Source organism: Tasmannia lanceolata, unplaced genomic scaffold (genome assembly GCF_043159265.1).
Source record: "Tasmannia lanceolata isolate RefF3 unplaced genomic scaffold, GAP_Taslan_0.1 ptg000018l, whole genome shotgun sequence".
Taxonomy (NCBI): Eukaryota; Viridiplantae; Streptophyta; class Magnoliopsida; order Canellales; family Winteraceae; genus Tasmannia; species Tasmannia lanceolata.
In genome coordinates, this window is record NW_027518695.1 from 63,620,161 (window position 1) to 63,692,249 (window position 72,089).

The 72,089-nt window shown below is 40.2% G+C and overlaps 2 protein-coding genes and 1 long non-coding RNA gene across 3 annotated transcripts; all 3 read right to left on the reverse strand.

Moving 5' to 3' along the window:
- Positions 1-19,459: 19,459 nt before the first annotated feature.
- Positions 19,460-21,006, reverse strand: LOC143851744 (uncharacterized). Its single transcript, XR_013236489.1, has 2 exons — positions 20,591-21,006; positions 19,460-19,853 (listed from the first exon to the last, which is right to left on the reverse strand). It is a non-coding gene; the product is annotated as an uncharacterized LOC143851744 (long non-coding RNA).
- An 8,489-nt stretch (positions 21,007-29,495) lies between these two features.
- LOC143850598 (zinc finger BED domain-containing protein RICESLEEPER 2-like) lies at positions 29,496-33,996 on the reverse strand. Its single transcript, XM_077359829.1, has 6 exons — positions 31,950-33,996; positions 31,121-31,191; positions 30,632-30,740; positions 30,427-30,512; positions 29,697-29,729; positions 29,496-29,597 (listed from the first exon to the last, which is right to left on the reverse strand). The coding sequence occupies exons 1-6, from the start codon at positions 33,994-33,996 to the stop codon at positions 29,496-29,498; spliced, it is 2,448 nt and encodes an 815-aa protein (XP_077215944.1).
- An 8,106-nt stretch (positions 33,997-42,102) lies between these two features.
- On the reverse strand, positions 42,103-42,540 carry LOC143850599 (uncharacterized). The gene is made up of 2 exons (XM_077359830.1): positions 42,403-42,540; positions 42,103-42,336 (listed from the first exon to the last, which is right to left on the reverse strand). The coding sequence occupies exons 1-2, from the start codon at positions 42,538-42,540 to the stop codon at positions 42,103-42,105; spliced, it is 372 nt and encodes a 123-aa protein (XP_077215945.1).
- Between the last annotated feature and the right edge of the window lie 29,549 nt (positions 42,541-72,089).

Here is a 72,089-nt window from a genome sequence, read left to right on the forward strand (position 1 = left end):
TAATAGAATCTCTTTCAATTATCACTGCTTCTTTCTCTTGAAGGAGCCTTGAAATTTCTGATTTCAGAATCTGTATTTCTTCATCTTTGCTCTCGATCGCCATTTTTCCTTGAAAACAAGGAGAGCGAGAAGGGAAATGTGTATATATTAAGATTTAAGAGTTGGGTATTGCAAGTGGAGAATTCTAATTGGTGGGTTTACGTAAAAGTCTGAGTCGTGGGTGAGAAGACTGAGGACTTGTTCTACGTGGATAAGGGGGAAATTTTTCTTTTATCGGGGATTTCCACGAAGCTACCTTTTTTTTACTCCGTGTGAAAAGACAAACTTAGAAGAACATTTTTTCCTTGTGTCGTTGTTGAAAATGACAAAGGCCAATTGTCATAGATGATGATGACATGATCAGCTGTGACCGTTGATCTTGTAGACATTAGCATCCCATGGCCTTGGTTCCATTATGAAAAATATTCACTTGAAATTTTTTTATGGAAAATGCTTTTTCTTCCTTGTTGGAAATGACAAGGCCGATAGTCATCGATGACAACGACATGATCAACTGTGACCGTTGATCTTGTAGATCATTAGCATCCCATGGCCTTAGTCCCATCATGGAAAATATTCACTCCAAATTTTTTTATTAAAAATGCTCTCTCTCTCTCTCTCTCTCTCTCTCTCTCTCTCTCTCTCTCTCTCTCTCTCTCTTTTCGTAATGCTTGATAATCAAGATGGGTGTCAAATGGGCCCCTAATGGACAAGATGTGGGTACAACAATTCGATCAGACAGTGTACATTGGATCAATATCCCATGATCCGAAATTATTCTGGACTGCGGCCTAAACTAGCATCAAAATTCTGTGGAGCTTCCTAGATCCGAAGAGGGTAGCAATGTACAAAATCCCCCTCATATTTTAGTTTATTTGTGTCTTCATCCTCGCCATTTTTGTAACTTTGAAAGCCCTACTCGGAGTGACGAGGAATGATAGAATGAAGGGCGCCCTTGCAAAAATCTGCTCCAAGGGCGTTGGGTTTTTGCAAAGTGAAGCCCCCCGCAAAAAAGTGGAATGTGCCTAAGAAAGTAGAAAACGTGTTGACTTTCCAAAAATCAACCAATTGGGGTGTCTTGGAGCTAATTTTTGCAAGGGCGCCCTTCATTCTATCATTCCTCTGGAGTGGCATACAACATTTTTTTTTTTTTTTCTTTTGTATTTCGATGACGTTGCTCTGCTTATTCTTGAGATTCTTCCCTCTTCCCTACGCTAAATCTAAGCCCTAATTGTATACGGCATAAGTAGGACCTAGGATACTCTTATGGATGGACTTAGAAAGTAAGATCGGACTCGGAAAAGGATACAACCAATGAAGGATTCAAACGGATCCTAACCAAGACATACATAGGTCCCATCCGAATAAACCCATAATAATCAATCCTTTATAGGGCTATATATTTTGAAAAATCTATATCTATATAACAATATAACATGAGGGATAGATGCCCCTAAAGTTTATATCTACACTCCCTCTAATCTCTTAAAAAAGCTACTATATTTTATTAATTACACTCCTTCTACTTTAGTCGTCCTAACTTTTCCTACACTCCCTCTAATCTCTTAAAAAAGCTACTATATTTTATTAATTACACTCCTTCTACTTTAGTCGTCCTAACTTTTCCTTCTTATCCCGTCCTTTTCCTTTTTTTTTCCTTTTCGTAAGCCCCAAGTTAAGGTAGCATTTATCACTACTTTATCTTTTCTTACAATTACCTTTTTTTTCTGATGAAAAAAGTTTAGATTCTTGTAAGGTCAGCAATGACTTTTAAACCTTCTTTTAAAAGACATCATTCTGCAATGTAACTCATTTTTGTCTGAAGCAATAAACTATAAACAGCAGGTAACTCCCATTATGTTATTGAATAAACCTTTCAGTACTAGCATAGTACTAGCATCTCTCTGCAATTACCAGCTTGCCTATTCATGGTTTTGAGGTGCTAAGCAACTAGCTAAGTTAAAGAAGGTGAGAGATAAGAATATAAAGTCGGCTTGACGGGAACCTCGTTTCCATTTATAAGAGGAGCTCTTGTTAGAATATATTTGATTTGGGTTTGTGGGGCTGATGCGGGGTCGGGTTCGGGTTACGGGTTTGGGTTTGTTTGGATCTAATCCGTTGAATTGATCTGGGTGAGGTGAATGTGCCCAACACACAAAATTATTTTTGTAGATGCACACAGCACAAGTGGGTTAAGCCATCCATTTATATGCATAGCACATTTAAACACTATTTGTATGAACGACACATGTAGTTTAGTCAAAGGGCTTGGGCACTCATGGTTTAGTGGTCATTTAAAGTAGATATGAGGATAATGGGGTTAGGCTCAATAGGGTTTGGGTTGCATTGCTCGGATGGAATTGGGGTTTGGTTCATCTAGGTAGGATTGAACGCTACCTGGAGGCAAGTGGGTCCCTGTTGGGAGGACGAAGAAGGATCGGATGTGATGTTAAGGGTTTGGGTCATAGATATTAGAGGAAATGGATGATGGTTGTCTGATAGGTATGAGTTTAAGTGGATAGAGCCGAGTGGGGGCGCAGCCAGGGGTTGGGTGAGGCACAGCTTGGGTTGGGCTGTTTGGGTTGGGCTCGGGGTTGAACCCGGGTTGGGTGTCATGGCTCGGTTGGACCGAATGGGTCCGGATGGGCTGGTACAGCGCAACTTGGGTTCGGTTCACTTGATGTGCACAGTGTTTATGCCTCATTTTTCATGGATGTGCATGGCACATAAAGTGAAGAACTGCATATGGTGCATGTGCTTACAACATGTAATACATGGCGCATAAAGCAAGGAAATGCGTACAGTGCATGACTTTGATTATGAATTTAAGTGTATATACATGATGTATATATTGAGGCATTCATGGTCTAGACATGGCTGTTTTGGTGGGGTCGGCTGTGGTTGGGTTGAAGAACCCAACTGGATTTTGGTGTTGGTTAGGTGTAGTTAACTGAACGGGGTTCAATTAATTGGGTGGGGGTTTTATGGTGAAGAGGCTTCGGTGGAAAGAGAGAGACAGAGTGGGAATGGGAGTAAAGATTTAAGAGGATAGCATGTACGCAGACTTTCTTCGAAAAAAAGGTCTCATGAGTACCTACCTCCTCTGCGACGATTGGGGACGATCCACGTAACGCTCTTCCAAGTCCTTCCTTGACCCGCTTTGATGGGATAGAACTTGAACTTGAGAGAAGCTTTGCGAAATATCCACTCGAACCTTGATCTTGGGGAAGAGGAAGAGAGGGTAGAGCTAGGAGCTATTGGGTTGGGATTGAGGGGGGTTGAGAGGAATTTTGTGTTGTGGGCTCTCTTGGAGTCTTGAATTGTCTTGGGATGGAGCAATGAAGGGGTATTTATAGGGGAATTGGTGAGCTAGGTTGCCTTCTTAGGAGCCTAAAGGCGTAGGGTGGAGATTGAGTGATGGAAAAAGGAAGGGGAAAGAATGGCTAAGATCGAATTTTTTTTAGAATATTCTCCCTCTTCTTTGGCATCTTCCATTTAAGCAATGACCATGTTCAACATGGCAAGCATTTGTGCGGCCAGGATCGAGCACTAAAGATTCCTAATCAATTCAAGGTCCAGGATGATGCCATTTATCCTTGGAATCTTTTTTTGAATATGGAAGCAAATTTTGGGACAAGGAAAATATCCAATCTGGTTGCCTTTGTAGAGAATGGTAACGATTTGGATGGCTGTGTGATTAACTGCAATCTCCATGTGACCGAAAGAACGGGCGAGATGGGGTCTCTAAATATCCTGAAATCTTTGCAAAGATATGGACTAAGATTTGGTGGTTGAGATCAATTGCAATCCTTAGGGGATCAAAAGAATGGATGAGATGATGCCCCAAAATCTCCTAGAATCTTTGTGAAAGATTTTCCAAACATTTTGAATGTGAAAATAAAAAACGCGGTTTTCAGGAGATTTTAAAGTCCGATTTCGATAATTCTTTCGCCGTTGGAATCGTTGATTTTTTCTCTTTCTTTTAAGCCCAATGTTGCCATAGAAATACTGATTTTGAAATTTTCGACCAGTGAGGGCTCCCGATCTCTATCTGTAGATTGTTTTTCCAAAGATCAAGGAAATCAGCGATCTAAACGAACCAACCGATTCGATCGACTTTGGGTCAACGGTTAAAACCATTAAACCATAATATTGACAATGATTGAGATATCAAAAAGTTCTATTATCAATGATTTAATAGGATGATTTCGACGGATCTCGCTTATCATGCCTTGATCCGTGACTTTTCATTAGTTTTTTGCTTAGTTAAGTAACCCAATGTTTAATCCGGATTTGAGATTAACCTTGATTGATATTATTTTGACTAAATGATCACAAATCCTTGGTAAAAAAAGACACCCAGGTCAAGATCTGCCCTCGATCTGAAGATTTACCGAAATTGGGTCTCTGAATGGAATCAGGTCCCGGGCTGTGAAGTAACCCAAGCTTATTTTGTCCCGATTGATGATCTGTAAGTCAGATCGAGATATTAATATACTAAAACATATAAATCCATGATAGATGGACTCTCACATGGATTTAAGACACCAATCAGAGTATTTTTTCAATCTTTCTGATCAAATCATCTTACCAGGTACATCTCCTTATCAATTTGGTTTTCAGGGAATATGAGGATGTATATTTTACCAGTGAAATTCCACGGGTCAATATATTAGGCTATTGTTGGTTAAAGTGTAGCAAAATGAGGGTGTTTAAAAAAAATTCCCACTTAAATTTCAAAAAGTGGTTACAGATCTAGATTTCGTACGATTGGGATTTCGTATATGCATTTCTTACATTTTGGTATGTGCGAAAAAAAATTCGTACAAAAAGAAATTTCGAGCAAACTGAAATTTTCATACATAGTACGAAAATTAATTTTGTACATATTAAAATGTATGAAACTTCATAAATATTGATAGGAGCTTTGAAACTGGCCAGCTCAGGGTTGTAATTGCAAACTTGTTTGGGTCAAATTTATACTAAGTTTGGATGATTTTTTGGAATAAAAAGGCTTTGAGCTGTGAATTCTTCCACCTTTTGTGCCTGCAATAGATCATAATTCTACCATTCGAAGAATGCCAAAACTTTCCGGTTTTCATGCTAGAGATACAATATTACGAGAATACCTATTATCCCCCTATACATGGATTCATTATTAGAATCATTATCGCGCCAAACTACCATCAGTCCGAACTTGGAAAATGGGGTGTCTAAACCCACACTTCTCTTCTTTCATCAAACCATATAGCCACGTGTGATTTTCATGGCTCCACTTGCAACTGAATACCTGCAACCCAGAGACTCCAACCGGCCAAGCCACACTAGATTCGTCTGTATCTTTGGGACATATGCCACACCACCCAAAGTACTAACCACTCCATTAAACATCTTGATCTTCATTGTTCCAATTCCTGTGACATCGCAAGTAGACCCATCACCCAAGGACACTTAGAACTGGCAAACGGGTGGGCCGGGCCGGGTTTCACCCACCCCGTAAGGGACCGGGTCATACGGGCTGGGTAAAAAATGACCCGTAATTTTAAGGGTCACTAATTGGTGGACCTAGACCCCACCCGTATGGGCCGGGTGGACCTGCAATTCACCCCTTTTTCAATAATTTTTGTTAGTTTTTTTCTTGTTTTGCCAAGTTTGCACAATTATACCAAAGCCCCCCTATCCATGGGCATTTAATGTAGAAGCTTTACATTTTTCTCCCCTCTACCCAAATTGTACTTAGATTACAATCTGGTGGTTTACACTTCAATCAGTTGAAATCAGAAAGTGGGTTTAGAAGAGTAACTCTCAGCAGTACATTGAGAAAGCGAAAGATTAGGGATTTCGGAGATTCGAAACATATGAGTTGATCATGCTTACTCATAAAAGATTTCTAAAAAGCAAACAAATCAAATAAATAAACCAAGAATCTCAAAAATTTATTCCAATAAAAATAGAGAACTCATAAATTGCAGCCAAATCATATTCTCAAAGCCAATTCTTAAAAAGTAAAAAACCTAACCTATTAAGAAAATTAAGAGGGTTAGGATCATCCCTAACCCTATTCTCAAGAGAGAGAGAGAGAGAGAGGGCAAGAGAAAGAAGAATCCATGGAGTGTGAAAGAGAGATAGAGACCTGAAGTGGAGGCGAGGCCGGCGGAAATCGACGATTGAGTCAGAGGGAGAAACCGTAACCTTTGAGAGAGATGAGTCGAGCAAAGAGAAGATAAGAAAGGATTATTCATTGTTTTATGAAAAAAGTCGAAAACCCTATTTTCACTTAAGTCTCTTTTACGGGCACCCGTGGGACCGGCGGGTCCACCCAGCCCAACCCAGGTTTGACGGGCCGGTGGACTCGAGGGTCAAAATGAAATGGGTCACTACTTTGGGAGCCGGACCCGAAAATTACGGGTGGGCCGGGTCGACCAGCGGGTGCGGATCACTTCTTGCCAGGTCTAAGAACACTACACCCGTCCTTGTCACCTTGAAAGTATCATAATATTTCCTCCTAAAGCATACATGAACAGAGCACCGTGAATCTCTAATCCACTAGTCATGAGGAGAAGTGTGATTACCAATGGAGACTTTGAGAACATCTCCAAACTCTTCGCCCCATTCATTCATTACATCCACCACTATATTTGTAGTACAAATGTCCGACTGGTTAGCTTGCTTTGAACAGTCTTGCTTGATGTGGCCATATTCCTTGCAACAATAACATTGCATGCCCTTTCTGCTGACTCTGGGTCTTGACTTGCCTTTTCTTGATCCCCTGTGAAAAGACCTTCCTCTTTTATTCTCCCCACGAACAATCAGCACATTCTCTTGACCAATATCTTGATTACGCCTCCGTTTAGTCTCATTTAATAAGAGAACCGTCTTGATTTCTTCCATCTTCACAGTTTTTTTACTAAATAACAACGTAGGCACAGGATTGTCGTATGAATCAGGAAGTAAGAAGTAATAGGGCCTTGTCTTCTTCCTTCATCTTTTCTTATGGAGCTGATCCACAAGCACATCGAACACAATCATGTGTTGCAAAAGATCTCCGCCCTCTTGCATCTATAGCCCATACAGTTGTTGCTTTAGATACAATCGGTTGGACAAGCTTTTTGACATGTAAAGCTTTTCAAACTTCTCCCACAATTTGGGTGCATCTTCTTCTTCCATAACATTAAACTTAGCATTATCCGACAGACATAGTCAAATTCTGCTCACCGTCTTCAACTCCATATCTTCTCACTCGGCATTTGTCATCTTCTCCGTCATCCCATCCTTTCTCTTCAACGCCTTAGTAAATCCTTGTTGAACTAGTATGTCATTCATCCTCATCTGTCATAGGGTGAAACCATGGTTTTAAATTTCAACTGAAATCCAAAATTTCGGACCGATATTTCTGATTTCGGTGAGGACCGAAACAAAATGGTACTGAAATCGAAATTCCCGAAATTTACCAAATTTTGTTCGAAATTTCAGAATTTTCAGAAATTTCATTAAAATTGATTTAAAAATAATAATATTTAATTGTGTGAAACAACTTCGAACAAAATTATCAAAATTTCACCCGAATCGCCCGAAAGTTCGGTAATTTCGATCGAAATTTTGTCCCAAAAATTCAGGATTTCATGCGCGTGTAACAAATTTCGCTCAAAATTTTGGGTTTTCGGCTGAAATTTCGGTTTCGGATAAGACCGAAATTTTAGCCAAAACCGAAATTTAAAACCATGGGTAAAACTGCCATTTCCGTCAAATTTGTTGATGTTGAACCGGGTAGAACTCGATTTTACCGTCATCTCACATTCCTCCACACTTCTAGGTGTAGCGCACTGCCACGAAAGAGAATATTTTTAGACAAACTTTCTACCCTCCAATATCGCTATAACTGCGATCCAACCACAACACCCATGATCACTCCACTTGGCCTCGATGATCACTCCAACCTGGGCACTAATACCAATTGTTGAGAAAATCTGCCGTGCAATCCGATTGTGCACAAATTAACGGAAAAGTAAAACCAGATACTATGCCACAAGATGAACACGAAGATCTTACGTGGTTCGGTCAATTGCCTACATCCAAAGGAAAGAACAAAATCTTACACTATAAGGAAAACAATATACAAGGATTTTAATGGATTAAACACAAACCCACAACCCCTGCTCTCAACTAAGACCATACCCAAGAGAAACATGAGAAAACCAAAAAGAGGAACTCGAGAGGAACCTGAGAAACCCTCTTCGTGCTTCTCTCTCTCTCTCTCTCGTCTCGCGACACATCTCTTGCCACCCATGCCCTTTCTCGTTGTGACAATATGGGTTTTATACCTAGTTTTTCCTAGAACCTAATGAGGGACTGTTTCTATTTTGGTTTCAAACCAATACAGGAAACCAGTAGTGGAAACAAGACACTTTCTGAACAACTGTATTTATAGCACCATTGTTCAACTTGTTATCTCACTTCAAGCAATCCCTCTTTATGTAACCATATTCTTTGTAAAGATAACATTGCACGCCCTTTTCGCTAACCCTGGATTTTGACCTGCTTTTTTCTAATCCCCTGTCAGATGACCTTCTTTTTCCCACAATGAACAATCACCCCATACTCTTAATTCTCATCAGGAATAAGTTTTTTCCGCATCTCATTCGATAAGAGCGATGCCGTGACTTCCTCTAACTTCATTGTATCCTTACTATGCAATAAAGTTGTCACCATGTTGTTATAAGAATTAGGAAGCAAAGTAAAAACCAAAATAGTCTTATCTTCTTCCTTAAACTTTTCATCAACCTTGTAAGTTGATCCATAAGCCTATTCAACATAGTAACATATTCTAGAAGATATCCGCTTTCCTACATCTTCAACTTGTACAATTTTCCTTCATATACAATCGGTTAGCCCAACTGTTTGACATGTAATGCTTTTCCAACTTCTACCATAACTTAGGATTTGATTCTTCTTCCATAAAGTTAAACATAACTTTATCTGTCATACATAGTTGAATTGTGCTGACCGCCTTCAACTCCATGTCTTCCCACTAGGCATCCATCATCTTCTCTTCCTTCCCATCCTTGCCCTTCAATGCCTTAGCCAAACCCTGTTGAACAAGGATGTTCTTCACCCTCATCTGCTATGAGGTGAAACCTCCCTTTCTCTCAAATTCGTTGATGTTAAGCTGGGTAGAACTCAACTTTACTGCCAACTCATATCACTTTGCCCTTCTCGTTGTAGGGATCCACCTCAAACGAGGATTTCTTGGACAATCTTTCTACCACCAATTATTGCCCTAACTGTGACCCAACAATGACATTACTAATTGCTTCACCTAGCCACAACGATCGCTCCAACCTGAGCTTTGATATCACTTGTTTAGAAAATCTGAGGGGCAAATTCGATTCAATCGTGCACAAATAACTGGAAAAGAGAAATGAATACACACTACAGTTTTGCCAAGAAGCCTACGTCCACGAGTGAGAACATGATCTTCCAATATGAAAAGCAAAATTACAAGGATTGTATTGGATTAATCTGAAATCCACAAACTGGCAACCCTTTCCCTTGCTTCTGATCCAAAATCATACACACAAGAGCAACCAGAGAAAAATCGAAAAAAATACCCCAAGAGGAACCTGGGAAAATACCCAAAAAGAAGCCCTCCCTCTCTCTCTATTTCTCTCACCTCACGCCCAAGCTTCCTCTTGCGGCCACTTTGTGCTGGGTCATAGATGGGATTTTATATCTAGATTTTCATAGAAACATATTTAGAGAAACATAACCTGTTTTAGCTTCTCACCCAAATCCATTTACCTGGGAAACATGGCAACTTTTCGAACAAGACCTTATGGAGTCAAAATATCAATTTCCTTTCCAATTTTGTTACACCATCTCTGTAACTAATTCTCAGGTACCATTACTTTTGGCATTGATTTCGGAGATAGATCTTCTTTATCAATTGTAACATGATTGCAGCATTTACTCATCTCATATACTACTTCATTTTTGGAATGCATTGTTGTCTATCTGATGTCAATGACAATGACCCCATACTTAGACCTTGCTTGTTTGCTTCATAGGGAGTCATAAAACTTACAATTCACTTCAACCTAACTAATTGTATTCAATAAGCTTTAAACACTACCTCAAGTGAAGTTGATAGAGTCTAGTTTAGTGGTCTAGGCACAATAGGCATCGTAGCCTAGAATAGGCCACCGAACTACGATGATCTTGATTCCAAAAAGAGGTTTGGATACGTAGGCAGCTTGGACGGCCATCTAGGTCCAGATCATACTGTTGTACATTTTTATTGTTTTAGAGTTTTAGGAGTCTATGGTCTGGTACTTGTCACTATTTATTGCATAGGTGCATGTTAGTGTATTTACTTATTTGTCTTGAGTGTTTATCATTATCTCTTGTATGCTAGTGTGTTTATTTTCTTGTTTTGTTTGTTTGTATCTTTTATGTAGTTTACATGCCCATTCACATGCTTAGTTGTAGTTTGTTTATCTCTTTATTATTTTGATTACTCTCTTTCATCATATGCTTAGCTATAGTATTTACCTGCTCATTCATGTATTTACTTGTTATTCACATGCTTACCTGTAGCTCTTACCTGCTTATTATCTCTTGCTTACCTGCTTAGCTCTAGTTATTTACTGCTTTTCTGTTTATCTTATCTCATTATATCTGTCATTACCTGCTTAGCTGTAGCTATGCATGCGTATGTTTACCGCTTTCTTAGATGTGATGAGTTAGGATTAGATGTGATGTGTGGAGACATGTAGCATGATTATCTGTTATTGGATCGACACTAGTCTTCTCCGCCTCTCATGATATTGATGTATGCACTTTAGCATTGTATATGTAATTTCATTTTAAGAGGAGGAGACGACGGATTCTAGTGTTCATTCCAATGACAGATGACACTGATATCAACCCTCCATAGGACTTGGATGTTTTATTTTTTCTTTTGCCCATCCACGGGTCATGCATGCTTAGGTAGACGTCTTATCGGGGATACCTGTTCTCATTTCACATGATCGTTGCCCAAAATTCTTCGAAAATAATAAAAGTGGCATAAGAGACCGAGTGCGCTCGGGCGAGTGGGGTGCCTAACACCTTCCCCAGTCGTAACCAGGCACGGACCCATTCTTCTCTGGCTATCCATTGCAAATAGGTTATTTTTATGAGTTTTATGGCCTCAATCCATGGATGTCGACTCTTCATATTTTTAGGTACGTCTTGGTTCTGGGGCTTTGTCTCCGAATCAAGAGATATCACATACACCGCCATACTCATGCTATGAGGGTACTTTATTTCAAGAGGTCCTTGGTAGAGCTCTCATTCTCATGTGGAGATTGAAGGATCAGGGGGGACCCGTCCCCCGCCGTCCGAGATCGCGGATCTACACCGACCCACTAGAATTCCTTCGGACTTACCGTTGGGTGATGGTACTTCAAAATGCAACTGATGCAACAATGCTCAAAGCCTTCTCCGCATACATAAAGAAGGACACGAGCAACTGGTACTGCCAACTAAAGCCTAACTCCATTGAAACGTTTCATGAGCTCGGGAAGGAATTCGCTACCTATTGTGTGAATAGTCGGCCCCGACAAAAACCAGCGGACACCCTCTTGGCTTTAAGACAAGGACGTGATGAAACCCTCTGAAAGTTCATCAGCCGGTTCTGCTCAGAACTTCATCAAATCAATGAGCCTAATTTCGACATGGTCCGTGCCGCCCTTCGACACGCCATTCGAGACCGTGATATGAAAGTTTCCTTGAACGTTAATCCCTCGTGCGACCTCCAAGAGCTCATGGCCAGTGCCTACCGTTACATCAACAATGAAGAGTCATTCGCTATGGAAAGAGAGCTAGATATCACTCGAGGATGAGAAAAGAGAAAAGACGAATCAAGGTCGGGCCCGAACCACAAGCAGACACAATATAATGATCGACTGAATCACCAAGCCCATGTCTCTCCCTTTGAAATGGTCAACTACACCCCTTTGAACACCATGATGTCCAACATTCTGTACGAAATCCGAGACAGAGAATCGATACGATGGCCTGAAAAGATGAGGAAGACCGGGAAAAAGAAGAGCACCAGTAAATACTATCATTACCATCGGGACCATGGCCACACCACGGACAACTGCTATCACCTCAAAAACGAGATCGAAAGACTCGCAAGGCTTGGCCGAATCGATCGTTATCTACAGAATCCGGCCAAGAACTACCAGTAGCCCAAGTCTGAAGTCCGCCGACCATCAGGCGAACACCGCTCCCCCAATCGTCGGCACTCTCCCGAATACAAAGCAGAAAGCAGCTGCCAAAGATCACCAGACCAAGGGGCGGAAGCACCTAAAATAGCCGAAAATATCAACACCATCTACGATGGCCTCGCCTCTGGAGAACGGAAAAAGGGATAATATTCTCATTCCTGGTTTTTTATTGGGGCATGTATTGCATTGACCTGTCGAGCGTATGCTTTGCGTGCTGCGGACGGGGTTCCTCCTACAGTTGGCCCTCCAAGGATTGTGTTTATGACCCTGGTAGGTTGGAAAGGCTGCTCCTCTCTCTGGGGGTTCCTTTGTGAGGACGACCTATTTTGATCTCTTGGCATTGTAGATCTCCTAAGACTACATCGGTCTTCTGGCGTAAGGTGTCCTCTTTTGATCAAGAGTTCAATTTCCTCCTTTAGGTGCCGACACTCATCTGTGTCGTGCCCGTGATCCTTGTGATATCTGCAGTACTTCAATTTATCCCGCTTGTTACCTTTGGATTGCATTTTCACCGTCCACCTGAGGAAGTCTTCCTCTCTAATGGCCGCTAGTATCTAGGCTCTGGAGGTGTTGAGGGGGTGTAGTTTTCTTCTCTCCTACGCGGGTTCTTTTCCCTTTTTTGTTGCTTGTCCTCTCGTCGGGACTTCTACGAGGGCCCTTGCTCCGCTCCCTCATCTTTGTAGCCCTTCCTCTTCTCAGGAGCCCTGGGGCCAGTCCCTGGCCTTAGGGCTACTATTGTTTCTTCGACGGAGATAAATTTGTTTGCTTTTGCGATGAGGTCGGCCAGGGAAAAAGGTGTCTTGCGGGCTACCAAACGCTTAAAGTCTTCAAAATTGGCACCGACGAGCAGCATGTTCACACCTGTAATGCTTCTCTGTTGAATCAGCCTACGAACGACTTTAGCGGTTCGTTAGCTTCTTGTCTTATCGCCATTAGTGAGGCGGTCGTTCTGCGAGGTCGCCCACTACTCATGAATTGCCTTGTGAGGCTGTCCCCTAGTTATGTGAAGGAATCAATGGAATTGGGCTTCATGCGAGCGTACTAATCCCTTGCTGCTCCTACCAAAGTCGTAGGGAAAGCTCTACATAGGAAAGCATTTGAAGCTTCGTGAAATAGCATCATAGTTCAGAAAGTCTCAATGTGATCGATTGGATCAGTGGTACCATTACACTGGGAACCGGAGGCATTTGGAGCCCGTGAGGAGTGGGGTCACTTAGGATTCTCTCTGTAAAGGGGGATTCGCTAGTGAAGGGCTTCCGATCAAATGTTTCACGCCCCCTGGCCAGCTCTTCAATTCGATGGTCAATCTTCTCCAGTTTCCGCTCCACACGGTCAGCTCTCCTATTGAATTTCTTAGTCTTCCTAGCAGCGGTGTCCACTGCAGGGCTTGAGGCGGAGTCTGATCAACTACTAGTGCCCTTCTTTTGAGTGCGATGCCCGTTAGGATGATTTCTTTGAGATCGGCGCCCATGAGTGGTCCGTGATGGACTCGCAGTATGACGATGTTGGACAGATGATGCCGGTTGTCCTTTGGGACAAGGTTCTTGCCTTCCTGATGATCTGTGATGTTGTTTGCGACTGGCTGGTGGATGAGGTAGCTCGGGATTGTCTCCCCTTCCTCGATTAGGAGGATCTTCCCGAAGAGCCTGGTGTTGGACCAAAAATTATGGTATTGTTCTGCCAAGGTAGCCACTTGCTGGACTAGTGCATGGTATTGTCCATTAGTAGGCGCTGTAATTTGCGCATGAGGTTTGGGAAGTACGAAGATTGTCTTTCTATTTGAGGAGGGTGAACTACCACCTGAGATGCAAGACGTGGAGTCTGAGGGTTGTTCCTAGATGTTGGTTGAATAGCTCGGTTTGATACGGCTTGTCCAGTCTTCTTAACCACCATGTTCTTAGATCTGTAATAGCTTCTTGTCTGTGTCCCGCGGATGGCGCCAATCTATTGCGGTCCAAATTAGTGATCTGTTTAGGTGGCTTGGGAAGAGCTAAGGTAGGCCAGTACTGTGAGCAGGGCTGAAGTAGTCCTGCGTGAGGTAACAAACAATCAGATGACCAACCTGGAGTGGTTACTCTAGGAAGGCCCTCCGATGCTTAAGTCAGTTGGTGCAATAGAAAAGGAAAGTATACTGTGAATAGTAAATTTTGGAATTCAGACCCTTACCTTTGAGCCTTAGGAGGCCTTTTATAGTAGAGTTTTGGGTATTGGATTACCCTTTTGCCCCTGGGGATAGGTGTTAGCCTATAAGTGGATCAAACTTTGCCCTGTCCTTTATGACCTTGGACATGTGCAAGATTGTGGTTGGGTAAAGTTTATACTTGATCTTTCCTTCTTTTAGGCTGTGGTGACCTTATTACCCTTTGTTGGGTAATGAGCATGTGGGCTTGCGTTGATGCCATGGGTTGATCTATGTATGGGGGATGTTTTTGGCCCCCATCACTTCCTATATCTTGTTTTGTTTTTGTTGTTCCAGGAGTGCAAGTTTCCAATGGCTTTAATGTCAGAAGAGTGCATATATCATTCAAAAATAAAGAGTGCACATATCTATTCATTCATTAAACTCTTCCATGTCATGAAGGGATGGATCAGCACCACCGAACTTCTTTTTAACCTGTCTAACAATATCGAAATCACTCATGCCAATCCATGGAGTAGTAATTGAAATTCCAAGGTTTAGGCCCAAGTATAGAGTATGGCAACCCCAAGGAGGGGGGATGGGGTGAATTGGGTTTTAAAAAGATAGAGAGAGAGAGAGAGAGAGAGAGAGAGAGAGAGAGAGTAAAGAGAGTGCACCGCGATTTATAATGGTTCGGTCTTCAAAATCCACGTTGAGGCTTACTCCACTCCGCTATGACCTTTGGTGGCATCACTAACCCAATCCCCTTAACGGTGAGGATTAAACCAATTACAACCGAGGTGGCCCCGACCCTCACCACTTGTCGTCGTAGATAGCTCTCTGTCTCCCAACAGTCGCTCTTGGAGATGGCTCCATGTCTTCAAACACTGATCGATACAAAGTGACTGTAAGGAAAATGAAAATACAAAACCCTCTAACAAGGGTGGATCGCTCACGAAGCTCACAAATAAAATTCTCTCTCAAAGATGTACAATTCGAAGCCTGATCCAATCCCTTGAAGAAATTCCCCAAAATAAGGCACAAGCAGGGGTAGAGCTACTTGCAGCATCAGGAGGGCAATTGCCTCTGTTGAGTTGGGTCAAACTCCTTAATAGGACAACTCAATTGGGCCCAAGCCCAAAGTCCAAACAAAAAAATGAAGAAAAAAATGAAAAAATGAAAAAAAACACAAGGCATGGATTCAAAGGAAAGAAAAAATAACATCAGATCATTCTTTCTAACACAATCACGTGTCAAGAATAGTACTCAAATAAACCATGGAATCACGAACACGCATACAAATAAAATAAAGAAATGATAAATAAATAAATAACTGCGTAGAATTAAAATATGTAATAGATCCATGCTTTCAAATTTAGGTTTCGGAATGTGTTTCGGTCCTCACCGAAACCGAAATTTCAGCCAAAATTTGACGAAACCATTAAATATAATATTTTATCTTATGGCTGAAATTTTGGCAATTTTGGATGAAATTTCAGGAAAATATTAAATAATTTAAAAATGATTTTTGGTTTATTTTCCTATTTTGGATGAAATTTCGGAAAAATGAAATTTCGACAGAAATTTCAAAATGTCGATCGAAATCGTGTAACGTTTTGGGTATTTGCGATTTCGTTTTCGGGGTTGATCGAAATCCGAAATTTCGGTCCAAAATCCGTGAAATTTAAAACCATGAGTAGATCCTCATTTCTACACATCATGCAAACTCGAACCAACATCAAAATAAAAAAACAAAAAACAAAGAAAACAAATCCTACTAAACATGCAACAGCTACAGACCCTAAATTTTGAAATTAAACTAATCAAGACATCTGAAAAACATGACATAGTAGTAAGAAACTGATCTCAAGATTTTCTCCTGCAAACTTGAACCAACATCAAAATAAAAAGACTAAAAGAGAGAACAAATCCTACTAAACATGCAACAACTACAAACCCTAGATTTTGAAATAAGACAACATGACATAGCAGTAAGAAACTGATCTCGAGATTTTCTCACTAAAAATGAAGATTTCTCCACTCTCATAACATAAAACTCAAAGCATCCTTCTCATCGCAAGAATATTCGAAACCCACACCTAATAGATACAGTAAAAATATATCAAAACGAGACATGCTGCAGGGGAAAAAGAGCTGATAGCAAAAAAGAACAAAAGATTATACATGCCGGAAAATTACTACTTTTCGCAAGAATCTGATGATAGGACATGAACTACAAAATTTCAGAGGACAGAGCTCAAATACTCTCTCTGACTATGGTATTTCACTCTCCCTCTCTCTCGAACAAAGCTCTCTCTCCGACGTTTTCTGGTTCTGAATACATTTTTTTGTTCGCTATTTATAAGCGCGACGAGTCGTGTTTCCTCTGGGGCGATGATAAATTCGCACTACCTGTAGGATAATTCACACCATTTAAGGTGAAAAACGTGAAAATCAACCACATTAATTGATTTTCAAGGGGTGCGAATTATCCTAAATTGGATGTGAATTTATCATCACCCCTGTCCAGATTTACTGTTTTGTAAAAAGTACCATAATGCACCTGATGTATGTTAAGCTGGTGCCAGCTGATTACCAAAATGCCCTTCTTGTGGGAAGGAATTACTATGAGGTGGTCCAATGTCTCTTATAGTTAATTTGATTATAATCTCATAGTAGTATAGTCAAGGTTTTAAATTTCAGTTTCGGAGGTAATTTCGGTTCTATCCGAAACCGAAATTTTAGCTGAAGTCCCGAAATTTGGTAACGAGCGCTTGAAATGACGTTCTTTGGGCCGAAATTTTGCCTGAAATTCTGTAAAGGAATAAAAAAATAAAATTTTATCTTAAATTTCGCCGAATTTCTAGAAATTTCGAAACTTTGGACCGAAATTTCTGAAATTTCGGCAATTTTGGTTTTGGAACGTTTCGCTTTCGGTCCTCACCGAAATTCAAATTTTCGGTCCAAAATTTAAAACCTTGACTGTAGTAAATTGATCAATATCTCTCTCTCTCTTGGCAATGACAATATGCCTCCCTTTGAAGTAATGTTGATTAGATGTATTGTGTAACTTCAATTAGTGATTACTATGCGAATACAAAATTTTATGGTGATCCCCAAGGAGTATAGAGAGTTGAAGTGTGAATGTTGATTAGATGGAGTGTGAAACTTTAAATAGTAATTATTATATTAATACAATATTTTATGGAGTTAATTTGGTTATTTGGGGAGTGTTTACATTTGTCGGAGAAGTTAGGAGTTTAGGTTAGTTAACTGATTATCAAGAGGTTTTTTGGGGATGAGATGGTGTTATTAGTGTTACGTGTGGGTTGTTTACGTTAATCTGGGAAGTTCGGAGAGTTCTCTTAGCTCTTTAATAAGAGTGTGTGCATGTGCGTGTGCGTGTTCAATAGAGGGGTCTCTGGTTATCATTATAGATGCTAGGGTGGATCTTTCACTTTCAGTAATTTTGACACAAGAGAGCTCCAATTTGTATGCCATCCTAGATCGTGCATGTAAGTTTGGCGGTTTCATCCTTTAGAATCTTCGTCAATGATTGTCAAATAAGTCGGAGTTGTAATAGTGTCAATTTATCCCTTAGAGTCTTTTTCGTGGGGAGCTCCGATTTGTATGCGATTCTAGATTATGCCTGAAAGTTTGGAGGTTTTATCCCTTCAAATCTTCATCAATGATTGCCGATCATTTCAAATTATAAGAAAGTCAATTTATCCCTTCTAGTCTTTGTTGTTTGAATTCTTGACAGATTTAAGCGAGTCTAGAAATTACGCTTCAAAATCTTCATCAAACTCCATAATGTTGCGACTTAATTGCGCAATTTAGACATAACTTGTGATCATTCCTTTATAGTGTTAACAAACTAATCAAATTGATAATCAATATTTAATCTTTTACAGTGGATAAAAAAGGATTAACTATAAACCACAATCAACAGCGTCTGGCTTAGATTTGGATCAAATTTAGTTGTAGGTTACCTCTTCTGAATCTCCCAACTTTGGATTAAAAAATTGATAGAGTTGCAAACTAAGTTATGGGACACGTGACCGTATACTCTAAAAAGCTAGGCATACGTCCCAAAGATCGTATATATTTTTTGGAATTTTAAAAAGATTTGAATGGTGTTTTAAAATGATATGTGACTTTTGCTTCAAATAAGGATTAATTAAATCATCATTAAGATTAAATTTCTATTTAACATATGCAAGCATGAAAGTTCTTTTTTGTCATATTAATACTCAATGATTTATTTAGGGAAATGATATAGCCACACCTTTTGATCACCAGGAACACCCCTTGTCAGTGTATCAATGACTAAAGAGGTGATGTTATACTTTTGTCAAAAGAATTCAATGCCCCTGATTGCCACAAACACTGACAGGGGGTGTTCCTGGTGATCAAAAGGGACGGATATATCACTTCCCTTTATTTATTGGGAAGTACTACTACTCTCACCCTTTTTTCTCAATATCTCGAAAGGGAAAAGATATCCTCGGTCCCTTGCTTTGATAATGACATTTCTCACCTTTTCAAATGGCTCATCATACCTTTTTTGTTGGCTTATGTTAGTTTTTTTGGAATTATATCAACCTTTAATAACTAGTTAACTATCACAAAATCTTGCTCTAAATTGATTTACCAATGCCAACTATTGTTACAGAACATCTTATGTAGATAAAAAGATATAACGACAAATTTTGTGACTTCAGCAACTGATTTGTTTCTCGCCAATGAGTGTGTTTCTTATAGTGATTCAAACATTGGAAAAGGCACGCAACAATGCGCACGTGCGCGTGCGCGCGCGCGCGCGAGAGAGAGAGAGAGAGAGAGAGAGAGAGAGTTTTATTTGGACTTGAGAGTACCTCATACTTAGGAAACTGATTTTGTTGGGACTTGAGAGGGTCATTTTTCTATAGCAACATTTCCACTATTTTATAGTTTGTGGATGCTTTAACCAAAGGTACAGGAGCACTATTAGCACTAATCTAATAAAAAAGATGTGTAACCATGTGTATAGAAAAAATAAAATCCACCAAAAGAGGATCAACCAATGCATATATACCCAAAAAGAATAAAGAAAGAATATGCCAAATCATCTAGAAAATATTAACATGTCTATAATCATAGGGAAGGAAAATATTCTGAAGAGTCCCCTCCATCATAGGCTATCAGTGCAACAAGAGAATCGGTCTGTGGAGGTGTAGATGGAGTAGCAGCAACCGGTGGATCATTAGCAGAGGATGGTGGCACGCTCTCTGGAGGGACTGCATCAGATGATGAAGAAATCTGGTTGTGACCATCGAAGGGTGGAGTCATCTGGACCATCAATGAATCAACAAAAGCTCGGTCTGCATCCGACAAGCTGTCTAGAGTCATGGGGGCCTCAATAATCATCGGAGCAGTACCGTCTGTAGAGGGAATAGTGGTAGAGCAGGGTTTTAGATCAGGGTTTTATATCGCATCATTACATTTTGTAAGAAAAAACAACTTGAAATGCCCACACTAGTTTCTTGTAAAAGGTTTCTTCCTCTAAAACTTCAAATTGTAAAGAATAAAATATAGAGGGGTACACTTTTAACCAAATGCCATTGTTAATTAATTGTATGTCAATTAGATCTTTTTAACAGCGGGTCGAATCTTGTCGCCGACCAAATTTCGTTGCCAATCTACCCACTTGAGGCATAATAATAAGGGGACAAGTCTCTGTTCGATGTCGGTCACATCCTCTCGGCATAGTTCTCACGCGACAATCTGACTTGCCGCTTATTTTTCTACTCTCTTTGACGCATGACACATATATATGTGCACAACTTTTTTAATAAAAAAAATTTAGGGACACAACAACAAAATAATCAGACAAAAAGATTGCCTTTTTAGCATTACTCAAAAGGTCTCTTTGAAGAAAACAAGTTCATGTAATGCTTGCAACAAAAATAAATACTTAATAGATTTTTTTTCTAAAAATTACTATTGTTTTTTGCTAATCATTTTTTTATAAATTAAATACTAATAGATAAAAATCCCTTTCTAAAATTCTTCATACAAGCACACATAAATACATGAGCACACACATGTGCGCACATATAGACACGAACATATACATAAACATACAAACACAAATAATGGATGAATTTTCTTTGTTTACCTCTATTTTGATCAAGTTGCTGACTGAGACAACCATGCTTGGAAGTAGACCACCCTTGCTTGCGATGTCCCCACATTTTCTTTTCCTATATCACCCATTTCATAATATCGTTTGGCAAGGACTCTCTCGAGTTGGATCATTACAAGAACCTCGTATAGAACGACCCTGTCACAACTTCTCAACTTCTATGGCGTTGATCGTAATGGACCACGATACCAAAAAAGGCTTGGTTTGGAGACTTGGCATGAAAACTATCTAAAGAAAGTAGAAAAGGCTTAGGTAGAGGTAGGGTAAGGGGCCTTGTTATATAGGGAAAATGCCATCGAAATTGACGATACATACAGTGACGCTAATAAATCTGACAACCAAACAATATCTGGCAAAGATATTGGCGTGCATTGAAACGTGGAGATATAATCAATATGACGTTATCTTTGAGGATGCCATATGTGTTGACAACCAAACAATATCTGGCAAAGATATTCGCATGCATTGAAACGTGGTGATATAATCTGTATGACCATATCTTCGAGGATGCCATTTGTGTTGACAGCCAAACAATATCTGGCAAAGCTATTGGTATGCATTGAAACGTGGTGATATAATATGTATGGCGTTAATGGCATTTTCACAAATTTAGTAGGGTGTCGGTGGACTGGACGGTCTGATAGACCCAAAAGGTCCGAACTTCATTTTACAAGACATGGGCACAATAGTTGGATCAATTGGATCTAATTTGGAAATGGTTTATATATCATATGGTCCAAAAATTGTACTGGATCAGGCTCAAATTAACATAGCCAAAAAATCAATTGGCACATCCTAAATTGTTTAGAGGAAGCTATATATATATATATATATATATATATATATATATATATATATATATATATATATATATGAGAAAACATTTCCTACACACTTGTGTAGGTAAGTTACCTACACACTAGCTTAAAATACAGTGGGGGCCTACATTGTTTGGGTGATCCAAACCATTCATTTGAATGGTCCTCATAGAGATAGGGTGTCCACAAAAAATCAGATCCATAGGATCATCCCAACCCTACGATTTGTGGAGGTAAAATGGACGTGTATAAACCTTCACAAATTAGTCCATTTTTTGCCTCCATAATTTGAATGGTTGGGATGCTGATTTTTTGTAGACATCCTATCTATGTGAGGACCATTCAAATGAATGGTTTGGATCACCCAAACAATGTGGGCCCCCACTGTATTTTAAGCTAGTGTGTAGGAAATGTTTTCTCATATATATATATATATATATATATATATATATATATATATAGAGAGAGAGAGAGAGAGAGAGAGAGAGAGAGGAAAATGATTGTGAGCTTGAAGCTCATATAGCTTATATGAGGTTGAGGGCCCAAACATATGTGGGCCCACATTGTTAGGATGATCCAAAGCATTCGTTTGAAAGGCCCTTACATAGATAGGGTGTGTACAAAAAGTCAGCACCATAGGATCATCTTAACGTATCCAAAAGTGGAGGGCAAAATGGCAGACACCATTTGCCACAAGTCTGCCCATTTTTGCTCTCCACTTTTGGAGGGGTTATGATGATCCAATGGAGCTGATTTTTGGTACACACCCTATCTATGATGGGGCCTTGCAAATGAATGGTTTGGATCACCACAAAAAATGTGGGACCCATGTGTTTGGGCCCTCAAGCTCATATAAGCTATATGAGCTTCAAGCTCACAATCATTTTCCTCATACATATATATATATATATATATATATATATATATATATATATATATAAAAGCTTACTTAGATAAGCTTATCTGAGCAAAGCTCACAAACCATAGGGGGCCCAAATTTTGGGGGTGATCCTAAGCATTCATTTGGAAGGCCCCATCATGGATGGGGTGTGTACAAAAAATCAGCTCCATTGGATCATCTTAGGGTGTCCATTTGTGGACGGAAAAATTGACAGATATTGTTTGTCCACAAATCTGCCCATGTTTTCCTCCACAAATGGAAGGGTTAGGATGATCCATAAGCTAGGATGTAAATAGATTTATAAGCTAGGATTTTTTTTCGTAAGCACTTTTTTTTTTCTTTTTGCTTTAATCAGGAAATGTGTAAAAGGTCGGGTGTAAATAGATTTATAAGCTATTTTTTTTTTCTTTAATCTAAAAATGTTTGAATGGTTTAGCATAAATACACTGTGTTGGCTTTTAGAGTGGAATGGAGTTGCTAAAATGTATCTAACACTCGATGTCAGCAAGTTATATATATATATATATATATATATATATATATATATATATATATATATATATGAGGAAAGTGTCTCTAGTCTCTCCCCTAGATAAGCTTATCTACTCCTCCCTTTAAAAAAACACAGTGGGCCCACGCTGTTTGGATGATCCAAAGCATTCATTTGATAGGTCCTAACATAGATAGGGTGTGCCCAAAAAATCAGCACCAAAGGGTCATCCTATAACTTCGTTTTGTGGTGCCTTGTGGTACCCAGAATGGACACATATAAACGTCCACGTTTATATGCGTCCATTTTGGACACGGTGTGCCCAACAAAATGAAGTTCTAGGATGACCCTTTGGTGCTGATTTTTTGGGCACACCCTATCTATGTTAGGACCTATCAAATGAATGCTTTGGATCATCCAAATAGCGTGGGCCCATTGTGTTTTTTTAAAGGGAGGAGTAGATAAGCTTATCTAGGGGAGAGACTAGAGACACTTTCCTCTCTCTCTCTCTCTCTATATATATATATATATATATATATATATATATATGAGAAAACGGTTCCTACACATATGTGTAGAGAGTTCTCTACACACTAGCTTAAAATACAGTGGGGGCCCAAATTGTTTGGGTGATCCAAGCCATCCATTTTAAAGGCCCTCACATAGATAGGGTGTCTACAAAAAATCAGATCCATTGGATCATCCCAACCCTACGATTTGTGGAGGTAAAATGGATGTCTTTAAACCTTCACAAATTAGTCCATTTTTTGCCTCCACAGTTCGAATGATTAGTATGATCCTATGGATCTGATTTTTTGTGGACACCCTTATCTATGTGAGGGCCTTAAAAATGAATGGTTTGGATCACCCAAATAATGTGGCCCCCACTGTATTTTAAGCTAGTGTGTAGATAACTTATCTACACGTATGTGTAGGAACCGTTCTTTCTCTCTCTCTCTCTCTCTCTCTCTATATATATATATATATATATATATATATATATATACCACAGATGACTTTACTAGCCAGTGAATGCATTTTGATGTCTTTTATATCTAGCTTGAGCCATATCAGTTTCATTTGCAGATACTTGATAAACTTTGCTTTATGCTATGGATGATGCGGTAACAAAAATTTATTTTCAAGGATGTTCTATTATGTGTGCTGAATGATCAGAAAGTTAAAACATTTTTTCATCCCATACAACCAGGGATGGAGACAGGAATTTGCTCTAGGGGTGGGTGGGGGGGGGGGGGCAAGGTCGCAAAGAAGGTTGTTATAGCATGTTGAGGCCCACCATTCTACACTTCATATTTGATAGGCCCTAACCTATGCATGAGGTGGAGGCCACATTTTACACCTCAAATTTTGATGTAGTAGGGCCCACTATCCATCGCCCAAGAATATTGGTGATTTAATAAATTCCAAGGCCCCCCAAGAGGATCACTTTCTACTTTGAAAATCCCAATAATATTCAAAATTTTATATTTTGCGTTCACATAAAGTCAAGCATTTTTCAAAATATACTATGGGGTCCACTTCATACGTGATCCAAACCGTTCATTTATTGGGCCACCACAACATAAATATGTTGTATCACGTAAATCATCACCATAGGATGATCCTAACCATTCAATCTATAGAGGTTTCTATAGCTAGCAATCCCATTATAGATCGGAGGGTTAGGATCATCCTATGGAGATGATTTACGGGTGCAGGTGTGCAACCTACTTATATCGTGTGCAACAAATGAACAGTTTGGATCATCTTATGAATTAGGCCCTACTTTTAAAAAAATACTTGACTTTACATTCATACAACATATAAAATCTCATAATTAACTAGTAGAGAGTTTTCACATGTATAGTCCAGTATTTTTCAAAAAGTATTGTACAGGCCATGCTATAGGATGATCCAGACCGTCCATTTGATGGGCCACAACGTTAATAGGTTAAATTCATTTAAATGGGATGATCCTAGCCCTCTAATATATAGAGGTGTACATCATATTATGTTCCCACATAAATGAATTTTTGGGCACGACCTATTTTTGTCTTGGCCCATCAAAAATGGACGGTTTAGATCATCCTGTGGTGCAACCCGTACAATACAATGTTTTTGATACGGGCTTACGCCATGTAAAATCTTGTTACTCTAATCAAATGGACGGTTTTGATTGTCTTGTGGTGTACTATTTGTCAAATACGGGCCTACATCATATACAATCATGCAGATAATGTGTCATTCCCCTCAGCAAATCAATTGAAACGAGAGAGAGGGCATTGATTAATATTGAGAGAGAGAGAGAGAGAGAGAGGGTGTGGGGGGGTAATCTAGGTAGAAAAAGGGCAATATTGATTTTCATAGAAGAGGGGTTAACTTTATGAAAAACTCTTATTCCATAGATTTTAAAATTTTTCCAGATTTCAGGGCGCGCAATTGCCTCCCCTGGACCCCCCTTGGCCCCGTCCCTGCATACAACTTTCCCTTAATTTTATCATTAGCCGACCTTATGGTGGCTGCTGAGCTATCTATATTGGTCTTCTCATCTTTTTCACTAACATTTACTTGCTTTATTTCTTTCATTGAATCAGTCGGTGGGTTGACGACAACACTGTTGTTTTTGAAAGTGGTGCAAAATTAGCATTCAAGTCAAATGAAGAAATAGCACTACAGGTAACGTCTATCCCTTTGGATCAAGTAATTCCTGAATCAGAACCAGTGTTGTTGCTCAAAATTGATGTTCAAGGCTGGGAATACCATTTTTTGAGAGGAGCCACAAGGCTACTATCCAAAAAGGGAACCAAAGCCCCTTATCTCATATATGAGGAAGATGAACGGTTGCTTCAAGCCAGTAACAGTAGTGCTAAGGAAATTAGAGAATTCCTCTGTAATATGGGTTATACTCATTGTACTCAGCATGGAACAGCTGCCCACTGAACGAAGGATTGGCAAGGAAGCCAACAAATTTTTTCCCATCTCCAGCATACGCATATGCTAAGGTCAGCCTTTTCCACTGCAAAGTAGTGAATGGCAGTGATGGCGATTTGGGTCCTTTAGGCCACGTTTGGATACCCACAAGATTTAGATTTGGATTTCTCACATGTCGCCCGGATTTGGATGTGGATCAAATCTTTAAATTTCCAAATCAGCTACAACAGTGAAAAAAAAGATCTGAGTTTCAAATTTGTTCTACAAGATATTATTTGGAAATCCATATTTGTGGCAAGTACTTTCACCATGGCTGCTCCTTGATCTTAGTGCAAGATGTCCCTCCCTCCCTCCCTCTCTCTCTTACAAAATGAGCATGAATATGATTGATGTATTGTGTATCCAAAAATCCAAATCCAAATACAAAAACATGATGTATCCAAACATGGCCTAAGTGCTTTGTAACTCTTTGATATCTAATCTCATTGCAGAGTTTTTGATGCAGTCCAAAAATCTGGACGCTCTTCGTGGCACAGTAGTGGATGCAAGATTGATAAAATAAATGAAAAATGGGTCATTCGAATACCGTCGTAGGGAATAGAATACTTCGATCACCGTCGAAGGGGATGTGATTTACTTCGATCCCGTCGAAGTCGAGTTTCTCAGAGCGAAACTAGAAAATACTCCTGCAGGTGATAATTCTAGCAACTAAAAGGTCTCAAAAGAACTCAAAAGCCTAAAAGCAAATTTCATTCAATAATCAAAGTTCCAATACATGTCTCATCCGCCTCCTTCTATAGATTAGGAGGAATTCTAAAAATAGAATCTCATACAAGCAAAAAGAAACATCTAAAATTGCCACCTTCGTATTAAAGGCAACCTAAATATAAAAAGTTGGTCATGCATGGAAATAGAAATAAATCTATTCTAATTGGCATGAGAGAAAATGGAAATGAATCTAGCCTAAATGATATTCAAGAAAATAGAAACAAATCAGCCCTTAGAATTTGGGTTGCATCAGTCTCCCCGAGTTGGAAAAAATCCGTCCTCTGATTTGAATCTTTCAAACAACACATGCTTTCGGTAGTCTTCGCCTCCATCATTCTTCTATGGTTTAAAAATACTCGTCCTCTAGTTTTAAAGTAACGAAGAAAGATCATCAATTGAAACTATTGAAGATCAAATCTTGCTTCGTAATCCCGAAGAAGAAAATATAATCCCTTTTGATCTTGAATTAGCTTGGAGTCATAAATATTCATTGCAGGCTTCGATGTATGATCTAATAAAAAGAATCAATATGAACTGCTAAATAATTCAACATAATATTCCTGTACTTACCTATCACTTCAATCTCCAAGCCATCATATCCAATTTTCTTAATTTCTACAGTCATGTTTTTATTGGGCGCATCAACTATCTTTTCAAGTGAATCATTGATCGCTTTGTCACCATCAAGAATTAACGATTTATCTAAACTCTTTGGAAAAATTAAATACCCATCTTCTGAATATTCATTATAGATCGGTGGTGAGTCCCAATTTATGATTTCTTCCTCTAGGTAATAATAATACGATTTTAATTTGTGTGTTACGTCCCAATCTTGGCACTCTGCAACTCTTCTCTGAAGTGATCGAAGATAATCTGTAGCCATCATGAATCCACGCAAACTTCACTGCCAATCTTTTTCTTCAACCAAAGGAGTCAGCTCTGATACCAACTGATGCAATCCAAAAATCTGGACGCTCTTCGTAGCGCAGCAGCGGATTCAAGATTGATAAAATAAATAAAAAAGAGGCCCTTCGAACACCGTCATAGGGAATAGAATACTTTGATCACCGTCGAAGGGGATGTGATTTACTTCGATCCCGTCGAAGTCGAGTTTCTCAGAGTGAAATTAGAAAATACTCCTGCAGGTACTAATCCTAGCAACCAAAAGTTCTCAAAAGAACTCAAAAGCCTAAAGGCAAATTTCATTCAATAATCAAAGTCCCAATACATGTCTCATCCGCCTCCTTCTATAGATTAGGAGGAATTCTAAAAATAGAATCTCATACAAGAAAAAATAAACATCTAAAATTGCCACCTTCATATTAAAGGCAACCTAAATATAAAAAGTAAACTCAATCATAAATGACCTTATTTAATTATGCATGGAATGGACAAATTCCATATTTGGTCATGCATGGAAATTTAAATAAATCTATTCTAATTGGCATGAGAGAAAATGGAAATAAATCTAGCCTAAATGATATGCAGGAAAATATAAACAAATCAGCCTGTAGGATTTGAGTTGCATCAGTTCTGATACTTGTTCTGGTTTGTTTATATATATATATTTTTTTTGAAAGGTGACAGGAAATATATTGATAAATCATATGAGAGTTACATGAGAAAGGGACCAAGGGACCAGGAGTCCCCCATGAGCTACATCGTATGAGGATCTAGAAGAAAACGCTAGGAACCTAAAAGAAAGATCCAAAACTATTCCCCCTCTACCATCGCCTGTAAATTCACCAAACCAAACCAAACCAAAAGCTCTAATGTTTAAAATTCTGTGATCTTCCTAGAACTACCAAAACTCCTTTGCGATCTTCAACGAAGATCTTGAAAACAACCCTTCCATAAGATAAGATATCCCTCTTGTGCGATTTCCTCAAAGATCTTGAAACCATCATTCAAGATTGAAGCAAACCTCAAAACATTCCTTCAACGAATCCATTAATACTCCACTTTAAGGGATCTTCTGTTCTTTCTGCTCATAAAAACTTTTCGTCTCCAAATCTTTTCAAAAAACCCAAACTTTAGAATCAAGAAAATCCCCAAAAACTTAACTATATCTACACTATCTCACTAGCACTGCTTTTCTATGTACAGTTTCTTAACTCCCTCAAAAGAAAATTTACCTTGATTTGCAACTCCTTGTCTCTAGAAAAGAAAATGATGGCAAACTCAGGGACAAGAACTTCTTCCATTGGATCTGATTTGACAGCAATAAGTTCCTCTAGCATTCTAATACACAAAAGATAGTTTACTTCCTAACTGACTCTACGCACCCTTTTCTCATCCTCCAATCGAGCCTTAAAGAAAGGGAGCTTGTAAACCGGCAAACAAATATCCTTAACATTACAAGTGCCTGTCAAGGGAAAGAGCTCCTCACCATTTTGCAAATAATCCTCCCTGAACTATGGGACTTCTGAAAAAGCATTTGACAATCTCTCTAGAAGTAGGTGATTCTAGGGCTGTACATGGTTTGGTCCGGTTCGGTTTAAGGGTGTTTCTTGAACCGAACCGATCCCATCGGTTTGGTTTTTTCCCAAACCGTAACCGAACCGAACCAAACCGTTATTGACCGGTTCGGTTCGGTTCATGGTTTATCCGTATTTGAGCGGTAACTAGTTATTTAGTTAACCAAAATAGGGCCACTACTTGTAATAGGGCCACTCCTTGTAATTTCACTAATTTTTTTCACCATATGAATTATGAAACATCTTTCCATGCCATAATCCAAAGGGCCCTGTTTTCCTTGGATTTTCAGCAAAAGAATTCAAGTCCATGGGCTGCAAGCAAACCAGCAGCGGTGTCTCTTAAGACTCTTATCATTTTCAATTCATTTAGGAGTCAAATGTAAATAGCAATTGTCCAGCAAACCGAAGTCAGCAATCAGCATGGAAATCGAAGTAATTAAGCCATGCAACCCATGCCAAAACACAGAATTGTCGTATTAAGAAAAAATAAACATTAATATGCGACCTGAAAAGGCTTAGCATTGGGTCCATCATTAACCCCTCCAGCAAATTCAGCAATTTGGCACAGATACCAGACACCTGCGTTAGCAAAATCCTGTACAATGTAAACAGATAATCAATCCCTTGATAAATCTTTCGTGAAGTAAACATATATATGGCAAGCTAGTATTTGTGATGACTACAGATATATAACCTGTTCGTTTTCAAGAAGTTCAATTTTTCCATCCTGTACAGTGAAACAATAATTGCAATATTAGTAAAACTCGTCCTATTGGCCTACTGAGATAAGCATTCCAGACATGAAGTACAAATTCTATAATTAACTTACCAGTCCCGATATCACTCACTTGGATGAACGGTATGCTTGAAGGGCAACCAATTCGATCTTGGTGCTGTGAAAATCCTAGAAGACTCCTCACCTAGTTCAGAAAATAATGTGTGGCTCTGCTGCTTTAGTATACTGTTCACCAAAGCTTGCTGGAACAAAACCTGTAGTTGGTGTAGAATTATGTCAGCACTTCACAACTGAATGTGGCAGATGGCAGCCCTTCAAAATTCAAACAATGTAATCAGAGGGATTGGCTCAAATGCACTTTTCTCAATCAATTGCGAAGTACTCATGATGAACAATTTTCAAAATTGTTTAAGGAAACTACTTCTGTGAGTAATAGGAGAGTGTAAATGCTCAGTTGCTTCTTTCAGTTGATGAAGAACTGAAACAAGAACTCAGGCACCTCTAAACCAGATCAGTTCGATATCAAATCCAATTTGAAATAGATCTGACTTCACCTCGCTTACCTGAATAAATTACCATAAAGAATTGCCAATGGATAAGCATAACATACTTTACATTAACATAGCTTGACCAAGCATCATCACTTGGTGACAAGTCCATAACAGAAAAAATATATCCCTTCACCTACCTCATTCATGATAACCTTCCAGATTGCCTTCTGCTCATCCACCTTTCCATCCAAGTTTTCAAGCCGTTGAGACAAATGTCTTTTTGCTGACTGGAAAGTAAGTAGCAAAACACTATCAAGTGTACTGAAAAGAATGAAATACGATAAGTTCATAATGTATAAAGATGGATTACTTAATAGGTTATAAATTGTTCCTAAAACATACAGTCAAAGCCGCAGATACTTGCTCCAATTGCTTGGACACATTTGCAAATTGCAACAGCATTAGCCAAATTATGCTTTGTGACAAACATAATATCAGAAAAGGACCAGTCCTGAATGAAATAAAAATGATATATACACATTCAAATTGCAATCAAATTATTAACTTCAGGCCAGAACCACTATAAGAATATGCTACAAATCTGAAACCCTAAATACAGAACATTGTTGCAGTCTGGAATCAATCAAAAAGTAGAAACTTCTTCAGTCAAAAGCAATAGGTATAATTGCCCTTACGAGGGGAGATTAATACCATTTCGGAAAAAAAATAACATGATTAGCCATTATATGTGAAGTAGTAGAGTCAAGAAATTGAATAAATGAACAGAACACTAGCAGACAGTTATTAAAACAAATGCAATTATTTGCACCCTTGAAACACAATGTAGAACAGAATATATAGGCTTTGTTGGTTTAACATGTAGAATCTTGCCTTCCACCACATATAGCAATAACCCATTGCTCCAAGTGCAGCAGCTGGCACCATGTAAGAGGCAAAATTTCCTGATAATAACCCATTCCACCACATATAGCAATAACCCATTGCGCCAAGTGACTGACAATAGATTCAACTGAAAATCATGTTTTGAATGGGAAGATCACCCAGGCTCACAAGTCACAAGTCAGATGGTTACATTATGAGTGCATGCATAATCTGATATTAAAACTCTATGTAATTATAACACGGCAATATGATAAAATCAGATAGTAAACCATAAAAACTAAAAAGATCTTAATGATGAAACAGTTACATTAAAACAATTATAGTTCAACTCTCTTCAGTTCATGAGATGACAATTAAAACAGTTATAAATAACTAAATCCAAGACCATTGCCCAATCCATTTTAGAACATATCCATTATCCAAAATTCCAAATCAAGTCATCAACAGAAATAAAGTAACTCAATCCAGCCATCCAGCTATCAACTTGCATCCTTTCTCCTCAAATCCAATATCCATAGGTATTTTCTGAAAAATAAACATAAGAGATTAAGAGTAAGTAACTCAATTAATTATTTATCATGAATCAAATCTTGCACCCCTTTTCCTCTAATCTTACAAGAAAATAATTGGTTACCATGAATCAAGTAACTCAAGAGTTATGTTTTTCACGAGTCAAGATCAAAAGCTTCAAAATCCGTAGCTATGCCTACAAAAAAGAAAAATAATTATATATGTATTAGAATCGCCATCTACACAAATTGGAATTAATTAAAATTGCCAACAAGAAGTTAAAAAAGAAAACAAAGAAAAAAAATACCTGACTCAAAATCTTCTAAGTCATGTAAGTTCTCTTCAATATCTATAGGAATTGGTGAAGCTCGCAACCAATCCTGTGTACAAATCAAGCATTCTACTAACTTAGGAGTTAGAGAACTACGAAATTTATCAAGTACTCGACCTCCTGTACTAAAAGCTGACTTCGAGGCAACGGTAGAAACAGGAATAGCTAGAACATCACGTGCAATGAGTGAGAGAACATGAAACCTAGAACAATTTAACTTCCACCAATATAATATTTCAAATGTCGACCCCCCCTCCTCAACATCTTCCTCCAAATATCTATCTAATTCCGTCTTGCATTCCAAACCCTTGTCTTGTCTCAATTTCTTTCTAAAATCCGACAAGAAATCTGACTTTGCATGCTCACATCCCTCAACACTTGGTTGATCAACATCCATGTCACTTGCTACTTTTGGGGTGCTACTTGAAGATGATGAGAGTGAGTCCACCCTTTGGTAATACTCAAAAAGACGAAGCAATGTATCCCTCACTCTCTTTTCAAGTAAATTAACCTTTTCAGAGCTATAAAGTCTTGAATAACAAAATGTCACATACTCTAATTTGTAGCGAGGATCCAACACTACCGCAACCAACAACATTATGTTGACTTTTTCTATATATCCCCAATATTTATCAAACTTCTCCTTCATCTTCATTGCCATTAATTTTAGAGATGGGTCTACATTTTTTGACCAATCAAATAGAATTTTTTCAATTGCACACACTTCATGAAAATATATATTAGAAGTCACATACAGAGTTCCAGATAAACAATTAGTCATATTGTAAAATGATTTCAAAAATCTATGCAATAATCGAGCATTATCCCAATCAAATTCAGTAGGAACCGCATCCTTCAAATCAATCAAGTATGATGAATCTTCCTCTTCCATCCGTTCAAACGCTTTTTGGAATTTCAATGCAGCATCTAACATTAGGTATGTTGAGTTCCATCTTGTTTGAATGTCTAGGCAAAGAAGACTCTTACATGTGATTTTCTCCTTCTCCACACATTCCTTAAATCTTTGGCTTCTAGCAGGAGAACTCCTAATATACCTAACTGCCCCACGAATATTATTGATTGACATCTTCACCTCATTTAAACCATCCTTCACAATTAAATTCAATATGTGTGAACAACACCTCACGTGCAAAAAATCACCATCTAACATCAAACAATTTTGTGAACTAGCATTTGTCCTAACAATTCTTCTTCTCAAAGATGCAATAGCCGTATCGTTGGAACTAGCATTATCTACAGTTATTGTGCACAATTTTTCAATACCCCAATCAAGCATGCACGACTCTATTGCCCCTCCAATGACATCACCTTTGTGACTAGCAATTAGACAAAAAATGATTATTCTCTTATGAAGCTTCCAATTTTTATCAATAAAGTGAGCGGTGAGACACATGTAAGACATGTTTTGCAAAGAAGTCCATGTATCCGTAGTGAGGCAAATTCTTTCATTAGACAACAAACCCTTTAATTTTTTCTTCTCCACAGCATACAAAGCTAAGCAATCTCTAGCTACAGTCAAACGAGAGATCAACTTGAACCTGGGTTGCAAAACACTACAAAAATACCTAAAACCTTCATGCTCTACAAATTTAAAGGGCAACTCATCTACTATTATCATCTTCGCAAGTGCATCCCTACATACATCTTGGTCAAATTTCCAAGAGACAAGACTATTATCTCCTTCTTTTTGTGTCACTGATTGCCAGGATAAAAGCTTTTGTCTCTTATCATTATTGTAGGGATACTTCTCACACTTTTGTAAGTGTGTGCGCATTGTACTAGTCCCATTAGCACTACTATGTACATATTCAACACGACAATAATTGCACTTTACCTTGTCTTTAGAAGACATGTGTCCTTCCACTTTTGCAATTTTAGTGTAATGATCCCACACATCAGATTTGTAAGGCTTTTTTTTCACCTTTGACTTTGATGCATAGGTTTCTTGTGCAGCATCGAAGCTCAGCTCGACAGTTGGGTTAGAGCCAGAGGTATCTTCCATGCTTGATATCTAATAAGAAAATGAAGAATTCCCAAAGATGTTGTTAGGGAATGAGGTTTTGATGAAGGTGATGAGTAACAAATGAATTCAAGAAAATTGACTAGAAAAACATGGGCAATTAGGAATGTAACAATTAATCAGCCGTGAAATTGGCAAGCAAATCCCATTTATGCTATGATCACATCCAATTAAATCAGCTCAAGATAAAAAAAATTGAAAAGAAAAGAAGCAGTGAACCCTAGTTGAAAAAAAAAGAAGAAAAAGAGAGTTGAAGAATAAAGGTACCTGGTGAGATAAAAATATACAAAGTCTGTTTGGTCCAAAACAAAAATTGAGAAAGTAATCTAGAATTAAAACACAAGAGACAGTGAAATCACCCTTTGATGGCTTTGCAAGGAAATAACCACTATAGCTGATTGGGATTTTGAAATCAAATTTTCATAAAGAAGGCCGTGCCTGAGAAAATGCAAGATCAGATCCTAGAATCGAACAAAATAATCTGTTTTTAACCAAGCCAAATCATGTTGTAAATAAAGATAAAAAAGCCCATGCCATTGAATTAAGCATCATCGAAGAAGAACAACCAGTCAAGAAAAATCTGCAGAAATGGAAAGAAAAGAACAAAGTCTAGGTTTGAAAGTCCAACATCTGAATTTTTCATTTCTTTTGAAGCTTCGAAATTCGAATTCCTTCGAATGGGAAAACCATCGATTTTTTCTTTGAATGAAAAAACCCTAAAATGGAAAAACTCTGGCTTTTTTTAATGGAAAAACCCTAGCTTTTTTTTAATGGAAAAACCTAAGCTTTTTTTTTTAATGGAAAAACCCTAGCTTTTGTTTTGAGTGGAATAACCCTAGTCAATACAACTTATTGAATCAGAAAAAGAAAATTATTTTCTTCTACTCTGGAAAAGAAGAATCACTGGTTTTTTTAGGAGCTGAAAAAAAAGAGAATCATCGACTTTTCAACACAAATTCTACAACACATTAAATGCTTTATTACCTCTTTCGCTATTTTCTCTGATACTTGTGAATCACCGGAGCCAAATGATCGACGTTGGGCGCTTTGAGATGCGAGTCAAGCCTCCATCTTCTTCGTTCAATTGGCTGAGGGGTTTATGGTTCAAAAAAAAAATGGTTTAGGTCACTGGAAATGGGCGAAAATGGTGGATATGATGTTTGGTGAAGAACTAAAGAATCAAGGGCAGAAATGATGGTGGCTGATGGAGTGAATGAGTGATGGTGGTTGATTTGGGCAAAAAATAAAAATGGAAATGGAAACAAAGAGAGGCAGAGAGCTAGGGTTCGGCCGTCGGCGGAGACAAAGAGAGAAGGGAGACGACTTGCGTTGAAAAATTTTGAAAGAGAGCTAGGGTTTCAACTTTCAACTTTACCTTTCTTATTTTTCTTCCCCTCAACCAATTGGGCCCACTTTCCAATAAGAAATAAAAAACGACCTTTAGTCTTTACTCTCATACCTCCAGCATGGTTTTTTAGTTTTTACGTTTATAACAAACTAACACTTGCCGGTTCGGTTCGGTTCGGATTTTTCGGATCAAAATTCGTTGAACCGTAAACCGAACCGATGGGATCGGTTTTGTGAATTTATAAACCGTAACCGAACCGAGGGGCCAAAAAACCGAACCAAACCGAACCGAAAGGTCCGGTTCGGTTCGGTTTATCGGTTTTGAACGGTTTTTTGTGCAGCCCTAGGTGATTCAATGGAGGCTTTGATTTCATTGTTCTCAATCCACGTTGAGCAATCTATTGCCTCCATACTTCTTCGTTTGAAGGTACGCATTTCGGAGGGGATGGATGCGCTTGAATCCATTTACGAACTCTATAGATATGATTTCCTTTCTTCTTCCTGGAGAAACCCAAAAGACTACTTTTTAATGAGGAACCGCCATAACTGCCAATAAATGGGTCCCACGATTTATGCACAAACGTACGAAGCAAGTAATGCTACCCTGGTATAACCATTTATCTTCCTATTAGATATAAACAAAAAGGTCTCACTTATCGAGGAGATTGTCGCCTCCCATTTAATGTAGGCGGTGACAAAGAGCCAAAATGTCACTAGTAAAGAGAATACTTAGTTCCTTCCAAAGAGGGCATTTCCTCACACAAGGTCTAGACTCTGCTAATTCCATCTAATGTCTGTCCTGAGGGACCGCCTCTTCCAAAATTTGTCCCAGTTCCCAGATGCTTAAATCAAAAGAGGAGAGTGAAGAGCTCTCCTCCAGGCCTGTTGCCGAAGCACTTGCTATAGGACTTTACACATCTTGATCACTCCAAGATTGGAAAATTGGGCCTAGGTACTTAATCCTTTTATAGAGTTGTAGACACCCCATTTTGCTACGCCTTAACCGTCAACATTCCAAGTGCATTCGTGGGGCATACCTTGTCTATATTGTGGACAATCAAATGTACAATCTGAATCATCGATTTGATAAGCTCACGCCAATTCGTTGATATGGTACAGGCCGTACCATGGGGATTATCCGAACCACCCATGGGATGGCCCCAATATTAAAATCTTTGAGCAAGGTAGGTCGCACCCATATTTTCAAAGAGAATTGTATTGTCCTCACCGTAGAAGGATCTGAATCATTCGTCTTATGGCCACCAAATGGACAGTTCTAATCATCCCATGGAATTGATTTAAGGGGTGTAACCAACTTGCACTGTGGCCCATCGTTTGGACGGTTTTGGATCATCCCATGGGAATGATTTTGGGGACACGACAAATTTCTATTGTGGCCTTCCAAATGGACAGTTATGATCACCCTATGGAGGAGATATTTGGAGCACGACCAATTCAAGTCATGGACCGTCAATTGGATGGTTTCGATCATCCTATAGACATAATTTGGGTGCACAAACCATTTACGCCGCAGCCCCATCAAATGGATAGCTCAGGTCGGTCGGCCTAGAGAAATGATTTTGGGGGCAAGTCCAATTTATTTCGTGACCCATCAATCGGACGATTTGGATCCCCCTACGGAGATTGCGAGGAGCGCTCATTTACGCTGCGGCCCCATCAGATGGACGGCTCGGATCATCTTATGAAAATAATTCGGAGAGCACAACCCATTTATGAGGTGACCCAAGATTGGACAGTTGGGATCGTCTCCGCCAAAAAGGATTTGGAGTACGACCAATGGGTGGTATGGCCTAGCAATGGAACGGAGGAGATCATCTTGTCGAAACTATTTAAATGATACAAATTATCTATTTAACCAACCATTCACTGCGTAGGCCCAATCATTAGTTGGTTGTGGGATAATCCAAGCCATCCATTTGAAAGGCTAACTATTTATTTCTCTCTTGTGACCCACCATAAAGGAGGGGTAAATTTGCCATTTTCAAATAACGAGGGTAGGTTCGCAATACATACGAAGGTTGGGGGCGCATTTGATATTTTGAAAAAGGGAAAAGAGTAGGGGTGTAAACGGATCGAATTCGGAGCGGATATGGCTATATCCGAATTCGATTACAGTATACACTATCCGAATTCGGATTCAGATTCGGATTTGACGGATATTTAATATTTATTACCGAATTCGTATCCGTCGGATATTGTTCGAATTCGGATATTATCCGTATCCGTTTATCCGGTAAATTCGAACATTTTATTGCAGCACTTTATCTTTTTTCTCCTACTTACTCGAATGAATTTTCCAAACCCTAAAACTAGACCTCTACATTCTCTTCACAAAATTAACTCTCAAACCCTAAAATATATGAGATCCTCTTCTTCCTTTTAAAACAAAGGCAGCAAGAGAGAGAGGGAGGCGATGGGGATGGATGATAGTGTTGGTAGTGGTCTTTGGGTTTTTCCTTTTTTTTTTTTGTATATGATGGAATGGGTTTGGGTTATTTTGATGGAATGGGTTTGGGCTATTTTTGTTTTTCTTTTATTTTTTCTAAAAAGAATATTCAATTTTCTTATAGAAACAAAAGATAGCGTGTCATTACTAAAAATAAATATTAATGATATTATTAATAATAAATAAAAAGGATTTACTTCTCGAATTCTGATGTTAAACGGATCGGATATACCATTTACCAGATTCACATCCGCTAAGAGCCGGATATCTCATAAACGGATTCGGATAATATCCGCTTGAAACGGATTCGGATAGTATTCGCTTTAAACGGATTCGGATGCGGACGGTAATCGAATTTCCGAATATCCATTTACACCCCTAGAAAAGAGAGAAAAAAGGCGAGAGAATCCAAACAGACTCTCTCCCTCTCTCTCCCTCCTCCTCCTCCTTTATAGCGCTCTCTCTCTCTCTCCCCGCCTCTTTACCGAGCCTCTTGGGGCATCGGTTTATGGGTCATATCTTTTAAGTAGATGGACGCTCTACCGAGCATCTTGGGGCGTCGGTTTATGGGTCACATCTTTTAAGTAGATGGACGTTCTACTAAGCCTCTTGGGGCGTTGGTTTATGGGTCATATATTTTAAGTAGATGGACGCTCTACCGAGCCTCTTGGGGCGTCGGTTTATGTGTCATATCTTTTAAGTAGATGGACGCTCTACCGAGCCTCTAGGGGCGTCAGTTTATGGCTCATATCTTTTAAGTAGATGGACGCTCTACCGAGCCTCTTGGGGCATCGGTTTATGAATTATATCTTTTAAGTAGATGGACACTCTACCGAGCCTCTTGGGGCGTCGGTTTATGGGTCATATCTTTTAAGTAGATGGACATTCTACCGAGTCTCTTGGGGCGTCAGTTTATGGGTCACATCTTTTATCCTTCGTTCGTAGCTCTTGACGTGGAGATTCGTTAAATGCTTAGGGAGTAATCGTTTTTGGAGATGGATAATCGCAAAGGAGACTTCATTACTTGTGGGAGATATTTACATGTCTGTAATATCACAAAGACAAAGAACAAACACGCAGATTTATTGAAAACAAATGGAAAGATGAAAATGAATTATATTCTTGCCTACGGGTAGAATTTCTTCAAATTTGAAATGTGCCAAGTGCGGGGAATGGGATTGCCTCCTAAGTCTTCCAATTGGTATGACCCTGGCTGGAGGGTGCGTGTAACACGGTAGGGTCCTTCCCAAGTGGGAGCCAACTTTCCGGAATTGCGAGGGTCGGAGACTTCGGACCGCCGTAGTACCAAGTCGCCCATCCTCACCGCTCTTTCCTTTATTCTGGAATTGTAGTATCGGGCGACCCTGTGCTGGTACACGGCCATCCTAACTCGATCATTTTCTCTAGTTTCTTCAATGAGGTTGAGGCTGCTTCTTAGGTGGTTGGGATTGGTCCTTTCATTGTATGCTTCGAGCCTCGGGGAATGTGCTCCAATCTCTACGGGTATCACCGCATCTACTCCAAAGGCAAGGCTGAACGACGACTTTTCTGTCGCGGTTCTGGGAGTAGTTCGATAGGCCTAAAGGAGATTTGGTAGTTCTTCCGCCCACGAACCTCGGGTGTTCTCAACACGTTTCTTTAACCCTTGCAGAAGAGTTCGATTGGTTACTGCTACCTGTCCATTAGCTTGCGGATGACCGACTGAGGTGAACCGTTGGTCGATACTGAGTTTTCTGCAAAAGTCTTTGAACCTTCGACTCGCAAACTGGGTCTCGTTGTCAGTCACAAGGATCCGTGGAATGCCGATTCTGCATATGATATCGTGATAGAAGAAGTTCTCAGTTTCTCTGGAAGTAATCTTCTTAACTGCCTTGGCTTCAACCCATTTGGTGAAGTAATCGATAGCGACGTACATCATTCGATGTCCCCTGGTGGAGTTAGGAAAATGTCCTAACAGATCCATTCCCCTCATTGCAAACGGGATTGGATTGGAGATGGGTCTGTATGGAACCGCTGGCAGACGAGGCACGGTAGCGAACTTCTGGCATTGCTCACACCTTCTAACAAAGTCAGTAGCGTCTTGCTGGAGGGTTGGCCAGAAAAAACCTCGGCGGACGATCTTGTAGGCCAATACCTTTCCGCCCGAGTGATCGCCACAGATTCCTTCATGGACTTCTCTCATGGCGACCTCCGCAGCAGAGGGTTGGAGGCATTTTAGCAAGGGCCATGAAAAGGAACGTTTATATAGTTTTTATCCATCGAGAACAAAATGTGCGACCCTTGCTACTAGGCGTCGAGCTTCTTTTCTGTCCAGGGGCATGATACCGTCTTTCAAGTATTGTATTATGGGGTCCATCCAGCTAGGTTCCTCGTTGAGCTGTAGGACTTCTTCTCTTTCAACGCTAGGCTGAGGGAGGATCTCGGTGTAGACGTTTCCCTGTTCGAACATTCCGGAAGAGGCCATCTTGGAGAGAGCATCGGCGCGGGCATTCAAGGTTCTGGGAACTTCTACTATTTGAAATTCTTCAAATACGGAGATTTCTCTTCTCACCTTTTCTAGGTATTTGATCATCCGTTCTTCCTTAGCCTCGCTAAAGCCGTTTACTTGGTTGACTACCAATTGTGAGTCACTGTGGACTCTTATTCGGCTGACTTGTAATTCGGCAGTGAGGGCTATTCCAGCGATCAAGGCTTCATATTCCGCCTCGTTATTGGATGCTTTGAAATCTAGGCGCAGGGCGTATTCAGCAATAAAATTATCTGGCCCTATTATAACTAGTCCGGCACCGTTGCCTCCAGCATTAGAGGAGCCATCTACATATAACATCCACATCGGATTTTGGTGTTGCTGGTTCAGGGTTGGTTCTTCGATCAGGAGGTTCGGCTCTTCTGGCTCCTCCATCGACACCGTGCGTTCTACGATAAAATCTGCTAGCGACTGGGACTTGATCGTCGGACGGGGATTTATTTGGATGTCGAATTCACCTAATTTGACTACCCAATTAATCAAACGCCCAGAGGTGTTATGCTTCTGTAATATTTTTCGGAGGGGTTGATTTGTGAGTACGACAATAGGATGAGCTTGAAAATATGGGCCGAGTTTCTTTGCTGATATGACAACAGCAAAAGTGAACTTTTCGATTTCTTGGTATCGAGTTTCGGCATCATGGAGTACCCTACTAACGTAGTAGATAGGTTGCTCCGCTTTTTCTTCCTGTGGAACGAGTACCAAACTAACCACTGCAGACCCAACTGCTAGGTACAAGTACAAGCTTTCCCCCGGTACTGGCTTGGAGAGCAGGGGAAGCTCTTGGAGATATGCTTTTAGCTGGTCGAAGGCGGTTTGACACTCTTCCGTCCATTGGAAATCTGTTACAGTTCGGAGGGTCTTGAAGAAGGGTAGACATCTCTCAGCAGATTTGGACATAAATCTGCTAAGGGCTGCGACTCTGCCAGTGAGCCTCTGCACATCTCTGACTTCTTTGGGTGCCGTCATTTCTAAAAGCGCCTTTATTTTTTTGGGATTGGCTTTGATTCGTCGCTGACTAACCATGAAGCCTAGGAACTTTCCAGAGGTAACCCCGAAAGCGCACTTGGCGGGGTTCAACTTCATTCGGTTTCGTCGGAGTACGGTGAAGGCTTCTTCAAGATCGGCGATGTGGTCCGGCGCTTTGAGGCTTTTGACGAGCATGTCATCAACGTATACTTCCATGTTCCTCCCGATTTGCTCGGTAAATATTTTGTTGACAAGTCGCTGGTACGTGGCACCCGCGTTCTTGAGGCCAAATGGCATGACTTCGTAGCAAAACAATCCTTGGTCGGTGATGAAGGAGGTTTTTGGAATATCGGGACCGTACATCTGAATCTGGTTGTATCCGGAAAAGGCATCCATGAAACTCAGCATCTCATGTCCAGCGGTGGAGTCAATGAGGTGATCAATCCTCGGTAGCGGGCAACAATCTTTGTGGCATGCTTTGTTGAGGTCTGTGAAATCAATGTAGATTCGCCACTTCCCGTTGGATTTTTTAACCATTACTACGTTGGCGAGCCACTCTGGGTAGCAAATTTCTCTGACGAACTTGGCGTCTAGAAGCTTATCTATTTCTTCTCTGATGTGCTTTTGTCTTTCGGCGGCAAAGCTTCATTTTTTCTGTTTGACTGGCTTGGAGTTGGGGTCCACATTTAGTTTATGGACCGCAATGTCCGAGGGGATCCCCGTGGAACAAAGGAATCTTCGTGAGTTCTTCGACCGGTTGTCCTTGCTTTACTTCTACTCAAGGGTCAGTACCGCCTATGGAGAAGGTCTCTTTGGCGGCCTTTTTCTTTTTTAACAGGGCGGCGTAGCACTCGCGGGCTTTCTCTTGGTCGCTGATAACCTCTCCGACGCCGTGCTTGGTAGGAAACTTTATTTTCAAGTGGGCAGTAGAGACCACTGCCCCCAGTTCATTTAGAGCTGGCCTCCCAATGATCCCATTGTAGGCGGAAGGGACATGAACTACCACAAAGGTCTGCATGATGGTACGCTGGTTCGGATGGGTGCCGAATGTTACGGGGAGTTTGATTTTGCCTCATACCTTGACTTCCTCTCCGGAGAATCCGAAGATGGACCAATTAACAGGCTCCATCCTATCATTGTTGATTCCCATTTCGGCGAAGGCGTTCTGATGGAGAACATTGACTGAGCTCCCCGTGTCTACCAAGATTCGCCCCATGCTACAGTTGGCGATGGTAAGCCGAACTACCACGGCGTCATCATGATGTCGATCTATAGTCCCGTAGTCTGCTTCGGTGAAGGTGATAGGTGTATTGGTACTTGGTCCAGTCTTTGGCTTCTTTGCGGGGTTTTCTATGGAGTTGACTTGTCCTGCATAAAGGGCGCACCCTTCGTCAGTTGGTCCTCCGGACGCCGGGCCTCCATAAATGGTGTCGATATTTCTGATGACATTCGTCAGGCCGATGAACTTCGGATCGGGGTCGTTGATGGCTCCTTGGGGGATTCTGGAGATAACGGTTGATCTTTTCTAGTCCGGCGAGCCTTTCAATTTCATTCTTCAGATGGTAACAATTGTCGGTGGTGTGCCCATGGTCTTGGTGAAAACGACAGTACTTGTTGGAAGTCTTACCTTTTCCCGAGTTTCTTATTTTCTCGGGCCAGTTTACGGGTTCTTTGTCACGGATTTCATACAGGATATTCGAGATAGTGTTGTTCAGGGGGGTGTAGTCGGGGGATTTGGTGCGTGACGGTTTTGATGGTCGTTGCGTCTTGCCTGCTTATGGCTTGATGGTGTCCTAGAGTCGTCCTTTCGCTTTTCGGCACCCCGGGTGGTTTCCGATTCCCTTTCCATGGCAAATGATTCCTCATTATTGATGTACCTGTCGGCCGTAGCTATGAGGTCTTGGATATCGCGGGGAGGATTCACATTTAACGTAACTTTCATGTCTCTATCTCGGATGGCATGGCGGAGCGTTGCGCGAACCATATCGAAGTTCGGTTCGCTAATTTGGTGGAGTTCCATTCGGAACCGGCCGATAAATCTCCGCAGAGTTTCGTCCTTTCCCTGTCGCAGAGCCAGGAGAGCGTCGGTTGGTTTCATTCGGGGCCGACTGTTGATGAAGTAAGCGACGAACTCCTTTCCCAGTTCGTGGAACGATTCGATGGAGTTGGGCCGCAATAGACTGAACCAATTGCTAGCGTCTTTCTTCAGGTAGGCGAAAAAGGCTTTGCACATCGTCGCATCGGAAGCATTTCTGATTACCATCGCGCGGCGATAGGTGCGGAGAAACTCAAGAGGGTCTGATGACCCATCATAGAGATCCAACCGAGGCATGCCCGAGTTTGTGGTAACGACGGCATTGGCAACTCTCAGAGTGAACGAAGAAGCAATCTCGATATCCCATTCCACCAGGAGGTCCAGATCACATGGTGTCTTCATTTGCTGTTGAAGTTCTGTTATCTGACGCTGGAGTTCAGCCATGATGACGGAGCTCTCTTCTGCTTGGATATTTCTCGCTGGGCTTCTTATTTGCTGAGGTATCTGATTCTCATTTCGATGAGCAAGGTTCGTCGGTTCCATCCTTGAGTTGTCACCCCTCCGAAGCCGAACATCACGGCGATGGTCGGGTGGTGAGCTAGTGACGGAAGCGGACCCTTGTTGACGATGAGTAGGTCTTTGACTCCGAGGGTTTCGCCCTTCTGAGGATCCTTGTTCTTCTGGAATCTCGACGGGATGAAGTTCTCCGTCCGGTGTATTCACGGGCAGAGGTGGTGCCGCCGGTTGGAGAGGGATCCTTTGGAGCACTTGTTGTAGGGCGACCACAACACTTCCAATTTGCTGTGTGAGTTGATTGAAGGCGGTCATTGTCACTGGAGTGTCGCCGGAGGTGACCATCTCTTCCAACTCCTCTAGCGGTTCGTGGTCTCGTTGGGTTGCTTGGCTTCTCGTAACCATTCCCCCGTTGAGTTGGGAGGTAGCTTTCGACTTTGGCATGTCGGTGTCCCACTGATGGCGCCAATCTGATTACGCCCAAAATCTGACTGCACGATCTAACTTCGTAGAACCTATAATCCTGCGCTCACAGAAAAAGCGTCAGCGGGGCCGGAGTTGTGGCTCCGGACGGCCACTTCGACACTCAAGTCAGAGACGGGCAATCACAGACAATAGACGGGGAATGGGAGAGAGTTCAGTCAAGTTACCAGACCCAAGAAGAAGAGAGGGTGAGTTGGATCCCCTTGCTTGAGTGCGTAGTCCCCTTTATATAGGGGTGGAGATCCACGATCTTGGAGATATCAATCGTGCCTTTGGTTTCGCCCGTGTGGAGCTTGATGGCGGGAGAATAATATCGTGGAGACATCAATCATACCCTAGATTCGATCCACATGGAGCTTGATAGCTGGTGAATAAACACATGGAGATACGATTTCCGATGATTATGGGCGAGGATTGGGGATGGTGATTTAGGCGGGATGTTTTGAATTAAAAAGCCGCGCCTTACGCGTACCGGCCGCCCGGATATCCCGTTTGGGAGCGAGATCTCCGTGATTGTGTTTGGTTCCCTTGGTAGCTCGGTACCGTTCAAAGGAGGAGTATCAACGAGGTCCAATCAAGGTTCATTACCGAGTGTTGCTGCGGGGACTGTGTCGATCCAGTTGAGTAATGGAGAAGGGTTTGAGGTTCGGTGCCAAATATACCGATTTTCCCCTAACACCCCCCTCCCTCATCTCAAAAATTTGTCCCCTACCCTTTAGAATTCGTCCCATTCCCTAGCTCCCCTTTGCCATCTTGGCCCGACCTTGGCCGAACCCTATACCTCTAATGCTGGACTTGGCCGAGACAATCATATCTGCTCCCAATCTTGGACGTGCCACCGCCTAACCATCTAGTGTTGTTCGGCTAGCAAAAAGCAAGGTTTCAAGCCATCCGAGAGGTTAGTATTCCCTTTTATATTTTTGCATCAAATCATTTTTCCTTATCTAATAATTGTATTTGCATCTAGTGTTGTCTGTTAGCCTTCTATTCTCTTTGATGATGGGATCGGTAGTTTTACCTTTATTTTGACGTATGCTCAAATAATAAACAGTAGTTTTGTTTCCTGATCAGATGCTCATTTTTGTGAAATGAGACCAAGTAATGGTGAGTTTATGGTTTCAACCGATGATAGATTAATGGAATAAAACTTCATTTTCATCTTAATGGAAAGGAAACAGTAGTTTGAAAGAAAATGACAGGTTTTTTTTCTTTTCTTATTGCTTTGAATGGCTATATTTATAATCTAATAGTAGTTTTGAATCCCCAATCCGCACCCTAAGCCGCACCCCTACCCCGGACCCTACTCAGCCATGTCTTAAAACTTTGCCCCTTCGGCTCACCTATATAACTAACTCGACCCATGTAGCCCAACCCATGTAGCCCAACCCATGTAGCCTAACTCGTGTAGCGTAATCTAGGTAGCCTTATCCGTCATACTCATGGCCAAACCACATGCCCCATTCACCATTAGCAGACCCCACCACTATAAGCTCTCGGTTAAAATTCATACTCCCCCCATAGCCATAAGCCTCACATCCCATCACCCATGGTCATCAGCCCAATACTCCATCACCCATAGCCATACGCCTCACATCTCATCACCCATTGTCATCAGCCCCCTATTCCGTTACTCATGGTCATTACCCCCATCCCATCATCCATAGCTATCAGCTCCTTTACCCATGGTCATAGCCACACACCCCACATACCCCTCATTTATCCCCATCCGTACTCAATACTTCCCAACTCTTTTGTCCATACTCCAAATTCAACTATATCCTCATTCTCTTTCAATATACCTAACCGAACCTAATCCAGTGCAACCCAAGTCAACTTGGTCCGACCCTGTCTAACCTCAACTTGGTCCGACCCTGTCTAACCTCGACATAAGCCGGTGTAAACCGAATGACTCTGTTCAACCCAGTACTACCCGGACCTAAACCGGTGTAACCCGAGTCCAATCCGAGTCTAACCCGAGTTCAACTTGGACTCTAACCGCAACCCGACTCCAACCTGAACCAAAACTTGAGTTCAACCCGAGTCAACCCAAGTTAAACCCGAACTCAACCCTAGTCAACCCGATCCCACTCAACCCAAGTTGAACCCAAACCCGAACCAGGGATATCTCATCCCAACTCTCTAATTCCAAAGCTAGGATACCCCAATCCTAGAACCCAAATCTAGGATACCAAATCCTAGAATCTAAAACTGGGATGCCTTATCCCAACTCTCTAATTCCAAAACTAGGACACCTTATCCTTGGAATCCCTCACCTAGAACCTTCAATCTAGGATATCCAAACCCTCACCCCAGGATCAAGCCTTAGCTTAGGTTCATTAGGATCCCATGCATTAGTTCTAGGATTATATAGAACCTGCATTTTAGGCATGTAGAGATTAGCTTCCAGTACCCAATCAACATTTAATTCTCAGTCTCAGTCAACTACATCTAGATACATAGGACCATGTTAGGCATTAGGCATCTTAGCTAGGCATTCGGACTGAAACTCCTGGCCCGATTGAGTATAAACTGTGAACGGCGAAAATAATTCAATAAAATAGTAGGTTCTTTTGAATAAATTACTTTAATAAACACTTTACCCCCTCTTAGTTAGCATATAAAGACTGGTTTTTAATCGGGCCAGAATGGTGCCTAACACCTTCCGTTCTCGTACTCAGGCGACAAACCCAAACCTCACTGGAACACAGACTTAGTTTGCAGAGTCATTTATGGGTCCTAAGCCTTAACCTAGGTGGCGACTCTGGTCAATGCCTTTTGCGTGAAATTCGGATCCCTTTATCCCTAATTCACGGAAAAGTGAGAAAAATCAAATACAAATACATTCGGATCTAGCAAACACCAATAAATAGGAAAGCCTACAAACAACATACCCGTGGGTGCACGCCGAGGATCTTCCGTGCGGAGCTCCACAGACTGGCGACTCTGCTGGGGATGCTTAACTTTAGAACTTTGAGAACTTTATTTGTGTAAATGATAATTGAAAAGGGGTAAAGGTAAATCAAATTTTTTTTTAAAAAGTACAAAACAAAAAGAGCAAAAAAATGTTGTGTGTTTACTTGTTTGAAAGAACAAAAAGCGGAATTAAATCTTACATATCCATAATGTGTAAAGAACAAGACGTAATTGTGTGCAAAAGACAAACTTTGATCTTGCTCGTTCACTAATAAAATGAAAAGTAGGAACATTAATTCATGCTCATTAAACGTAATCACCTAGATCTTCAAGAAATTAATAAAAGGACTTGAGGGCATTAGATGCGAATCACAAAAAAAATGCACACAATTACATCACTTGCATATACACCATTGCATATCACTTGCACACACGTCCTATTTAGGAACCCGTAGTATTATCTAGCATGGTGGACTGGGAGGTCATGACCCAGTGCCTCTCGTGTCAGAGAAACGTTCCACCCTTAGCCTAGTACCTTCATGGTGCGTAAACAGATCCATTGATTCACGTACTGCTACCCAGACACCGGTAGAGTATATCGAACATGGATTCGCGCTTAGGGAACTCTTAGTCTTACCCATAGATTACACCACACTTGCATATAGTACGGACACGCGTGCATCACGTGTGTGAGCCTAGATTAGGATGCCTTACCCATTCGTGTCTAGATTAAGCCATAGTCCATCTTCCAATTGCTGCGATCTGTTCTAGGTATACAAACCAGTCATGAGTCGAGATCCTCTCTCCACTCCGCTTGATTAGGGGTTAGGAATTGCGACCTCCAAGTAAAGCACAAAAAAAAGGAGCCTTTCAGATTAGGATAAGAATCTTATCACTCTTAGATCTAGGGAATCATATCTCATTTGGTTAGACGAACTTAACGTTCTTTTAACCATGATCTACCTATCTCTCATTTGATCCCATGGTCAATCATCATTTCATGACCAGTGATCTTCCCGTATATACATCATTGTCCATTGATTATGGGTCATATCTCCTATAGCTTAGGGTTCTCTTTCAAGACTCATCTCATAACCCTAGCTTAGGACTCCGTCTTCCCTATAGACTAGGGGCATCCTACTAAAGTTCATCTTTAAGTCCAAACAAAAAAAATTGAAATCCTTTCAAACTAGGGGCATTCCACTTTACCAGTCATGTCATGATTGTCATATCTCACTCATTCCATTACCCTTCATTGCATGCAAAGGTCGTAACCATTTTTTCAATCTGAGAGACCAAATGCATCTTAAGTTTCAAACTTAATCTGGTTTTTATTGTTTCCGTGTTAGAAGTTCCCACCATTGATCATTCTCAAGCCTCTTGGGTTAGATTGAATTTTCATTTGGTGAGGAATTCAACTCCACCGCCTACACCAACGCCCATGGCAGAGCATACCGAAAATCTTCTACCCAACAATCTGGAAGCTATGTTAAGTAGCCTTGTACAATAGATGAAAGAAATCAAGGAAGATAATCAATTTCACAAAACCCGGTTCGAAAAGTTTAGTCAATCCTCTCCTTCCTCTTCTAAAGGAAAAGACTCCATTACATCTAAGGTTCGACCACATACTAAGGCTACCCCTTTTCCAATTGAAGTTCCTAATTCTGAACAGTATACGGAAGAGAACTGCATTCCCATTCTCCCTCAAGAAGACAAGACCTTAGCAGAAAAATTTGATCAGCTAGCCCGTGAGGTTAAAAATATCATGTCTCATGAGACGGGAAGTTTCAACTCTGATGATCTTACCCTTTTTTCCGAAGTCCGGCTTCCTGTTTTAGATGCCAAACTTTGATAAGTATAATGGCATCGGTTGCCCTACTACTCATCTCCAGATGTTTATCATAATGTGCCAGCCTCAAGGTCTAACTCCCGAGCAAATGGCTCAGTTATTTTCAATTTCTTTGATGGGGATTGCCAGACGATGGTTTCTCAGCCTAGATAAGACAAGATTCAAGACCTGGAATGAGATCAGTAAACAGTTCGTTAAGCAGTTTACTTACGAAGATGGTCAGAGGTCACCCGTCGTGATTTGGAAGCTGCAAAGCAAGAGCCCAGAGAGTCATTTCTCACATTTGTTAAAAGATGGAGAAGAATGGCTGCGCAAATGATGGACTGCCCATCTGAAAAAGAACAAGTTCAGATGATACTGAAAAATATGTCCTCTCAACTCTTGCAACACATGTCGTTGCAATTTTATCCAGATTTTGAACATTTTATTTCGGCAGGCACACAGATTGAAGAAGCTATAGCATTAGGAATTTATAACAAGAATAGCTCGGGTTCAAAGGAGGTTAAGAGACAAGCACCAGCCCAAATCAGTAATGTTTCTGTATTTGACTACTGCTAACAAGGCGCTATGCCTCAGGAAAGGCCAAGAACATAATGTACTCCTATCCCAGTTCCACCATCAGCTGTGTTCAAACAATGTTTGGCTTCTGGCCACATTACTTTGCCGCCAATTAAGCCACCTCCCAACCCACTTCCAAAGACATGAAGAGCGCAAGATCACTGCGACTATCATCGAGGTCCAGGCCATATCACTGATCGATGCCTAAGTATAAAGTATGTGATCCAAAAGCTCATTAATAATGACAAACTTATCTTTCCACCTAGACCAAATGTCATCAACAATCCCCTACCAAACCATGATGTTCCACCTCCAGCCAACGTCAATGCCGTATTTTTGGATTCCTCTCAGTTTGATCCCTCTACCTTAATTTATACTTTTGATTCCCATCATCACCCTCGTATCCTTAACTGGGAAGGAGTAGAAGACAAGGAGAGGAAGTACAGAAAGGCAGCCCTACCAGTATCACAGTCAGAAGTTCATCTCATTGAAAAATCAGAGGTTCGGTCAAATATTGTTCTTGTTGTTGATAAGGCACCAGAAGTTGAAGCTCAAGTTTTTGCAGCTATTCAGGACCAGGCAATTCTTGCCGAGTCTCAGATCCAGACAGTTGCACTCGAAGGAAGTCTCTCTGATTAAAGTTCTATGTTTTTATCAGTTCATGTTTAGTCCAGTCATCATGTTGAATCCAGTAAGAATAACTGCCCAGTCCGGGCGAGTCATTATTTCCTGCATTTATTTCAAGTCAAGAATTGTGAATCCTGAGCCTGTTCAGAAAGAGTTAGCAAATGTAGTTTCTTCTCATTCAATAAAATTCCTTTCTCAATATATTTCAGTGTAAGCTTCTGTAGACACCCCATTTTGACCGTACCTTGAACCTCCCGTGTTTGAGCAAAAAATCCAACCAAATCAATCAGCTAGGATCCCAAACTCTACCCTTAGCTAGGTCAAGGTCCCAGCTAGGTCCCTGTAAATTTTCGTCGAAATCCGAGCGCATTTGCCTGGTAAACGAGCCGAGGGAATGCCTTAGTATAAACCGGCAAAAGGGGGGTGGATTATCCTAGATGGGGTTGTCCAAAGTAATGGAGGAGGTGCGAATTTAGCATTTTCTGATATAAAACCTTTTTATTCGTTACAAAAAAAAAAAAAAAAAAAAAAAACTTGATTTTTTCTAAAAAATCTTAGAGAGAGAAAACAGAGAAGATTAGTGGAAACCCTTTCTTCTCCTTCTTCTCCGGTGAGTCTCCGGTCGATCTTCGACCGAACTCCGGCCCATCGCTAATCTTCTTCGAATGTTGATTCCTTCCTTGATAGACACTAGATCCATTTGTTTTCACTTTTTCTCATCTTTTAAACCCTAGTTTTACCATTTTTCTCCTTGAAACCCTAACCACAGATCTAACTAGAGAGGGAGATAAATCTATAGATTTCAGAGAAAAGATAAGTAGAAAGGGAAATCCGAGAGATCTCATTTTCCGGATCTGAGAAAATCAAAGAGAAAGAGAAGAAGTAGATCTGAAGAATCGAAACCTTGTTCTTAGATTTTCCGATCAGAATTCTATCTTTTCTGGCAAGCTCAACCGGATTCCGGCCTAATTCCGATCCGATCCAAACCCTAGATCTGCACAGAGAGAAATAGAAAAAGAAAAGGAGAGATCTGCAGAGAGAGAGAGAGAGAGAGAGAGAGAGAGAGAGAGAGAGAGAGGGGCTTTCGGTCTTCTTCTCCGGCGATCTTGCCGGAGATCCAATCGTCATTCACCAGCTCCGGTCAAGCTCCGACGAACACAGATCTGAAAAAGCAGAGGAGGAGGAGAGAAAATCGCACAGAGGGAGAGAGAGAGAGAAAATCGAGCCTAACCTTAAACCTGTCTTCTTCTCCGATCCAAATCCGGTGAGATTACGATCATTTTTCGACAGATTCTTCTTCCACAAACCTTTGTAACCTATTCTATTATCAAAATCCAAACCCTAGCTCCTCTGAGATTCTTAGATTTGTAATTTTCCCTAAATTTCAAACCCTCTATTGCATGTCTGCCCTTGCAATCTCAATTCTGGTCATCTTCTCCGGCAATCCTCTCTGATCTCCGGCCGATGTTTGTCACTTGTTTGATCACCGGAATTCCCCTACATCTCCGATCCGTCAGCTCCGATCCATCTCCGATCATCTTCTTAGCTTGATCGAAATCCTGACTCATTCTCCATTTTTCTTCTCCGATCTTCCTCTCCGGCTAAAAATTCGTCGTATTCTGGCCATTTTCAGATGTTAATTTCAACTATTTTTTCTTCTCCTCTACTCTTTGTTCATTTTTCTTATTCTCTGTTCTCAGATTCTCTTTCATTTTTTTTTTTTTTTAAAAAAAGGAAAGAAAAGCCTTAACTACATAGATTCTAGTTATCTCACTGGAATTTAACTTTATCTCTTGGTTCAAAGTGTCGATCAAATACTCTATTTGATGTTATCGATTTTGAGAAGCATTGAATTCTAGATCTGTTTGCTTTGGTTCGGATCTGAGCATTTACATTCATTTCGAAGAGTTTTGTTTTAGAGCTTAGCAAGGACAGCATCTTTTCTATATCATTTTGCAAGTTCAGCACTTCTACATCAACAGCACCATCGCCGTCTCGGGATTCAAATTTGTCCCGGTTCGTATAATTCCGGCAACGAGAAGGAAAGAGTAAAACCAGCGGCCATGATTTCAAGTATTTTCCCCAACTCTCTTTTATTTTCCCATGGTTTGTGAGATTGTTTTTTTTCTTTCATTTTTAGTCTCTTTGCTGATTGATTGTTATGAGTCTTTTGTTGAGTTCATGATCATTTTTTGCATGTCTTAGATCCAACTTCTTGGATAATCACCAATTGTTGAATTAATATTGTTCAAAGAATTACATCAGTGCAATCACATTTGATTAGTGTGCAAGATTTTCTTGTCCTTTCCTGACCTCATTAATTTGTAAGATTTCCTTTATGGAATTGCAAGGAAGAGCTTATTGATTTCATTCTCTTGGTTTTCCCTTAGTTCGGATCCATGATTTTCATTTTTGATCATTCTGCATTGTAATCCAAGTGCCTCAGAATTTCTGACTAAGGTCATTGGCATCTGTTGTCATTTGATAATCTTTTAACTGATATATCTCAGGTAATCTTCAGATGGTCCTTTGCATTTTGTGGAATTTCACTAAGAGCATGCCAGGAAACTTTCTACAGTTTATTAGTTCATATGGCTTTTCACTAGTTCATTTCTACTGGTTCAGTTTCACTGTTTGATATACACTTCACTGATTCATTTTCACTGATCTATTTGATTGTTCACTGGTTCGATCTTTTACTAGTTTAGAATGCTATTGTGTTAAATAAATGAATCGGGTAGAACATTAAAGAAGTGTATTGTGGCACACCACAAGTGTTTGTTTGGCACAGCATAAGTTCCTGTTTCATGCCCCTGTATGCACTAAAATTTTTACTAATTATCATAATCTTTTGATATTTCTACTTCTCTTTCATATTAAGCTTTGAGTTGGGGTTCGAAGACGGTAATAAATGGATTGTTCAGGTGAGATTATCTCAAAGCTTATTATATTCATTCCTTATTATTTAAATGAATTGTTAATAGGAAGAAGGAGATCAGATGACTACTCTATTCGATATCATCGACATGAGTATTGTCTGATCTCAAGGCAGGATTAGAAATATTATCATGTGTATTTGATATCAGATGATTACTTTGGCATCATCTGATTTCATTGGAGTCCCCGTATTGGGGTTTGTGGTTGGTTTTGAAGTGTTTGATATTATTTTTACTTTATTAGGCTATCCAGCTGCTGGTCTGGACTAATTAATGTTGTTTATCATTTTATAATTGCTATACATCGTGTATTGTTTTATTGAAATTTTTTCTTTGTTTAGTACTTGATTTATTTTTATAAGAATAGAATGGAATTTGTGATTATCTGGTAGACTTTCCTTCTCTCTTTGATAGACTAACACAGTCTTTTAGATTTTTGTTAAATTCTTTAGATATTAAAATTCCCTCTCGTTGCAAGGGCGATGAAAGTGATAGCTCAAGCCCATCCTAGGAGACTTGCTCAGTCTTGCTAGCATTTTTCTTTATCCTACCTCTATGTCTAAGAGACTTATCCGGTCTCATTTTCTTGCTAAACCTCCTCTTTGTGCGTCTTTTGGTTTTGGGAGAACACCTTACTCGGCTTGGCATCATACCCCGACCCTTATGGGTATTGGGTTGCACATTTGTTGCACCCTAGGGCTAGGTAGTTGTCCGGCCCGGCTGGGTGTTTTACCTTTGCCAAATATGCACAAGGTCTCTTTTTCCTTGTTAACATTTTTCTCTATCCTACCTATGTGTCTAAGAGACTTACCCAGTCTCATTCTCTTACTAAACCTCCTCTTTGTGCGTCGTTTGGTTTTGGGAGAACACCTTACTCGGCTTGGCATCATACCCCTACCCTTATGGGTATTGGGTTGCACATTTGTTAGACCCTAGGGCTAGGTAGCTGTCCGGCCCGGCTGGGTGTTTTACCTTTGCCAAATATGCACAAGGTCTCTTTTTCCTTATTACTTGTTGAGCTTTATCTTAGTTTGATAGTCCACTAGCATAGGAATCCGTCCTTAGTCTAGAGAGTCAGTCCTCTTGTTCAGGAATCAAATTCTATCATCATAGGGGTTAGGATTCTTTCCAACCTCTCATCAAATCATGTGATTTTTATCCGCTCCTGCAAGGTATAGGAAGCTGTCCAACCCTTGCAGAGCTGTGTTTCTGTTCTTTTCCCTCGCAAAGCATAGGATGCTGTCCAACCTTTGCGGGATATTCAGGAGTCTGTCCTCCCCTTATGATGATAGGATTTGTCCCCCTTGAGTCAAAAACACTTAAAAACAACAAAAACATCTGAAAACCAAAAATCTCAAAAAAAATCTTGAGTCATTAGGAAAGTAGTTAGGATTTCTTCTCCGAACTACGTTGGCTTGATCCCTTTCAACAGGGTACGTAGTGCAGCTTGGGATCCACATCCCAAGTCCAGCCAAACCTTTAAAAATAAGCATTTTAAATCTTTCAAAATTACAAAAATCTTTCAAAATATTGTTTTTTCGAAAGGATCTTCCTCTAGAGTTAGGAGGTTGTCCTAGTTAGAGAGTTTTTGAGTCGGGAGTTGCTCCCTCGTTCGTTGTTTGTTTGTTGTGTGTTTTATTTGTTTGTGTTAGAGTTAGGAGTGAGTCCTAGCTAGGAGTTTTACGCCTCCGTCCGGTCAGTTGGCGATCCACATCGCCAATTGATGACTAGGTCTAAGATGCGATAGATCCTACTGTTTTTCTTAGGATATACAGCTTAGCTACACATAGATTATAGGAACCATCTGCATTAGCTTAGGGCTAACCTGCATTTAGTTAGGGCATATAGGGTGTCCTAAAATCTACAATCCATTGGAATTTAAATAATCACACAAGAAGCTTTAAGAACTAGTCCGGTCTTTTAGATCGAGTCTATGATAGAGGTCTAGATGTTTTAGGCATCATAGCTTAGAATAGGTGCGAAGAACTACGTTGCCTTGATTCTCGTGGAGGCGGGGATACGTAGGCTTCTTTGGATGAACATCAGATCATCTAAAGACTCGGGCCTAGGTATAGATTAGAGTCTTAGGGTTGTATGGTATCGAGTCATTTTCTATATTTTGTAGTGTTTTCTTACTTTATTGCGCAGACCTTATACATTTAGCTGTAACATGCATGTGTTTGCACACCAGAACTTAGACACCCATTAGGCATGTCACTTATAACCTAGTTTTGCTTAGGCGACACTTCTTTCATTTCTTTTATGTGTGCTTATTATTTTCATCTCCGAGACATGCATGATTAGATAGACGTCTTCTCGGAGATATTGATTCCCATTTCATATGACTTTCACCCAAAACTCTTCAAAATCAATAATAAATGGCATAAGAGACCAGGTGTTTGCACTTGGGCGGATGAGGTGCTCTTTAGACCTTCCGAATTCGTAACCAGGCACGAACCCTCTTTTATAATCTCTGGTTATCCGTTGCAACAGAGCATAGTATGGGATCCTTGGCCCACTTCCTTGGATGGCGACTCTTCTTTGTTTAAGGTACGCCTCGAATCTGGGCTAGTCCCCGAATCGAGAGGTATCTCACCTTTTATATCGCCACTCATGCTGTGAGAGGCATTTCTTCTTTCGAGAGTTCCTTGGTAGAGCTCTCCATTCACGTGGATGATCCTGAGACTGACTCGCGTGGGGGCACGTCCCTCACTGCCGCCTCTCTCGGATCGGGGTCCACAGCTTCTCATTTCAATAAAAATCTCTCATCGTATGAGGATACAATGGTCGACAAAACTCCACTTGGGTTACGTCAAATGCTTAAACAAGAGGAGCGGTGTCGAATCCAGCCTTTCAGAGAAGAAATTGAAATTATAAACATTTGGACTTAAACTTTAATCCAGAAAATATGAATTGGAAATACATTATCCTCTAAGGAACGCAAGGAATCAATAAACCTACCACCAGAATACAGGGAAGCCTTTGCTTGTCCTATGAAGATACGTCTCGGTTAGTGAAGAGGTCGAAGAATGAAGACAATTACACAAGGGACATCGGTTAAGGCCACTTCTTATGTATCCGATCATCAAATCAGAACCAATGTGCGTACATGAAATTCATTGCAAAAGAGTTCAAGATCAGATATCACAATCCAGTTATCAATACAAAGCGTAGTTGGTCAAATTCCCAGATAAAATCCAGATACCTTTGGAGAAATAGAGTCAAATTCAAATACGAATACAAAAAGCATTGATACCTGAAAAGCCTTCATCAAGAGAAAATCCAACAAGGTCCTTACCTGGAAATGCAGTCAAACTCCGAAAAAAATGAATAGGAATTGTTATGTTGCTAATGAACCTATATCAGGTCAAACACCGGAAGGCCTTCTTTGGCCGAACAAATCCCATAAGGATAAAACTCAAAAACAAAAAAAATCAAATCCTTTTGCAAACACCTTTGAGCCTGAATAAAATTTTCTTTCAAAACCCATCATACTAGAAGCATCTACCCTGAACTACGCGAGACCTGATCCATTCACTGGGGTACGTAGGCATCTTGGTTGATCCAAGTTCGGTCGCAAAAAAAAAAATCATCAATCAATCAAGAAGAAATCATCTTACCATTATACCAGGGGCATCTGCCCTGAACTGCGCGAGACCTGATTCCTATGTTGGGATACGTACGCAACCTGTCCACACAGGTTCGGTCGAAATTTGCAGAAACCTCAAGCCTTTCCTTCAATGAACCCTATCCCACCTATAAAGTCCTTCCAGTGTACAATGGCAAGGTTCCAAATAAAGAAAAGAAAAAAAAAAGGAGTTTGAAGACCTGCTAGGCTGAAAACCCGCAAGGGCGGTCTAGGCAAAAATTAAGGTTATTCACCTACTAAGTCGAAAATCTGAAAGTGCTGCTTACGCAAAAAAATCAAGGTGCAAGCCCGCTGAAACGAAAACCAGAAAGGGTGTTTCAGGCAAAAGTTAGAGCCGACGGTCCGCTAAGTTGAAAACCGGAAAATAGCAACTTGGTCATGGTAAGGATTATCTACGAAGGCTACATTTGACATTTCACAGAATGGTTCATCAATTGCAAATAACTCAAAATTTCAAGTAAGTCAGGCAAGACTACTCGTTGTTCTTGGAACTAGGGGCATGAAATCCAAGCAATCCAAAGAGCGCTAATAACATCCATAAAGTACTACTGTTTTAAAGGAAATTGTCAAATATTTATCAATCGATATATTATGCTCTGAAAGGCCAAACTCACCAAAAGACATTATTAAAAAGTCAGAAGTATAACTGTATTTGATTCCAGTTAGTCCATTTAAGTCTATTCTCTTCTATTCCAGTCAGTCCATTCAAGTCTATTATAAAAATCTCTCAATTTTTCAATTAGTGTCTTTTGCTGATTCTCACATTTAAGTAAAGTCAATCGTCATCCTTGTGTTCAGAGGTTACAACCGTCTTGGTGAAATAGATAAGATATCATTTTCATCTCAGATATCCTAGATTCAGACTAACCTTGAAAGGAGAGACTTCATAAACAAAACGCCAGATCAACAAAAAAAGCCAACATAAAAGAATCCAGAAGCAAAACCTCAGAAAAATCTAGCTTGTTTTATCAGAATTTCGTGCCATGAGAAGACACCTTAGGCTTGGAGGAATCTCAGATGCAATGGTGATGAGAAAATTTTCCTTAGCGGCAAAGCTTTACAGAAAAAAATATTTCAACTCCCAGATTTTCCAAATATCAGTCTCAATTCCATCAACTCCCATTAATATCCTCACATCCTAGTCTTGCTTCCATCAGTTTCAATCCATCTTAATGTCAGTGCATCCTGATTTTCATCTCCATCCCAATCACATTTTCCTGTTTTCACCCATCATTCATAAACCATTCCAGCTACCTAAAATTTTCAAGTTTACAATCCATACTCGTTTCATTCAAATATTCTCCAGACATCCAGCCGAGAAAATCATGCTCAGGATTCTCTCACAATGAGGTCTTCTTGTTCGTCCCTAGAAAAATTCCTATTCTAAATTACCAGGCTATGGTATTTAGAATAGGTCTTCCAGACAAAAAAATTTATTCTAGATTACGAGGCTATGGTATTTAGAATAGGTCTTCCAAAAAAAACCCTATTCTAGATTAGCAGGCTATAGTGTTTAGAATAGGTCTACCAGTTTTCAGAAAATTCTTATTCTAGGTTACCAGGCTATGGTGTTTAGAATAGGTCTACCACTTTTCAGAAAATTCCTATTCTAGATTACTAGGCTATGGTGTTTAGAATATGTCTACCAGTTTTCAGAAAATTCACATTCTAGATTACACGGCTATGGTGCTTAAACTAGGTCTATCAGTTTTCAGAAAAATCATATTCTAAATTATCAGGCTATGGTGCTTAGATTAGGTCTACCAGTCTCCAGAAAAATCATATTCTAAATTATCTGGCTATGGTGTCTAGATTAGGTCTTCCAATTTCCAATTTTTTAAAAAAAATCATATTCTAGATTACCAGGTTATGGTGTCTAGATTAGGTCTTCCAGTTTCCAGAATAATCCTTGTTCTATTTACCAGTTCCTGGTATTTAGCTCAAGTCCACTAGTTTTCAGAAAAAATCCTGTGCTATTTACAGTTCCTGGGATTTAGTTCAGGTCCACCGTTTTTGGAAAAATTCATGTTCTAATTACCGATTCTTGGTATTGAGTTCAGGTCTACCAGTTTCAAGAAAATTTCTCGTTCTAGATTACCAGGTGTGGACCCCGATCCTGAGGACTGGTGCTGAGGGTCGCGATATCCCCCTGCAATCCTCAAAGATCTCCACATGTGAAGGAGAGCTCTACCAAGAAACTCTCAAAATAAGTGCCACCCTCACAGCATAGCACGAGTTGCGATACACTGGAGCCAGGGCTCGAAACCAAGATGTACCTAAAAATAACTCAGAGTCGCCATCCATGGATACACCATGGAACTAAAGACAAATGCTCTATTGCGATGGATAACCAGAGAATACAAAAGGTTCGTGCCTGGTGACGAATGGAAAAGGTCCGAAGAGCACCCCCAATTCGCCTGAGTGCAAACACTTGGTCTCTTATGCCATTTATTTATTAACCTTAAAGAGTTTTGGGCAAAAATCATGTAAAATAGGATCGAAATATCCCCGAGAAGACGTCTATCTAATCATGCATGACCCGGGGATGAAATAATAAGCACACATGAAAATAAATGAAAGAAGTGTACCTAAGCATTGCTAGGTTATCAGTGACATGCCTAATAGGTGTCTAAGTTCTAGTGGACAGACACATGCATACTACAGCTATAGGTACAAGGTCCACACAAGATGTATCAATTACAATAAACAAGATAAATGAGATACAACTAAAACATATGATCGAGGTAAACAACAGGTAAATATTACATGTAAATAATCAAAGAAATGAACGTTGACTATCAAGATCCTATGCAAAAATCATCATCAAAATACAAACAAAAACCCTAAAGTGCTAACAACAGACCCTAAGACTCTAATGCTTAAGCCCGAGTCTTTAGGTGATCTGATGTTCATCCAAAGAACCCTACGTACCCCGCCTCTACGAGAAGCAAGGCAACGTAGTTCTTCGAACCTATTCTAATCTATGATGCCTGACATCTAAACCTCTATCTTAGACTCGATCTAAAAGACCAGACTAGTTATTAAAGCTTCTTGTGCGATTATTTATATTCCAGTGGATTGTGAATTTTAGGACACCCTATATGCCCTAACTAAATGCCGGTTAGCCCTAAGCTAATGCAGGTGGTTCTTACAACCTATGTATAACTAGGTTGTGCGTCCTAAGGAAAACAAAGGGCGGACTAACGCATCTTATTCTAGTCATCAGTCGGCGATGTGGATCGCCAACTGACCGGACGGAGGCGCTCCTATACCTCTAGAACAAACCCCTAACACTAAAACAAGCACACAACAACCACAACAAATCAAGGACAAACTCATAATTCTAAAGCTCTCCATCTAGAACCACTCCTAACTCTAGAGGAAGAACTTTTCGAAATCAATGTGTTGTTTATTCAAAAAGGTTTAAAACGCTATTTATAAAACTTTGGCTGGACTTGGGATATAGATCCCACGCTGCACTACGTACCTCGTGGAAGAGGATCAAGCCAACGTAGTTCGAAATGAACCTTCCTAACTACGCTCATAAGAACTTTAACACATTTTGATTTTTCAATGCTTTTAACGAATTTCCAAATGTTTTTGATGTTTTAAATTTCTAATTTTTATTTTATTTTAAAAGTTTTTCAAATGTTTTTTACAGATTCAAACGATTTCAATGCTCTTGGGATTTTAAGATTTCAGATGCTTATGGATTTAAAAATTCAAATGTTTTCACCCTTTTGGTCAAAGGCCAAAGGGAAAACACAATGCAGCACCCCAAGGTAAAACCTTTAGGGTACAGGGGAAACCCATAACCAGCAAACTAGTATCCCAAAACAAAATGCGACAATCCACAAACAAGAAAACGAGTCCCAAGAACAATGAAAAAGATCTAAGATTCCAAGTCATCAAGGCTCTAATAACAAAGAAAGGACAACGACTCTAAATGACTAACTCCTAAGCCAAGGATAAACTAACAATCTATGAAATAGACTCCTAAACGTTGCAATGTTACAGAAGGGGGGCAAACAAGTCAAAGCCTCGCTCTAGAGGAAAAGGTTGCTCTAATATGAGGCTAGGTGAGCCTCCTAAAGGGGAAACTCTCTAAATGAGACAAGGCCTGTCTCCAAACAGGAGCTCTATAAATCAGGCAAGGCATGCCTCTTATATGAAAACTCTTTACTAAAGCAGACTCCCTAATGGATGGGCTCTAAACGATAAGGCTTGTCTCCAAGGAGAACTGCCTAGTGAGACAAATGATGTCTCCTAATGAGGGCTCTAGATGACTCTTTCATTGCCCTTGCAATGAAAAGGGTTCTAATATCTAAAAGGCATCTAAAAGACTAGGCATGTCTACTATACAAATGAGGGGTACGCTACTTCGACTGAGCAAGTCACCTAAAGATGGGCTTGGGCTAGCGCCTTCATCGCATTTGCAATGAAAGGAGGCTCCCGAAAAAAAAACGATGGAAAGATTGAACTCTAGTGACTACCCTGAACTCCCACGAAGATCTAGACAACAAGAGCAAGCTCTAGGACTCCGAAACGCAATTTGGATACCAACAAAGAATCCGATGGGAGGGACGGAGAGAGAAGAAAAGGAGGGGCTCCGAGTAACCCCATGTCCCCATCATAGCCCAATATCTCCTCCCAGGTACTAAAACCCGGACAAAATCGAATTACCCAAGTTCTACTCCAATCCACTTGTAACATTCGAAAAATCAAATGGAAAATGAATTTTAAGGTCAAGATACCTCACTGAGGCATTCAAGTGCGCAGACAAAGTTCAAATTCATGCCTTACGAAAAGAAGTCCAAGTAAAGCCAAAGATAGTGATCGAACCCTATCACTATGTTCTCTAAATATATACCTCAAATACCAAAACATTGAGATTAAATCAAAGCTGCTAACAAGACCTCCTCCATGTCTTTTACTTAAATGAAGACATTCTAAATTTTGAATGGAATCAAGAAATGGAAATGAGAGAGGTAAGTTGGGTAGGGTCGGTTCTAAAACAGGATTAAAGGGGAGCTATTTGGGTTTACAAAACCGAGAGTAGGGGTGGGTTCAAACACCATCTCCATTAATCAAATCCACCAAGTTAAAGAAAAGAGGGGTTCTCTAGCATTTCAAGAATATGGCCACATTATTTGATGATCAAAACATTAAAAAAAAAATTCACATTATTTGGTGATCCAAACAGAGTGAGCCCACATTATTTGATGATCTAAACGCAGCGGGCCGACCATATTTGATGATCCAAACACAGCGGGTTCACACCATTTGATGATCTAAACGCAGCGGACCCACCATATTTGATGATCCAAACACAGCGGGTTCACACCATTTGATGATCCAAACAACACAAGCCCACATTATTTGGTGATCCAAATATGGCGGGTTCGATGATCTGAACCATTCATTCGCTGCCCATTTAACATTTACCCAAAAACCTCTTCTATAAGACAATGATACAGTGAGCATACCTCATCTATGGGGGACTAAGGAATGATCTGGGTCATTCGGATAATGTGAACCCTCCCATATGTTGGGATTTATGATCTTAAACCCATGGTTTGTGAACCGATTATGAGTAAATCCAACACAAGCAAGACTTAATAAAATCAAACAAGAAGCCCTTCTTCCCTACTCTCAACTCTCAGACACACCATTAAAACTAACATAGCACCCAATCTTCATGAAATATATATTAAAAAAGATTTTGAGCAAACTCTCACCTGGAAAAATGCACGCGCTCTCGCCAGACTAATTCTTGATGGGGCCTTCAGATTTCCTTCCTATGAAAGATGATGGAAGGCTCATTTTCTACTTCTTCTTCTTTAAATTCATACGTAGAGGGGAAAGAGGGATAGAGATTGGGTCTAGGTTGAAGTTGGTTTCAAGGATCTGAGATAGCAATTGAAGAAGGTATTGTGTATTTAGGGATAAATGGGCTCGGAGTCTCTCTGAATGGGTATGGTTGAGGTGTAGGGGAGGGTTTGTTGGAGGGGCCGAAGGTTGTGGAATGGGGTAGAGATGGTAGAAGAGGTGTGGTTGTGGGGGAGAGATTGGTGATGGTTGGTGGTGATGGTGGCTGAGTCGAAAGGGATGGCCGAAGGTAGGAGGTAGAAGATGGCTTGGCCGGATTTCGACGAGGTGTGGTAGGAGAAGAGGAGATGGGGTAGGGGTGGGTCAATGGCAAGGGAGATAGTGGTGATGGAAATGGCCGGTGAGATGGGGTTGAGGTCGAAGATGGGAATGGGCTTAAGGTGGTGGGTTTGGGGAAAGAAAGAGATGGGGTTTAGGTTAGATTGGGGGTTCTGTAGAGGGGAATGATGGTGGTAAAATATAAATGAAGAAAAGAAGAATAAGGTGATGGTGTTGACCTGTGGTGGGGAGATGGGATTCGCCGGAGAAGATGGGGGTTTGGCCGGATTCCGGCAAGATTGCCAGAATCAATGGAGGTGGGCTTGGGGAAATGAGAAGATGCTTGTTGGGGAAGATGGCGGTGACCTTGGATTTGGATTTTGGGAGGTGGGGATGATGGGTATTGGCCAGATTTCCGGCGGGAAATGAGGTCGGAGAAGATGATTTTCTCCTTTTTCTTCTTCTCCTTCCTCTCTCTCACTCTCTGTTTTTCTCTCTGCAGATGGTTTTTTTTTTCTCAAAAAAAACCCAAACGATGCTTTTGTATTGAAAAAGGTTATATTCGGCCCCCCATTTTTACCTTGAATAACCCAATCTAGTGCATTTTTAAAACTCCTTTATGCTAGCAGGGGGTGGCCCAAGTAAAAGAAATGGGGAAACAAAAGGGTAATGGTATATTGGCTCTCTTTCTTTTCCGGACAACCCCTTTTAATACATTTGCAACCACCCATTTACATATGGAAAGGTGGTCCAGGGTAAGAACAAAGGGGGAAAATTTATAAAAAAATATATTCTCCTCCTTTGATGTTAACCCTTCAAATCACCTTTTTATTCAAGGGCTAAGATCAAAGAAATCTTAACCGAAGCTTCCTAATATTCCTTCCCAACTAATCCTATCCTTAAACCTCATTAACTCATGATTAGGCCTAATTGAGACTTGAAAAGGAAGAAAAGAATCTTCCCTATTTACCAAACTGCCATACTCTCGGATAATGCACCCCCTAATTATGAAACACATTAATCTGCACACCCATATATCTTCCTGGACAACCCCACAGCAGTAAATTTGAACTGCCTTTCCAGGTTCAAGCTCACCCCATTTTCTGGCTAAATCGCCACCCTTATTCCTAAACTACAGTAAACTACAAAATTCATCCGTTTACTAGGCAAATCGAGACGAATTCAGACAAAATTTCATAGGGACTTAAATAAGACCCTAACTTATTCTAGGAACAAATTGGGGACACTAAAACAATAGTTTGATGGGGTTTCTATCCTAACGACGCCATTAGGGTTCGGTCAAAATGGGGTGTCTACAGATACACCTCTTTGGCAGAGCGTGTGTACCGCGTGAATGCCCAAGATGAACAGACAACACATTTTGGCTGACTCGAAAACAAAAGGGAGATAACCTCTCACTGACCCTTAACTCAGCAATCATGACTTCTCAAAGGGATAGCCTCTCTCTAATACTCATGACTTAACTATCTAAACCAATACACAAGGACTCTACTAGAGTAAGGAGACACAAAACACAAAATACGCTTTTATCTTTAACACAAAGTTTTATGAAAATGAACACAATGAAATTACTCAGAGAATGTAAACCATTACTCATGCAAATAGAAATCAATCACTCAAACAAATGTGAATCAATCACTCAAGGAGTCTGCAACACTCAAAGAGTCTTGAACTAATCACTCAAAGAGTCTATACAACTCATAGAGTCCAAAACAATGACTCAAAGAGTCTGTAACACTAAGAGTCCAAAATAATCACTCAAAGAGTCTGTAACACTCTGAGAGTCCAAAACAGTCACTCAAAGAGTCTGTAACACTCCGAGAGTCCAAAACAATCACTCAAAGAGTCTGTAACACTCTGAGAGTCCAAAAGAATCACTCAAAGAGTCTGTAACACTCTAACAGTCCAAAACAACCACTCAAAGAGTCTGTAACACTCAGAGAGTCCAAAACAAATCATTCAAAGAGTCTGTAATACTTTTAGAGTCCAATACAAATCACTCAAAGAGTCTGTAATACTTTGAGAGTAAAAAACAAATCATTCAAAGAGTCTGTAACACTCTTAGAGTCCAAAACAAATCACTCAAAGAGTTTGTAACACTCTAAGAGTCCAAAACAGATCACTCAAAGAGTCTGTAACACTCAGAGAATCCAAAACAAATCACTCAAAGAGTTTGTAACACTCTGAGAGTCCAAAACAATCACTCAAAGAGTCTGTAACAATCAGAGAGTCCAAAATAAGTCACTCAACGAGTCTGTAACACTCTGAGAGTTCAAAACAAATCACTCAAAGAGTCTGTAACACTCTGAGAGTCCAAGACAATCACTCAAAGAGTCTGTAATACTCAGAGAGTCTCAAAACAAACACTCAAAGAGTCTGTAACACTCAGAGAGTCTCAAAAAAATCACTCAAAGAGTCTGTAACACTCTTAGACTCCAAAACAAATCACTCAAAGAGTCTGTAACACTCTGAGAGTCCAAAATAAATCACTCAAAGAGTCTGTAACACTATTAGAGTCCAAAACAAATCACTCAAAGAGTCTGTAACACTCTGAGAGTCCAAAACAGATCACTTAAAGAGTCTGTAACACTCAGAGAGTAAAAAACAAATCACTCAAAGAGTCTGTAACACTCAGAGAGTCAAAAACAAATCACTCAAAGAGTCTGTAACACTCAGAGAGTCCAAAACAAATCACTCAAAGAGTCTGTAACACTCTGAGAGTCCAAAACAAATCGCTCAAAGAGTCTGTAACACCTTGAGAGTCTGAAACAATCACTCAAAGAGTTTGTAACACTCTAAGAGTCCAAAATAGTCACTCAAAGAGTCTGTAATACTCCGAGAGTCCAAAACAATCACTCAAAGAGTCTGTAACACTCTGAGAGTCCAAAACAATCGCTCAAAGAGTCTATAACACTCTGAGAGTCCAAAACAATCGCTCAATAAGTCTGTAACACTCAGAGAGTCCAAAATAAATCACTCAAAGAGTCTGTAACATTCTTAGAGTCCAAAACAAATCACTCAAAGAGCCTGTAATACTATGAGAGTCCAAAACAAATCACTCAAAGAGTCTGTAACACTCTTAGAGTCCAAAACAAATCACTCAAAGAGTCTGTAACACTCTGAGAGTCCAAAACAGATCACTCAAAGAGTCTGTAACACTCAGAGAGTCCAAAACACATCACTCAAAGAGTCTGTAACACTCTGAGAGTCCAAAATAATCACTCAAGGAGTCTGTAACACTCAGAGAGTCTAAAATAAATCACTCAAAGAGTCTGTAACACTCTGAGAGTCCAAAACAAATCACTCAAAGAGTCTGTAACACTCTGAGAGTCCAAAACAATCACTCAAAGAGTCTGTAATACTCAGAGAGTCTCAAAATAAACACTGAACGAGTCTGTAACACTCAGAGAGTCTCAAAACAATCACTCAAAGAGTCTGTAATACTCTTAGAGTCCAAAATAAATCACTCAAAGAGTCTGTAACACTCTGAGAGTTCAAAACAAATCACTCAAAGAGTTTGTAACACTCTTAGAGTCCAAATCAAATCACTCAAAGAGTTTGTAACACTCTAAGAGTCCAAAACATATCACTCAAAGAGTCTGTAACACTCAGAGAGTCCAAAACAAATCACTCAAAGAGTCTGTATCACTCTGAGAGTCCAAAATAATCACTCAAAGAGTCTGTAACACTCAGAGAGTCCAAAATAAATCACTCAAAGAGTCTGTAACACTCTGAGAGTCCAAAACAAACCACTTAAAGAGTTTGTAACACTTTGAGAGTCCGAAACAATCACTCAAAGAGTCTGTAACACTCTGAGAGTCTAAAACAGTCACTCAAAGAGTGTAAAATTCAGAGAGTCCAAAACAATCACTCAAAGAGTCTGTAACACTCAGAGAGTCCAAAACAATCACTCAAAGAATCTGTAACATTTAGAGAGTCTCAAAACAATCACTCAAAATGTCTGTAACACTCAGAGAGTCTCAAACACACACAGAAACGTTTAACCCTCAAAGAGCTTATGACACTCAATGAGTCCAACACTCCATGAGTCTGCAACACTGAAAGTCTCTTTTTTTTAGAAATCAAAACTTTACCAAAGCAACACTAACCAAATACTCAAAGAATAAGAATCAAACAAGTACAGTAATCAATTTCACTGATAGAAAAACCACTTCTCAAAGAGATTAATGAGAATGCACGATCTTTACCAAAGACCAACTCAAGTAATTTCAACCAACTTTTTCAGGTTGTAACCCTTTTCAAAAGATTCAAAGCACTTCTATGGAATTTTTAAGATGGCAGAAGTGAGCTTTAGACTCCGCCAGGAATAAGATTTTTGAAAGTCTTATTCCAAAAGAAAATAACTCGGCGGGGGAGCTTGAACTAAAAGAGTGTGTTCAAATTTCCCTAGTCTCTATTTGAGAAAAATGTCCATCTCAAATATCATTGTGTATTTGACATCTTTTATGACTCAAGTCATAAAAGATGTCCCTAATATGATTACTTCCATAACGAAATTCATTGGAGAGCAACACAAGAAAAACAGTCTGAAAGCTTTCATTAATGCACACTTGGGGTTACAAAGCTTTCTGAAAAATGCTAGGGTTTATAAAGCTTTTCAAAAATACGAGAACTTGGTTCTCCTCTAAATCTTGCTTAGTCACTGCCATCTGCTAGTGCTGGAACTGGTCTAAAAGCCCATCAACCTCTGAACTCTGCTCTACTTTGCATTTGTTCACAGGAGCCACAAATTCTCTGATTCTCTAAGAGTTTTTTTTTACTTGTCACCCCGGCTTTGGGAGGAATAGTAATTAAACAAGACTCTGAAAACTGACCTTGACTCGACAAAGAAAAGACTTTGACGAACAACAAACGAGGACATTGACGGACACCTGACTCAAATACCAAGACAGACTGAAATCTGCTTCTTAGTCTAATAAATATTTTAAAATGGTTAAAAATCCACCACTCAGAGTCTTTTGAATACCGTGTTTAAAGGTGTTTCATTCCTCTTTTTGGTATTTCCGTCATGGTTATTATCCCTTCGGATTGTTTAGTTTCGACCTCCTTAACTCAAAGTACCAAAAGAAATCTTGATGGTGTTTACTATGACTTCAAGAAGGTGCCAAAGAAACTGAAAGTCTAGCTTGTTCTTTGAAGCTCTAAAGTCACTGCCATGATCAAATCGCCTTTTTAGGTTTTCGATTCGGCGGACCGCATGCCTTAATTTTTGCCTGGACAGTCTGTCCTTGCAGATTTTCTATCCAGCAGGCTCAGTACCCTGATTTTTGCCTAAACCGCCCTTCGGGTTTTTAGCTTAGCGGGTGAATGACCCTAACTTTTGCCTAGACCGCCCGTGCGGGTTTTCAGTCTAGCGGGTCTAAGACTCCACCATTTTTCTTTCTTTCTGCTTCTCTACAAACCGGGGGCCAAAATACACCAGAAGGACTTTCGGGTAGGCTTAGGTTCAAACAGGTTAGACCTTGGTATGTTTGCATGTATTTGGACCGAATTTGGACCCTCCAGATTGCCTACGTATCCCTAAAGAAATTGGGAATCAGGTCACGCGTAGTTCGGGTTTAAAATCTCAAAAAAGATGCCCCTGGTTTAAGTTTAACAAAGAAATTTTGATTTTGCCTTTGGCTCAAAGGTGCTTTTAGCAGAAAAGGTTTCCATCATTCATTTCTCTTTTTTTTCGGCCCAAAGGGTTCGTAAATGGTTTAAAACATTTGAGATATTGGCTTGAAGCTCAAATCGTCCAAGGATGGCCTCCTGGTGTACTTAAGCATAATATTTCTTTAATTGATCCAAGTTTGTAGGTTCATTTAATTTTTCTCCATTTTCATTGAGGAGTCTTACGGCTTTTTCAGGCAGGATTTCATCAACGATGTAAGGCCCAGACTAGCTTGGCCTGAACTTTCCTCTTGGGTCAAATATCGATGCGCTATAGGACTTCAAAACAAGATCTCCAGGCTTCAAATCTTGGACACGAACTTTCTTGTTGAAAGCTCTCTCAGTTCGTGAAATACTCAAGAGGGGGGGTGAATTGAATTTAACTCAATATTAGGCCTTTTCAAAATTACCTATGAACCCTAATTGGAATTTTTCTTCACTTAATTAAATATTTGGTTAGTGCAAATATAATTTGAAAAACAAAATGAAATGCCAAATCAAACAATAATGGAAATGCAAGAGTGAGAAATGACACACCGATATATAGTGGTTCGGCCAACGGCCTACTCCACTCTACTCAAGGTCGTACTTGAGGGATTCCACTATTGGAGACCTCCACGATGCCCGGCTCCGAGGCGGTTACAATTCCAAGGGATATTAAACAAGGATGCCCTTACACCTTTACAAAGACTCTCCTTCTCCGCCGAGTTCTAAGCGGTTGCTCTCTAGGGAATTAAAAACGGAATGCCCTAGCCACCTATACAAGATATGAAAGATTGATAGCTTGGCTTCTTCTTGAAAGCTTGATGCTCTTTGTAGATCCTTGATTGCTCTTCAATGATGGTTGCAAGTGAAAGCTCTAAAATCGCAACTCAAATAGATTTGCAAGTTGCAAGGCAAGTTTGGGGAAAACAAAATCTCAAGCAATAATAGGTTGCAAGTTTTCTTTGATGCTCAAAGATGTTTTCAAATGATCAAGGGAGAGGAGAAAAACTTCTCTACATATTGTATTTATAGCCTCTCCAAAGAATATGACCGTTTGGGGGTGGAAATATCAAAAAACAAGAATTAATTCAAATCCCAACGGCTATATTCTGAGCTGTCGCAGGGTTCTCGGAGTTCCGAGAACCATTCTCGGAGTTCCGAGAAATATTCTCGGAGTTCCGAGACAACGGCCAGAAAATGGAATTTTTCTACTGGACCATTTCTCGGAGTTCCGAGAAAATGTCCAGACGCTACTGGACCTTTTCTCGGAGTTCCGAGGGAACTCTCGGAGTTCCGAGCTCGGAGCTCCGAGAAAAATCTCGGAGTTCCGAGAAGCCTAAAAATCCACATATTTTGAGATTTTATTTCTTGTTTGATTTTTGGCTTTTGGAACTCATCTCCTATGATTATTTTGGAATGTTTATGAGGGTCCCAACATGTTGGTCCACCACATAACCATTCACTAATCCATTTTAAGTTCTTAAGTGTTCTTTGAAAAACATTTTGAAAACACTTTGCCTTGACTTGGAAATCTAAAGAGAAAGGATGTACAATGATACCTATGTAGCTTTCAACTTCTCTTTAGACTTGGTCTTCGATTGATCTTCCATCTTGTGTATGCTTGCTTGAGAGATGAGGTGAGCTTCACTTAGCTCCTTTGACTCTTGTATGGGATATCTCCAAGCATGACCATGTTGTGTGTTGGTTTCTTCAATGATCAATCCTATCTCAAACACAACACTTCAAAGCAAATTGATTAGTATTCAAAAACACAATCAATTATGTTTAGAATCATCAAAACAAGATAGGAGAGTAGACCCTTGGGCTTACAGTTCGTCTCTGATATCCCTTGATATGATACAAGGCTCTCAGCCTCTTCTCATCTATCATCTACAGCTCATCATGTCTGGCCTTCGCCCATTCTGACTCTGGCAGGTTAGCTTTCATCATCACCCCCAAAGACGGGATTCTCAATTCAACTGGTAAAACAGCTTCCACTACGTACATCAAAGAATACGGAGTCACACCTGTTGAAGACCTGATCGAAGTCCTATAAGCCCACAAGGTATAAGGAAGTTTCTTCGACCAGTCCTTATATGTCTTAGTCATCTTACTAATAATGACTTTAATATTCTTATGTGCTGCCTCTACAGCCCCGTTTGTTTGAGGTCTGTCAGGGGGTGACTTATGATGTCTTATCTTGAACTCTTCACACAGGTGTAACACCTCTTTCTTGAAATGTGACCCATTATCTGAAATCAACTCATGAGGTACTCCGTATCTGCAAATTATACTGGTACGGATGAACTTCGCAACTATGTTCGAAGTGATGGAAGCATAAGATGCAGCCTCTATCCACTTCGTGAAATAATCAATAGCTACCAGGATGTACTCATGCCCACTCGAGGACTTTGGGTAAATCTTCCCGATTACGTCTATTCCCCATACTGAAAACGGTCATGACGAAGTCAAAGAGTGCAACTCTGAAGGAGGAACATGAATAAGATTCGCATAGACTTGACACTTATGACATTTCTTTACAAATGCGAAGCAATCAGCTTCCATAGTAGGCCAATAGAACCTTAGATAGTAAGGCAAATCTCTTTTCCACGACTTTATTTCTCCAAGCAGCTACAATCATCCTGACGAGATCAGGAGACAGTTTTTCACAAGGAGGAGGTGTTACAGTTCCGGGAGAACATGAATGTCCCATGATCTGATGAAGCAAACGGGTTGGTGCATAAAAGGTTGATTTTTCTAAACCCATGAGATACACAAATGGATATGGGTAAGTGCTAGTGATAACTTGTAAGCACGGATGACTCATGCAGCGAAACTTATTTTCCTCCACGTGTTGTAACCAATTACACCACTCATCAATGGATTGCGGTTGGTTGGCCATTGGTTGTCAGGACGAAAAATGCTTCAGGGTGTACTTATCATGGCTTTGTGGCCGGAGGATAGTGAGTTTTTCACAAATCCATACGTATAACAGTTTGACACACCTAAAGAAACTATTTTGGACTTTTTGATGGTCAATACGATCCAGTCCAGAAAAGGTTTCTGCCAGCATAGTAAGAACGGGATTCCTTCCTTCGTTAATTTGGTCTACTATACCAAGCAAAGTCAACGGGGCAACACGGGAGTCTCCACGAATGACATGACGTGCAAGAACTCCAAAGATTAAGGCACTACGCCGACAATTCTAAAAACGGGAGTTAGCAGGGTCGACGTTTTTGGAAAAGAGTTCAATGAGGTCATAAACTTCCACGTATGTGCCCTTGAAACAAGGTAGAGCATCAACAATATCATTTTTGAATAGCTCACAGAAGAGGGAATTAGGGAAATCCATGCTCGAAGGTCGAATCCAGAGTCC

What these genes read in the sequence shown, in the direction of transcription:
- LOC143850599 (XM_077359830.1), bottom strand. Translation starts at nt 42,540, where the DNA reads ATGGGGCGAATCTTGGTAGACACGGGGAGCTCAGTCAATGTTCTCCAT. An exon ending in TCTCCGGAGAGGAAGTCAAG is followed by an intron (nt 42,337 to 42,402) that starts GTATGAGGCAAA and finishes ACCATCATGCAG; the next exon opens with ACCTTTGTGGTAGTTCATGT.
- LOC143850598 (XM_077359829.1), bottom strand. Translation starts at nt 33,996, where the DNA reads ATGGAAGATACCTCTGGCTCTAACCCAACTGTCGAGCTGAGCTTCGAT. An exon ending in CTTAGAAGATTTTGAGTCAG is followed by an intron (nt 31,192 to 31,949) that starts GTATTTTTTTTC and finishes GGTTATTATCAG; the next exon opens with GAAATTTTGCCTCTTACATG. An exon ending in ATTGCTATATGTGGTGGAAG is followed by an intron (nt 30,741 to 31,120) that starts GCAAGATTCTAC and finishes TATTTCATTCAG; the next exon opens with GACTGGTCCTTTTCTGATAT.